At 38.0% G+C, this 72089-nt stretch overlaps 1 protein-coding gene and 1 pseudogene across 1 annotated transcript; one reads left to right on the top strand and one right to left on the bottom strand.

Moving 5' to 3' along the window:
• Nucleotides 1-30270: 30270 nt before the first annotated feature.
• On the bottom strand, nucleotides 30271-54117 carry CTH (cystathionine gamma-lyase). Its single transcript, XM_028511996.2, has 12 exons — nucleotides 53780-54117; nucleotides 50864-50945; nucleotides 48763-48858; nucleotides 46697-46806; nucleotides 44298-44429; nucleotides 40673-40730; nucleotides 40144-40221; nucleotides 38871-39023; nucleotides 36539-36660; nucleotides 34746-34798; nucleotides 31129-31267; nucleotides 30271-30845 (listed from the first exon to the last, which is right to left on the bottom strand). The coding sequence occupies exons 1-12, from the start codon at nucleotides 53945-53947 to the stop codon at nucleotides 30825-30827; spliced, it is 1212 nt and encodes a 403-aa protein (XP_028367797.1). The 5' UTR covers nucleotides 53948-54117; the 3' UTR covers nucleotides 30271-30824.
• A 5832-nt stretch (nucleotides 54118-59949) lies between these two features.
• LOC114498145 lies at nucleotides 59950-60792 on the top strand (annotated as a pseudogene).
• The last annotated feature ends 11297 nt before the right edge of the window (nucleotides 60793-72089 follow it).

Genomic DNA, 72089 nt, shown 5'->3' with positions numbered 1-72089 from the left:
CGGTTTCCTGTATCTCCTTTCTTAGATATATATCCTTTCCGTAAACTCTCACCACCTGAGGTCACCTGACTGTTTCTCTGTTCATGCTACCTTCAAGTTTAAAATTATAAACATTTTGTAATATATACACTATTTGGATTATTTGCAACTAAAAAAACCAAGCAGGCAGGGTATAAACTAGAAAACAAAATTCCAGCTCTTCATTTCAGAAAGTACATTTGCACATTTCTTTCGAAGACCACTAGATGGCACTTTCTGCTCTACTTTTAATCACTACTCACTACTTGGGGACAAATCTTTAATGGAGTTAATTCCCTTAGCCTCTTGGGGCACCTCTTCCAGATCTGGTGAGAAAATGGTTGCACCTTGGTGACTCAGTCTGGTGATTCATCCAGTTTTGCTGTATGAGTAGAGATGAATAGTACCTTGTAATGGTTCACCATTCTGTCACAAGCTCCATCCATTTTTACTTTGCCCAGCAAGCAATCTAAATACTAAATTCCAAATTCAACAAAATACAACATCGTTTTCTTAATCTAGTATTTCAGTAAAATGTTACCAACCTTATCGCTCTGAGGATATTTCCCCCTTGCAATATGATCCAATAAAATGAAATTCAAAAGTTAAAGATGTTTCCTACAAAAAAATCCTTCCAGTACCATGCAGAGTAGTAGCAACAATCTTTTGGGTTATATAGAAAATATGTCCCTGTAAGTTTAAATAACATGTAGATCAATATTTAATTGCTCATTAGCACATTTATTTTTTTCTATTTTCCTATGTATCTAAATTTTATTGATCCTTTAAGAATCGGCTCAAAAAAAATAATAAGTTCATGCTCCATCACCTCTGACAAATCTTTACCAAAATATCCCTGTAGCCTAAGCTGAGTTAGGGTCCCTCCTCAGGGGCTCTGCATACTTCTCACATGACACTAACCACACTGTCTCAGAATTATCTTTCTTCACCCTGGCTGGTGTGGCTCAGTGGATTGAGTGCCAACCTGTGAACTGACAGGTTGCTGGTTTGATTCGGCTCAAGGTACATGCCTGGGCTTCCAGCCTGATCCCTGATTGGGGTACATGCAAGAGGCAACTAATTGATGCTTCTCTCACAGATAGATGCTTTCCTCACTTTCTCCCTCCCTTACCCCCTCTCCAAAAATAAATAAATAAATGTTTAAGGTATTTATCTTTTTGTGAGATAAGGCCTTCTTAAAGAACAAAGCTATATTGTAGTGATTTCTGTATCCGGTATCTGGAGCACACAGTGGGATGTCTGGTTCAGTTTTCATTGCTAAGCAACACAGGTCCTTAATTGTTTGATCAGAAAAATGATTTGACCCTTTAATATCTATTTTTTTAAGAAGTCAGCAATCCAGTTAACTCATGAAGTATATTGCAAAGCAATATTGCTTAAAATAGGGAGCTAGTAAGAAAGAAAAACTGGAATGTTAGGGATGGCCAGAAACAGAGCCGGATCTTGCGTTAAGTGACAGGTTATTTGGTTGCTTCCTGTCCTCTACAATGTCATGGAGTCTCTTAAAATATGTGAGTTAGGTCATTTTGGATTTTTACTTAAAACCCTCACTAATTTATATCTTACTTAAATGACATATACTTTCAAAACATGGAGCAATGCAAAACACCCACACAGTTGCTACAGTTTTCCAAAAATTCAATTGTGTGAAAAGGCCAGACATACAAATTATAGTCACTAACATACAAATTATCACCCAATTGTAACTTCACATGGTGAAATATAAATGTGTTTCTTTTATATTTAAATGTCAGCAAGTTATCTATTATTGGATGTGGGGATTTGAGCTATGTTTAGAGAAATGAATAAAGACATTCTAAGCAGAGGTGGTAAAACCTGATCTCAACAGAAAAAAAAAGAACTTTACATTCACTTTTGTTAACATCTCAGAGGATTAACTATGACAAAAGTGACCAGATGACTAAACACAAAGAGAAAGTATTAATGACCCCAACTATGTCTTTTCAGGTGAAAAATGGCGATCCTGTCTAGAGACAAGACATTAACCAGGCTTCTTGTTCTGCCAGAAAAATTCTTGTTTTCAGTGTATAAAAGTGTGCGAAAGTGACCCAGAAAAGACCCTCTCGCTGGAACGTGGCCCAGCTTCCCGCCTCTCGTGCTGGCTCCCCGGCAACCTGACAGCAACGCTAGACAAGAACCAGAACTGAACTGGAGAGAAAAGAAATTGAAGAATGTGACTGATCAGGACTTCTGTTTATATGAACCTGCCTCCTCAACAGTTGTCCAGCGTGAACCTGCAAAGAGTAAAACTATAAAATAAAATAAACTCCTTACTTGTTTTCAATCATGTCTTCACTAAAAGACTTAAATAGGCAGAACTAAATACTATTTTATTTCATTTTGCTGCATCACGTTGTTTGCAGGGGGAGCAATGGGTGGTGTAATCCCCACTCTGGGATGGATCTCAGTCTCCTGAATGACAGGGGAGGCTATGTCAGTTAGTTATAAGAATCGGAAAGCCACAGGGTTCAAGTCCCGGTACTGACATGACTTTGACATTTGGACAAGTCATTCTATGAACTTTCCTATCTCCTGAAATAGTAATGATAGAAATAATTACTTTACAGTACTGCCACATGAGTCAGAAAGGTAAGATTAATAACAGCCAAAATTTATAACCTTGGAATCGATACCCAGAGAGTAATTATTCATTGAGCATTGGAATCATAATCTACTCTAATTAGTTTAGTCAAGAGAACTCTTTGACAACAACCTTTCTTTTTGGAGAACAGAAAAAAAAGAAAGAGGAGAAAAGAAAAAGGCCTAATTGTATTCAGTCATAAATCTTACTAATGTACCCAAAAATAGTTGTCATAGTTCAGCAACTAAAGTCGGAAAGAGCCAGTGTTTTCTCAGGGAAGAATAGGATTAACAGAAGATCCAGGCTTTCTATTTGAAATATGTGCCATTGAATGAGCATTCCTGAAACCTGGCTTGTAAATTTTCTTCAAAAAGTCTTGAGCCTCACCCTCTAGTCACCTCTACCACCCATGGGTGCTACCGTGTTGACAATTCTTATCTATGTTTATTGATATTTAATGACAAGTTGAAAATCTATATAACTATTTTAACAACAAATTTTTGTACAATTTCCCAGAAATTTCAGTCTGATTTTAGATCTTGTGATAAACAAAACTTACACATTTGTTCAAGATAACTTCATTTAATTTATAATAAATGTTTGTAACAGAAAATTGAATTCTCTTGATAACTAAACTCAATTTTGTTTGGATTAATCCACCATTTTATACCCATTCTATAAGTTTCCCTGAAAATAGAAAATATATAACTGCATATTCTATAGTTACTGCATTTCTCCCAGTAACCTACTTGAAATTAAAGAGTACCACTACAGAGTACTAATTCAAGACTCCAAGATGTTTGCAGAGTAAGTGGAAACTACACTCACCACCTCCCAGCACCAAACCAGATTTATAGCTAAATTATAGAGCAATGAACCTGAATATCCAACTAAATGGTAGCTGAACAGAAGTGTTATAACCAAGGATTTATAGAAGAAACCACATAGAGACTAGTAAGAAGGGCAAAGACACCCAGAGCACCAGAGTCAGGAAGAGGAGACTGCATAGCATCTGGTGGCAAAAAGCAGTGGGGATTCAGCCCACTTCAGAGAGAAGGGAATCTACTAGAAACCCAGTCAGCACCTTCCCAGGATCCAGCACTCCTATTCTTACAGCACAAGTCTAGGGAATACACTAGCCCATCCTCCAACTACTGATGACACCGCTCTGCAGAGCTCAAGTCCTGCAGAAAGGTCTGCTGGCTGCATCCAACAGGAACTGTTTGTGCACTCTTTTTCTGGAGATGCCCTTGGCAAAGCCTCAGAAAATAATTGAGCTATATAGTTTAGGAACGGGGCCATTCTTTCCCCCTTCACACATACAGCCATCCTCATACTCACCTGGTGATTCACTTGGCCTATCCTTTGACTCCTGTTGGTCCCTCCCTGCTGAGCTCAGTCCCACAGGGAGATCAGAGTGCTGGGCAGTGCTGGGGCCTTCAGAGTGCATCTCCCTGGGAGGCCCTTGTCCAGGATTAGAGGGGCATTGGGTTGTGTAGCTCTGGTGCAGGGAGCCGTTCTTGGCTTCCCTGAAAGTTCACTGCATGCCACTACCACAACAGGAGACTCATTTGACCTGTCCTATCAAACCCTGGAGGCCCAGCTCTGCTGAACTTGCTTCTGCAGAGGGGCCAGCTGGCTGTGCCCAACCTGAACCTGCAGTGCCCTCCTTCTGAGGGAGTTAAAGTAGGAAACTCAGGCAGAGTCTGACTGGTATGGCTCTAGAGAAGGGGTCACTTTCCCCCATTGAGTGCCTGACTATGCTGCCCCCAAGCAGGAGGCTCACTAGTGTCATCCTCCTAATGCTGTTCACTCCACACTGTCAAGCTTGCACCTCATGGAAGTGTCTGTGGATTGCAACCAGATGGGGTCCACTCTCCAGTCTTCCTACAGAAGGACCTGAGGAAGACCAGGCAGATTCAGAGGCCGGTAGATTGGCTAACAAGTGGAGGCAGACCTCAGGGTGGCATTAAAGCCTCTTTGATCTGCCCCTGGCCCAAAGCTGTAGGAAGCCAACCTATGTTCACAGGCTGGCCCTTCACACACACACACACACACACACACTCAGTAGAGGCAGTCACAAACAGCAAATTGCGTTGTAACTCCAGACAGGTAGTCCAATGCCAGTTACAGACAGTGTCTGACATCACCCTGCGCCAGAACCCTGCCCAAGTGGACCCAAAACCAACACAACCAGTGGTGAGCTTCAGCTCAACTAACCACAAAAGCTGCATACCCAAAAGGAGATCCCAGCAGGCAACAGAACCTGCTGGAAATAACTCCACCTCAGGGTACAGCCCCTACACAGCAGTTCACATACTGTGATCAAGGTCTTTTCTTATAGTCAGCCACTTGAGGGTTAATCCCACACATGAAAAAGTCAACAGCATTCAAGACTAAGCTACAACAGGAGAGTGCACAAACCCATACAACAGACATTCCTAGAGCACCTAGCTCAGGTAATCTGGAAGATTGCACCACTAAGCCCATCAAGACACCTCAAACATAAAACCTCCATGCAAGTCTGGGAGTCATAGCAAATCTGCCTGATACATAGAAACAAACACAAAAAGGCAGACAAAATGGAGAGACAAAAAAAAAATGCCCCAAATTAAAGAACAAAAGAAATCCCCAGAAAAAGAATTAAATGAAATGTACCAAATGCAGAGTTCAAAACAATGGTTATAAGGATGCTCAAGGACCTTAAGGGAAGAATGGATGGTCTCAGTGAGAACTTAAACAAAGAGACAGTAAACATAAAAAAAAACATAGAAATCACTTAAAAAAATGTAGTCAAAAATGAAGAACACAATATCTGAAATGAAGAGTAAACTCAAAGGAAACAACAGCAGGTTCAATGAAGCAGAGGACTGAATCAGCAATTTAGAAGACAAGGTAACAGAAAACACCCAAGCAGAGCAGAAAAAAGAAATTTTAAAAAATGAAGAAAGTCTAAGGGGCCTCTGGGACAACACCAAGCATAACAACATTTGTATCATAGATGCCAGAATGAGAACAGAGACAGCAAGAGACTGAGAACCTATTTGAATGTTGGAAACCACCCTGACTGGTATCAGAAGCTGAAACCCCCACCTAGGCTAAGGCTAAGGGAATGCCCTTGGAACCGTAAGTCAGCAAGGAGACAAAAGCTTATCTCCCTGGCAGGAATGCTGCTTCTGCTGCTTTATTCATAACTGAACCCCAAAAAGCTTGGTCAGTTAGCCAAAGACGGGTAAGATTCCCCAAGGGGGGAGCGACCTAAGACAGGCACGATCACTTTGGGAGGCCCCCCAAAAGAAGGACTTGGGGGTCTGCAGCAAAAGGGGGTGATGGGCCCTCGCTCCTCGGCTTTGACATAGCCTGAGTTCTCACCGTCTGGGAGACAATCTCCTTATCTCTTGGTTGCCTTAGTTCCCTTGCTCCACCTAAGCCTGAAACAATGACAGGGTGGTGTGGCTCTGTGCTGAAAAGGGCGGATTCCCCGGGTGATCAGGCCTAAGAAGGGATATGTAAATTACTGTGAAACCTTCTTTGTTTAGAATGCTCTCAGTTGAATGAGAGGGGTCCAAGGAGGAAGTTATGTTCCTCAAAGTCTTACAGCTCTTTGACCCTGACTCAAAATAGACCCTCAGAGTTCCTTGTTTTCTATGGTTCCTTACTTCCCCCTAATGAGTACTGTACTTTACCTGAATTATTATGCAAAATGAGCCCAATAAAAGCAGGTATGGATGGTAAATTGGCGCACTCCCCACTAGGGGGGTGGCCATTTCATCCCTACTTCTCCACAGAAACTAGTTTGTCTCTGTGCATGTTTTTTTTCTCGCGTGTTTTTCGATGAGCCATCCACAGCATTCCATGATCACTGCTGGCCGGTGACCCATGCTTCATTTGAAGAAATAATGACTAAAATGGAAGCACAGGAAGCACAGGAAGCACAGAAAGTCCTAAACAAGATGAACCACACTAAGACACATCATAATTAAAATGGCAAAAGTTAAAGACAAAGAATCTTAAAAGGTATGAGAGAAAGATAGTTAGTTACCTACAAGGGAGCTCCCATAAGACTATAAGCTGATTTCTCAACAGAAAATTTCAGGCCAGAAAGCATGGGTATGAAATATTCAAAATAATGAAAAGCGAGAATCTACAACCAAGACTACTTCACCCAACAAGGCTATCATTTAAAATTAAAAGAGAAATAAAGAGTTTTCCAGGCAAGAAAAAGCTAGAGGAGTTTGTTACAACCAAACTAGCATTACAAGACATGTTAAAGTGTTGGGGACCACTTTGTGTGGTATTGGAAACTGTAGCCCCTTGAGGACAAGGCCGTGCCTGTAAGTCTCCACCAGAACAAAGTGAATGCAGGTGGCAGGCCTGGCCCAACCTGATACTAACACTGAGGGTTCCTGTGGGAAATCAGGTCCGAAGAATACATTGTATCCTTTTAAGCTTGCTTTGCTATGTATAACCCTGTTGGTGTAAACCAAATATTTAAGTTCAAAGCATAAGGGAGTGAACTCCTAATCTCATGAGCCACACCTTAATGACCCTGTGGCATCAGCATATCTAATGGACCCTGACCTGAGGCAGATCTCTGTGTTTCCTCAATTGTTATCTATAGGTAATATCTATTTTCTATAACAATAGACTTAGGACATTGATTGATGAGCTATACATGCTTGCTGTATACCCCTACAGGCACCGATCCAAATAAAAGCCCTTTCAGAGAAGGGCTCAGGACATTCTCCACTAGAGCGAATCACCACCCCCTTTTCTGCCAGAACAGGTTGTGTCTGGGACTACTAATTTCATCCTAGACCAGGAGAATCTGTGGAATGGGGCTTCCCACATTATAGGGCCTGCTTTAAGAAGAAGAAGGAAGAGAGAGAGAAGAAGAAGGAGGAGGAGGAAGAGAAGGGAAGTGGCAAGGGGAAGAAGAAGAGGAAGAAGAAGAAGGGGAGGAGGAGGAAGAAGAAGGAGGAGGGAGTAGGGGAGCAGAGGGGAGGAGGAAGGAGAACAAGAAGAGGAAGAATAGAGATAAGGAGAAACATAGTTTAAAGAATAAAACATTAGCTCTGGCTGGTGTGGTTCAGTGAATTGAATGCTGACCTGCGAACCAAAAGGTCACGGGTACGATTCCCAGTCAGGGCACATGCCTGGGTTGCAGGCCAGGTCCTCAGTAGGGTGCACGCAAGAGGCAAACACACATTGATATTTCTCTCCCTCTCTTTCTCCTTCCCTTCTCCTCTCTCTAAAAATAAATAAATAAAATCTTTTTAAAAATCTATTAAAAACAGTTGCTTCATTTAACTGTGAATTGTTTTCTAAATTTCTTCTCTATTATCTAGCACCTCTCACAAGAAAGTGCCCAATTACTGTCTGCTGAAATACAAAACTTTCAGGAAATTTCATTTTGAGGAGACAGTTTTAAAGCCTCTTCCCTTCCTTACAAATTTTCCAAACTGTCCAAAACTCAATTCAATAGTACCTTCTCTACAAAGACTTCCCTAATTCTTCCAAACACAAGCAATCACTTCCTCTAAAGGACTCTCCTAATACATCATGTATACCTCTAATATGCATCTAAATATCATACACATTATAATTATTCACTTATCAGTAGCTGTCTGTGTTCCCAAATTTAGACATTCCTTTAAAGCAGTAATTATGCCTTGTTTATCACAGTAACCTCAACGCCCAGAGAGCCTGGTTATTAGAGGGACTATTTAAGTATTTGAGGAAAAGGAGGAAGGGAGGGAAGATACAAACAAAAAGCTGGGGTTCAGTGATGTTCCCTGTCGTAGGAAGTCTGCAGGAGCATTCACAGACCCCACATACTCCCACTGCACTCCTAAGCAAGCATATATGGATGGTGATTTTTGTCTTACTTATTGTTTTATCTCTAACACTTGCAATGGTTAAGAGTTTAATAAATATTTATTGAATGAATGAAGAAAAGGAGTTGGCCCTGCACAAAAGGTTGATAAGTTAAATGTGCATTTATGAGTTAAAATTTGAGGTTATGAGTTAAAATTTATGAGTTAAAAGGTTGATAAGTTAAATGTGCATTATGAGTTTACTAAATGAACATTTTAAAATGATTACCTGCTTTCCAAAACTTTCTGAATAAATCAAAAAACATTTATACAAGTATCTGTCTTTTGTGTTCAAGGCACTATGTATTCCTCTCAGAAGAAGTATATACTGTTCATTGCCTTAAAAGCATGCCTAACTAATAAGCAATGGCCCCTTATTTCAGTGTAAAAGCCACCAGTGTAATCAAAGCCCTTGGTTACCAGATTCAAAGGCATGGGGTGTTTGGGTTGTACTGATCTTTATGCAGTGAGTCAACAAACGGAATTCTTGCTCCTACCTTCAGGGTAACTGGAACCATTGCCCAGATCTGGCAGGGAGAGAAAGCAGCAGGTGGACAGATCTGGATAATCGACTCAGGAGCTCAATTTGATTTCCTTTGACCTGGAGACATTATTTGTATATTTGTTTGGTTGCCAAAGCGCTTTGGGCAATGAAGTCTGTCCATTACAAAGTATGAGATAAAAGCAGAAAAGCAAAACTATTTTATCTATTTTATCTTCGATTACAGCATCATAGAAAGTAAATTATAAAATGTTTATATCCCATTAAGAATATTTGACAACAGATACAATACTGAATAATTCTGCCACTTTATAGCATAAAAAATCATTGTAAAAAATAATTTATCCATTTAACCAGGGTTAAAATTTTATAATAAAAATGTAAATCACCCATATGCTGAAATTCACTTTTTGGCCCTTTCATCTTAAAAATAAATCACTTGACTCTATAAATCTATATTTATTATTGCTGTTGCATGTGAATGCAGAAAAACGATGCCATTAATTGGACAGAAAATATTTGCTAAGGCATTTACCACCTAATAGGAAAACAGGAAAGACAGAAAACTAGTATGAAGGGAGATATAAATGATTCTTAAACATTTGGAAACATCTTCACTATATTAAAACTATAATGAGATAGCATCTTTCATCTATCAAATGATTTTAAAAAATGGTAAGTCCCTGTGTTGGCAAGTGTTGGGGAAAGAGGCACTTCCATTCCTTGCTGGTGTGAGTACATATTAATACACAACATCCACAGAAGGCAGCTGGGCCATATCTCTCAAAATTAAAAAGCACATAGCCTTTAGCCTAGCTAATATAGCCTGGTCAGTATTGCACTTCAAAATGATGTTTACTGGGAACAAATGCCAGTCACACAAAAGTCCCTTTTCTTAATAGAGTATCTTCTATCAGTGTAGTTATATGAATATGAGAGCCCATCAAATACAAAATTTAAACTATGATAAATACTGTTGAGACCAAAGTTTCCAAATCATATCTTTTCTCATTTGGTCTATAAATTGTCATCAGATGTGTCCATATTTTTTTTTTCTTAAGTGACCTAGCAACCACACTTGAAAAAAAACAGACAACGCCTTCCCTATAACTACACAATACTGAACCCCAAATGTTTTATTTGTCTTTATTCCTTTCATTCCTAGTACAGACATAACACATCTGAGAATTTCATTACAGTTTTGGTAAATTAATCTAGAGACTGAATAGATTTAAGAAAAACATGGAACTATTGTTGGCAAGACTTTTTAATCTCATGACATCAGTGATTTTACACAGGAGCAGCAGGGACAATTTTTGATTCAGAATCGAAGCAGAATTCACCAAAGCAATTTTAAAATAAATCCCCCATAAATACAACATGTGGAACAGAAACTCATAACATCAGAAAATCACTTTTATACATTAATGCAAATTAAAGGCAGCCAGAGGTTTGCTGAAAATATTAGAAGGCATATCCTTGTGTAAAAGACTGTCCATACAGCCCTGATACTTAAAGACTGCACTTTGACTAAATGTGTAATCAGACTGGCTTGGTCATAGGAGCCCTACAGAAGGAAACTGAGAGATTATGTCATGTGAGACAAGACCCACATGGGATATATAGAACAGAATAAAGACAGGGAAAGAATGGAAACTATTTCTCTGCTACAATAGATAATGGACATCACTAGATCCTTAGCAAAGGGAGTTGGGGGACCATTTCTGCAATCACTGGGAATCCTTTAAAGTCTGTTATATGTAAGTGCATGGGGTAAACACTTCTTGCTACAAAAGTGTGGATTTATTTATTCCCAGCAAGTCACTTTATTATTTGTATAAGACCCAGTTGGAGATAACAAAATAATACGAGATTCCTGGCTACGTGGTTTTCATCAGAAAAGAGCCTGCCTTGCATAATTCTCTTGTAATAAAGCCTATTTCAATTTCAAAAGGCAACACCTGATACTAACTTAGATTATTCTGAAGTGTTTTCTTTGAAAAATTAGACATGACTGATGCTCCTTTGCATTGGAGTAAAGGAGGAAGGGTCAAGGGAGAAGATGGATGTGACTTCCATGGTTCAACACATGCCAACTATGAACTTCTCTTGGAAACTGATGAAGCATCTGCACTTATTAAAGAAAAGATTTCCTGCAGGAGAGAAGCCTCTTTAACTTCAACATAGTATGTTTCGAATTTACTGGATCAAGGAAAGCATTTTTCACGTAATACTAAATAATGCCAAAAGATCTAATATTGCACAGAAGCTTTGGAAGAGTGCACTACTTTATGATAATTAGAGATAAGGAGTAAGGTCCTTAGAATATATTCAGAACACAATAAACAGGAGCTATTTTCTCCTACCCCAAATGACAAGCCTAGTAAAGACAGAGACAGACAGTTAAATAATTAATATTCAGGAACAGGAACATAATTTGGAACTATTAAGTAGAAGGCCTTCTTGAAAAGTCTATCTTCAAGAGTTTGGTCAAGGAGAAACACTGCCTTGTACTGCTAAACAAATCAGAGGAATAAGGAAAAATGGAATGGCTCATAGAAGGGAACAAGACATGAGTCATATGGTTTCAGAAGGCACAATCTCAGCAAAAAGGCTTTAAAGCCAGAGAAGTTGTTCAAGCCCCAGTAGAAAGTTTCCTGAGATAACAAAAGGTATAAAGTTAAGAATTGCAGTGTCGAAAAGCAACTGTTTTATGACATGACTGTGACGGCGACCACTGCCATACCCTCCTGTTAGATCCAGTTAGATCTGGGCCACAACAGAGATGGCTTCCTGCAAATGTCCTCAGAAACTGTCCAACGCCTCCCCTATACCCCAGATGTCTGCCACATGGGTCAGAGGATATCCACACTGTCTTGCAGCCTCCCAAGAAGCACCTTGCACGTAAGCCTCTTTCTTTGGTCCCTTGGCCCTAGGAAGTGTTACCTAACTCATGTGTAGGAGAGATCATTGCAGAAATTAATTCCATTTTACAAATATATACTAATAAACTGAACTGATGCCCCAATCTGCACCAAATGCCTCAGTATAACAACAAATAGCCTCCACTTTTACTCTCAAAAGTATTTCAATTTGGGACCCCTATCTACTGAACTCCTACCAGGTGTCATGCATACTAAGCAGTAACAAAACTTAAAAAAAAAAAATAGTGTGTGCCTTGTCATAAAAAAAAGTGAGCAACCCAATTATAGAGGAAAGAATAATATATCTGAAACAATCTGAAAATAATAAAATGTTTTCTAGTTTAAGGTTAATGTCTAGTACAGCAAATAAATTGCAGGAATAAAGCAGCAAGGGGAGAGGGTAGAATGCACTAGAATATTGTGGAGGCAAACGAACAAGCTGGTACCTAGACCCCAAACTCGACTCACTGTGTCCTTGAATGAAAAAGGTGTGTATAGAGAGGTAACCTATTGACCCCATGCCGGTGGTCCTTCAAGCTGCCTCTGCAGCAAGGAAACTTAAACTACACCGCTCAAGGGAACCTCCATTTTTTAAGTCAGTTTCTTGTTATTGGAGTCCAGCGGTCTCCAGCCTTTTTGGTACCTGGGGTGGGAGGTGAAGGTGGGGGGAGACAGGAGGCGGAGCTCAGGTGAACTTTGCTTTCAGCCCAGTTCCTAATAGGCTGTGGACTGGTACCAGCTGAGACCCGGTTTGAGGACCCCTGTATTAGATGATCAGATAATGCTTCCACATCATATGTACCCCAAGTATAAACCAGGACTTCCCACAGTCTCTTACAGAACACAAGTATACCCTATATATAAAATCCTATGCTTAGGGTTTTATTTATTTCCCCCAAGCCATTTAACTTCCATAAGAGAGCATGTTTTTGACCCACAAAAACCAAACTGTAGGACTGTTTTGCTCCTGGAACCCTTTCCCTGTCTAGGGGAGCCTCTGACTCTTGGTATCTGCTTCATTTTTTAGCATTGCAGCAGTCACTTGCTTAACATCAGCATTCTAAGTTCAATTTGTTCCCAGTGCTCTTAGAGGTTTAACTATGGCAGGTTTCTTAAAAAGTAATTCATTTTAACAAGTCTTAATTCTGAGGAAAGCCACAGAAAAGCAGTTATGTGCTCATAAAAGCAGACTTTATTTAACATTCTGTGAAATGTGGTGACCCAGGAGAGCACAGCATAGAACTCCACAGTCTGATTCCACAGGAAAGACACGATACTACTCGAACACCCATCTGAGCAGCAGCCCTGCTGAAGAAAAGAGCCTGTTCAGGTGAGACTTTCATTAACTTCACACAGTGACTTTAAAGCCCTTCTCTGTCAGGAGTAGTTACCTCCAGTTTGCAGAGTAGCACACACAGATCTCACAGCCCCCTCCAGCCATCTAGTTGTGTACACTGGACAGCACTTCATTTCTAGTACCGGAAACAAGGTCCTGATTCAGCCAGTGAGGGATAAGGAGGATATTTCAATTAAACTGCTTCATGAAGAGCTGTCCTTAGTGTTGGCAATTCCATTTACTCAACAATGACCCAAGAGCCTAAGCACAACTTGCAATTAAAAGACAGTGCTGCCCTGGCTGGTGTCACTCAGTGGATTGAGCGCGGGCTGCAAACCAAAGTGTCGCAGGTTCGATTCCCAGTCAGGGTACATGCCTGGGTTGCAGGCCATGACCCCCAGCAACTGCACATTGATGTTTCTCTCTCTCTCTTCCCTCTCTAAAAATAAATAAATAAAAATATTTTTTAAAAAAAGACAGTGCTAAGACTGAATAAACTAATAAAATGAACAAAATAGTGACTTGTGCAGCCTTCAACACCACTACTGTGTAACAAACCACTTGGTCCCTCAGATTATACTGTATTTTGCCATGTATAATACACTCCCATGCATAATGTGCACTCACGTTTTTGGCCCAAACATTCAGAAAAGAAATCTTTTAATTTTTTAATTCAATTATTTATTTATTTACATTTAGAAACAAAGTCAATTCTCGTTTTCCAAGGTATTATCTTGAATATGGATATCATTATTGCTTTCTAGAGTGACACTTTTAATGCATAGGCATAAATAAAAAATTAAAAGCATTTATATAGATACGGAAGTAGTACTACCCATGTGTAATGTGCATCCTTATTTTTCACTCAAAATTTTGGGCAAAAAGTGAGTGTTATACATGACAAAATATGGTAATTCCTGGTTATAAAACAAAATATAATATACAATATTTTATTTAAGGCAATAGGCTTAAAACACATTACTTTAATGTGAAGTATTCCTAAAGAACAAATGATAAAATCTGAAAGGATTTTTAGGATCTAGGAATCCTTTCAGATCTTAGATCCTAGGGTCTGGGGATTATTCCTAGAATTCTAGGAATAATTGCTAAATTTCTACCACTATTTCTTTTAGGTGGAACTGATTTGAAATCAGCAGGAATTAACTATACACAGAAGTTTTCCCCAATAGATTATTTTAATTAATTCTAATTTTAATCAAAATATTACATTTACATCTTTTTTTAGGGTCATGCAATGCCAAAAGGCTTATAAAAACAACAAAACAGCTCCGTGTTTTCCTAGCCTGCCGCTTTTCTTGTCCTTTTTGCGGTTTTAAGTTTCTTTGTATTTACTTCTTTTTTCTATCCTCAGCTGGCCTTCTTTCCTTTACTTCTCCAATGTTCTTATCAGGTTTTCCTGGGAGCTTTCAAAACTTTAAATAGTATATACATCTGTCTCTTAACTCATATCTTAAAAGTTACTAACTTTCTAATATGGTGAATGATTTTACTCACCTTCTGTGCCTTCTACTCCTGCCAATTATTATATTCTCATTCCCTCTGTCTCTATCTCTCTGTCATTTAAACCCAAGTTCAGAAGTTTCATTATTACAATTGTTCACCACTGCTGAGTCACCGTAATATTATGATTACATTTACTTCCTTTATAAATTTGTGTTTCCAGAAGTTGATGATAGCCTCATATTTTTATTTGTTTTATTTCCAACACACTCTAGCAGCTCTATAAAATGCCCTGCAATACAATTTTCAATTCAATCAATACTGCCAGATAACTTCTCAGTTCCGTATGTTCTGCCGTAGAGGCCCCGCCACTACCCTGTGACGCCCTGCTCCGATTCGGACTGTTATCCCAGTCATCCCTTATCTTGGGGTCCCTTTCGCTGGCATCTTGAAAATTCCCTTTGCCTCTCTTGATTTGGATCTGCTGCTTCCTAAATCCAAAATCTTTTTTTTTTCCTTACTTGACTCCCTTATTTTGTTGAAGATATATTTTTCAGTATCTTCCCTAGGAAGAGGGTATAGGAGATAAAGGTTTGGAAGTTTACATATCTGACAATGGTTTTGTTCCACTATAAAACCTAATTAATAATCTGTTACCTATAAAATATGTCTTTTGGCTTTCAAATTCCTGTTGAGATGTCTGATGTTATGCTATTTTTGGATGCCATCATTTGAAAGTAAACTTTTTTCTCTTTAGAAAATTTTAAAGTTTTTTTGTGTTTATTTGTTTGTTTTCTGGTATTGAAATGCCATGTTGATTTGCCATTGAAAAAGTCTGTCATTATTTTTTGTGCTAGCAATTTGGTGGACTCTCAATCTGGAGTCACAAGAATTTTCCAGTAATATCTAATTGACAATTCCTTTCTATTTATTCTGAAATTTATGGTAATAAGATGTTAAACCTCCAGAAATAAGGTGATCTTTATTCTATATTATTTTGTTATTAATGAATGAATGACAATTTTATTATCTATCTAAAGATAATGTCTTTAATTTTTTGGTGTTTTTGTTGTTGTCTGCTTTATCTCTGCTTCCTCCAATGATTTTCTTGATTTCTGTAGTTTTGTTTTGACATCTCATGCTGAAATCTTTACTCACATATCTAGTGCTCCTTAGCTATCAATTTCAGGATCAGCAAATGTTGATCCAATAAACCTAGTTCATGTTCTGTTTTTATAAAAACCTTGGTTTTTCACTTTCTCCAGAGACGAAATTGCCAGGGTCCTGTAGGAGTGAAGATGTTTAGTGGCCTAATTAGCTAGCATGGGTGAAGTGGCCAGGTTAACCTAACTGTTCCTTTTACAGACTGTTAAATAATGCCCACTTTGAGCCCTTTACATACCACCTGATGAACATTCTGGACTACCTGATATCTCCAATTCTTAAAGCTTTTTCAGGTTTTTGCAAGGAAAATCAACTTGTTTGTCCAAAGGGAAATGGCTATCCCCTCTGGAGGTGAAAAATTCACCCAAATACTCACCTTTTTGGCCCTTGGAGACCCTGAGGAAATGTCAGCTATACAACCAAGAGTTGGCTTACATGCTAAAATTACTGTCTAAGGAACCCAAGTCAGGATCAATACACTGCAATGCAAAAATTTCCTAGAGGCATCTTTGCTGACTGAAGACAAACCCCATAAGCCCTGGCTGGCATAGCTCAGTGGATTGAGCGCGGGCTGGGAACTAAAGTGTCCCAGATTCGATTCCCAGCCAGGGTACATTCCCCTGGTTGCAGGCCATAACCCCCAGCAACCGCACATTGATGTTTCTCTCACTCTCTCTCTCTCTCTCTCTCTCTCTCTCTCCCCCCCGGCCCTCTCTCTCCCTTCCCTCTCTAAAAATAAATAAATAAAAGATTTTAAAAAAATAAAAAGAAAGGCTAAATCAGTTTAAAAAAAAAAAAAGACAGACTCCATAAAGGTAAGCAAAAGGAGAGAAATAAAAATTCTAAAGATAATCTGAATGAAAACATCTGATAGTGATGTTGCCAAATATAATCTAGAGTGTAATTATACGTCTGCTTGTTGACTTTTAAGAACTCCAGGTAATGTTTTTGTCTGCCACTGTAGTGAAGATGTCACTGACCTGGCCTGGCTGCAGTGGCTCATTTGGTTGAAGTGTTGTCCTGTAATCAAAGGGTTGTGGTTCAATTCCTGGTCAGGGCATGAACCTAGGTTTCACGTTCGACACCCTGTGTGGGTGCATGTGGGAGGCAACCATCCGATGCTTGTCTCTTGCATTTATGTTTCTCTCTCTCTCTCTTCTACTGTCCCCCTCTCTCTCTAAAAGCAATGAAAAAAAAAAGGGTCTTGGGTAAGGATAAAAAATAAAACATGTCACTAAGCACATTGCAAGTAGCCCAGAGTATGTCTGGAGGAATGATTTTCTACTTCAGCAGAAATCTCTTGTGCTTTCAGCTTGAGTCAGGCTGATATTAGAGAGGCCATGGTAATTGAAATATTTGAAAATACGTAGTATACCTAACCCAGTTCTGCCAAGACTGATGTATGCTTAACAAATCTCACATTCTACCCTACAAACTACTCTGAGCTCAGGAAAACTGGCTTCATATCATGTAAGCATTCTGCCCTAATCTTAGTTCCAGCTGGCCATGAGACAGAGGAAAGTGAAGAAAAGAAAGGAAAACCAGACTGAGAGAAATAGAGAGAGGTGAAGAGATAGAGAGAATTAAATTAATAAAAGATACCTCTCATAAAAGAGTAATCATAGACCTTCATTTAAAGACAATTTATTTTTTTAATTTCTAAATACCTTAATAGAAGAATAAGACAAGGCCCTTGCTTACCTAAGGCCTAGAGTTAGAATGAAAACATGAAATGTATATATGTAATCCAAGTAATATGGGATCACAGAAGAGAGAAATTATGTCCGGCTAAAAAGACCAGAGATGACTTATAGGGGGATGGCTTGAGCTGGCTTCTAAAGGGTGGATTAGTTCACAGATAGTAATAAAAACAAGGGACAAATGTTGGGAACCACACTGACTGGTATTGTAGCATCCAGCAAACGTGAGAACAAATATCGGAGACTTTCAGGGTATCAAAGATGTTACTTTATTGGCCAAGTTTAACCTGCGCAGGGGCGAACTCTCAAAGTGTCCAGCGACACATTGCCCACAAGGAGCTGCAAACGAGAGCCGCGCCGAGCGCTTACAACTACGTTCTTATATAGGGGCGGGCAAGCAAGCGTTATACAGAAGCAGACGTGGCAGTTAGCAATTCACTTACAAAGACTGTGTGCAGGAATTTCAAACCAAGCATTCTTGCATAAGGCGGGAAGGCAGGATGTTTGTTCATTAACCTAGTAATCTCCTGGCTCTAACTAGCTAGGTTCTTATTTTCTCATTAAAAACTACAAAGCATTGCTATCTAGCCTACCAGGGGAGAGCATCTGTTCGACATAGGATGTTTGCTTAACTGCACTATGTCTCCCTTATCATTTCTTTTTAGCTACAATGTGGTTCTTGTTTATTAAGGTTAAATTTAGTTCTTAATTTCCTTGTTCCCAACAGTATCAGAAGCTGAAACCCCCACCTAGGCTAAGGCTAAGGGAATGCCCTTAGAACCGTAAGCCAGCAAGGAGACAAAAGCTTATCTCCCTGGCAGGAATGCTGCTTCTGTTGCTCTATTCATAACTGAACCCCAAAAAGCTTGGTCAGTTAGCCAAAGATGGGTAAGATTCCCCAAGGGGGGAACGACCTAAGACAGGCACGATCACTTTGGGAGGCCCCCAAAAGAAGGACTTGGGGGGCTGCAGCAAAAGGGGGTGATGGACCCTCGCTCCTCGGCTTTGACATAGCCTGAGTTCTCATCGTCTGGGAGAAAATCTCCTTATCTCTTGGTTGCCTTAGTTCCCTTGCTCCACCTAAGCCTGAAACAATAACAGGGTGGTGTGGCTCTGTGCTGAAAAGGGCGGATTCCCCAGGTGATCAGGCCTAAGAAAGAACATGTAAATTACTGTGAAACCTTCTTTGTTTAGAATGCTCTCAGTTGAATGAGAAGGGTCCTAAGAGGAAGTTAGTTTGTTCCTCAAAGTCTTACAGCTCTTTGACCCTGACTCAAAATAGACCCTCAGACTTCCTTGTTTTCTATAGTTCCTTACTTCCCCCTAATGAGTACTGTACTTTACCTGAATTATTATGCAAAATGAGCCCAATAAAAGCAGGTATGGATGGTAAATCGGCGCTCCTCACTAGAAGGGGTGGCCATTTCACCCCTACTTCTCCACAGAAACTAGTTTGTCTCTGTGCATGTTTTTTCTCGCGTGTTTTCGACAAGCCATCCACAGCGTTCCATGATCACTGCTGGCCGGTGACCCACGCATCAGACAAAAATCCTGATTCAAAGAAAAGCAATGCTTCTTGCAGATGAAGAGATATTTCAATTCTGGGGCTCTCAGCATATTAAAAAGTAAAGAAATGCAAAAACAAGGTTATAAAAGTGTGGCTTATTTTAAATATTTAGGTCTGTATAGATGTCACTGTTACATCTTGAAACAGTATTGAAAGTTTAAATTTCAACCCCTTTTTGAACAAAACCTCCCTAGGACAAATGGTTGTTTTGGCTTTCCACCATCACTCACTCTCCAAATAGACTCTGGGATACAAAACAAAAGAAGACAAAGTTATAATGCACATCCAGAGGAAATAAATGTGATCTTAATTACAGAAATATACAAGACAGTTTAGGTGGGTTTTTTCCTTCCTATACCTTTAAGAATTGTTTAAGGAAGTTCTTTTAGGATAAATAAAGCACACAAAACGTGATTTTTAAAAGATGGTTTAAAAGCATTTTTCTCTCCTTCATGAATCACTACCCTTATCAACTGCAGTAATAGTGTGTCTTCTCAGTAAACTGTCAAATAGATTTTCTCCCACATCAATTGTGATTCTCCAGCAAAAGCAAAATGTGACTTTCCTTCAAGTGTCAGCAGAAACACCAGATCCTCTCTTTACCGAGGGTCAGATCAAGAGAAGAAGTTGTGCTCTGAGGGAAGAAGCTCATCTTCAACAACAAAAACTTTCAGTAAAATCAGTGTAGATGCCAAAACTGACTATCCATAAAAGTCACTATTTTATGCTTTATAAGCCCATTTTTTACTCACTACATTACACACAAAATTCACCATTCACTCCCCTCTAGCTTTTTCCCTATGAATATGTTCTCAGAAGTAATCATAGCATTTTAGGTGATGTTCCTGAACAAATCAGAGTTTATCAGGCAAAGAAATTATCAAATGTATACTTATTTCTTTAGGTCTTAGAAGAGAATTGGTTGAAAAACACCAGGCAAGAAACTGTCAAAGGAACTGGAAGTGGGAAAGGTCTAGGAAAGTCATAACAACAACAAAGAAAAGCTCTGAAATAAATAGGGTGAAGTTTGGGGGGGATAAAAACAAATAAAATGGAGAGCCCTTAATTCTGTCTGAATGCCTTATCTGATGTTCTATATACATAGGCATCATTTCAAAGTACAGGAGATAAAGTCACAAGTAGTCTGTATTTTGTCAGCTTAAAAATTTAAGGAATACTTTTTTAAGCGATACTTTTTAAAGTAATACAGAGTGTATTTGCTGTTTGTTAGTTTATAGAGGATTTATAATTAGTGGTCATTTTTCACGATGTTATTTTTCTCCATTGATGGAGTGAATGTAGAAAGACCAGTACCAGTATCAAGAGCCTCCTACTACAAATAAGTTTTTTCTAATAAATAGAATTTAAATTACAAATATATACCATCAACTGATGGTCACTGGCACCAATCCAAACACCAACAGGAATCCCCATTTTGGGGTGCGGTGAAGAAGGAAACTTTACTTAGTACAAAGAGCTCAGTTAGTAATACAGCACAGTTATGAAAACAGTACTGCTATGCAACAGCTCCACGGTACTACAGCACAGCCATGAGAACAGCAGGCCACGGAATAGTTCAATTTTAAAGAGGTGAGGTTGTGAATACAGCACAGCAGTGAGGCTTCTCCAGGGGCCATTGGGGGCCAGGCAGCCCTGGAGTCTTTGGTGTTCCCCCTCCCACTTGGGAAACAGTCTTTGGTGGAAAATGTGCTCCCCAAACTTTAAGGGAGCTGTCTTATAGAGACAGAAGTTCCCAACCCTGGTGCCTGATTGGTCATAATAGAGACACTCTGATTGGTCAGAACTACACAACTTCAATCGGCTGGGGAAAGCCTCAGTCCTATTGGTTGAAATCAGACTCCAGGAACTCCTTTCTAAAGGCTGGCTCAGATGGCAGGAAAGCAGTGTGGGCAGGCAGCTCAGTGCATAGACAGGCAGCCTAGCAGAGAGGTGTCCCCAGATGTACAGTTTGCGTGAGATGCCCCTGTGCAGAAATGGTTGCTATGCTGTTTTAAAAAATTGATGCCCAGTTGTTCACCAGGAGCCCTTCTTAGTAGGTGTCTTTTGTTTCTCAGGGTTCACAATACCATATGTTAGTCTCCTTTCGGGAACTTACCTGCTAGGCCTGTTTGTGTTGGAGAGATTTATTTACTATCCCTCCTAAGTGGTATCTTAATAAGCTCTACCATGGCTAGTGATGGTGCCTAACAGGTTCCTGAGGAAAATACGTATTGCTCGGAGGACACTCTAGACAACGCCCTTGATGATTGTGATATATTAATTGCCAAAGACCCCCAATCATTTACCCATTCCCTGTATCCATACCCTTTGTAATGTGACTTTCAGCTCTTCCCATGAAAGGAGTGGAGTCTATTTCCCCACTCCTTGAATGTGGGCTACCCTTGTGGCTTCCTTTGGTCACTAGAAATGCATTGAAAGTGATGCTATGTCAATTCTGGGCCAAGGTCTCAAGAGACATTTTGTGCTCCTACTTAGAACCCTGCCACTGCTCAGTTAGCAAGTCTGAGCTAGTCTCATGAATGATGGGACATTTGTGAAAGGGAGAACAAATGCTGGGTAAAAAAAATTTAACAAAAATATCCAAGGTATTGATAAAATTTGGGTTTGAGGAAATAAAAGTGAGAATTAAGAAAAGTAAAGAGAATATGGCATTGGTATATTACCTTGCATTTACAAATCATCATCTTAGACATTTTTTAGGGAATTTGTACAAAGGGGATTAATATTTGTTATAATTACTTTGTATAAATCAACTTAGTAGATTTTGTGAATATTATAGTTATTTGATTTTCCCTTTTATATATCAAATATGATCTCTTAAATCACTTATCTGGGAGAATGATTAAAACAAGGTAGAAGGAAAAAGAAGAAAAAAGAGATTCCTAAAGTAATCTCTCCTGGCAACTGAGGAGGGTATGTTTATCTAGACACAAACTTACTGACTCTATAATCCTGTTGAATATGATTCTTGAGAACTTCAGTGAAAAATGTCTCATCAGTGAGTTGTTCTCTCTGAAGGTAGGGACATTTTTGTTAAGGAGTACCCCCATTTCTGCTCTGAGCTAAATGTAGCTTCCTGTTTCTGACGCTATGTTAATTAAACTCTGGGCATTAGACTAGAAGTACTTGAAGGTTTTCCAAGGATTGTTGATAAATCTTTTTTAAAAACAAATAATCAAGAAAACACATTATCACAATTTCCAGCAACTTCAAAAACATTACCAGTTTGAAAAAGTGAAAAGTCAGAAGAAAAATGTGTTTTGAAGTATTTTTTACAATAGCAAAACAAAAATGTAGTCAAATTTGGCTATAACTGATTTGGGGCATGTTAAGGCAAGATACATACTTATCTCCTATAGATTTACCCTAAAACTGAAAGAGAAAAGAATCTATATCACTGCTTACACAGCCTCGGTGGAGACTCGGAAACAAGAGTAGAGTTCTAGCCAGAGCAGGAAATGGCCTCTGGTCTTGCACCTACCATAAGTGGCTACGTGACCACTTTCAAGTCCCTTCTCAAAACCACGTGCTCTTTCAATAATGAGTTCTTCTGTCAATTTTTTTAAAGCAACAATATAGTTCTAGTACTAATTATCACTATTTAGGGAGTGCTTGGTACATGTCAGACAGTGTGCCAAGCAATTTACAAGTAAGTATTTTATCAGTTATTGTTAAAAAAAACCCCAGGAAGTAGGTGCCATTATTATTCCTGTTTTATCAATGAAAAAACACAGCTTAAGTAATTTGCCTAAAGTTGCTTGAGAAAAAAAAAACCAGGATTCAAAATTCAAGCCACATGGCTCCAACAACCATACTCATAACCCTATTCTGTATTTGAAAAAAAGTATAATGTACTCTAGAGGTAGTAAGTTAAAAATAACCTGAAGTATACTTCAGTTTTACAAAATATGTGATCTTACAAGATAATATAATTATAGTTCATAAACAGTCATGTGCACATGATGGATGACGTATAGAGCAGTGGTCCCATAAGATGATAGTGGAGCTGAAAAATCAGCGATGCTGTAACATTGGGGTGGAGGCATTACTTGTGTGTTTGTGGTCATGAGGGTGTAAACAAAATGACTGCATTGCCAGTCGTATAAAAGCACAGCACATACCCCCTGGCTGGTGTAGCTCAGTGGATTGAGCTCGGGCTGTGAACCAAAGCATCGCAGGTTCGATTCCCAGTCAGGGCACATGCCTGGGTTGCAGGCCATGGCCCCCAGCAACCGCACATTGATGTTTCTCTCTGTCTGCCTTTCTCCCTCCCTTTCCTCTCTAAAAATAAATAAAATCTTAAAAAAAAAAAAGCACAGCACATACAACTAGGTACAGTACCTAATACTTGATAATGACAATAAATGACTATGTTACTGGTTTATATATTTAATATAGTATACTTTTCATCATTATTTTATAGTGTACTCTTTCCACTTACAGAAAAAATGTTTGCTGTAAAACAGTATACCACATTACACCAGCAGCAGCCTCATTCATATCGTGTTTCCAATATCTCTTGATTGCATCATTTTCTCTTGTGCTCGATTTCATCTCTTGTTGTTTTGTACAGTGACATGCCATACAGGTTTGTAAACTAGGAGCAACGGGCTGTCCCATATAGCCTAGATGTGTAGTAGACTACCATCTAGGTATGTGTAAATGTAGTCTATGATGTTTGCATGATGAAATCACCTAATGATGCATTTCTCAGAATATATCCTCATCATTAAGCAGCACATGGCTGTAATTAGATTAAAACTGTGCTTAGAACTATTTTTCTCCCCTTTTATATTGCTGTTAATACATTCTTCCAGGTCGTGAATGGGGTAGTAGAGGACTATCCAGATCTGAAGGTTCTAAATTTTCCTTTCCATATGTAACTATTTCTTCCATGAATTTAGAAAATCTGGCCTCTGGCATCCAAGTTAAAAGATCAAACTTATTGTTTCAGACTCATTATTTTAAAATTTGTGTCTAAACACAGGAAATCAAGGTGCTGGCTCTACAAATTTCCTGCCTTGTTTTTGTTTATTATGAATTTCCATAAAATAAGAAAACATCAAAATGGGAAGTTTGTGGGAGGCAGAATAAAGACCCCCCCCAAAAGATGTTCTTGTCCAAACCTTCAGAACCCATGATTATGTGACTTTACACAGTAAAAGGAACTTTGAAGACATGATTAAGGTCAAGGGCCTTGAGATAGAAGATCATCTGGGATTATTCAAGTTCAACCTAATCATACAAGCTCTTAAACGTAAAGGATCTTTTCTAACTAAATCAGAGAGACATGGTAAAAAATTAATAAACAGAAGAGGAGAAATTCAAAGCAAGGGAGGGACTCTCACTGTTCCAGACTTTGAAGATGGAGAAAGGTAGTCATGAGCCAAGGAATATGGCGGCCTCTGACAGCCAACAAGAAAATGGGAATCTCAGTCCTACAACCAAAAGGAACTGAATTCTCCCAGACCACCTAAATGAGGAAGGAAATAGATTCTCCCCTAGATCCTCCAGAGAGAACATAGCCTGGCTGATCATTTCTTGATTTTAGTCCAGTGAGACTCACACACACACACACATACACACCCTATTTGTTTTGTTTCTCTGGAGAACCTTAACACAATATTAAACCTATAAGTATGGTAATATTTTTATGTATAACTTGTAAAAACAAAAATATAAAGATAGGTAAAATTTCATGAATCACTATAAGTAAATTTTTTCTTCGTTTTAATATCAGATGGGACACTTTAAGCTAATAAGAGCAGCAGTAACAAGACAACAAAAGAAAAACTGATTTAACTAAACAAAAAAAAGGGGGGTGGGGGAGGCAGTAAGAGAAGGAGGAGAGAAGAAATGTGCTGGCTTGTGTAACTGACATGTGCTGGCATAGATCTAGCCTCCAAGATAACTAGGTCCACATCTTAAAGATATCACCAGGGCCCCGTTTCTGTCCCTGTCTCAGAGATGTTTCTCCATGGTTTCATTCACAGACAGGTGTTGCTCTTGTGGTGCAGAGGTGGCTGCAGCAGCTCCACCTTACATACTTTCAGACTCAAATAAAAGGGAATGAAAATGCATGTTTTCTGGTTATTCTCATAACAGTTCTTGGATTCACCGAAAGTGGTCTGGCTTAGATCAGGTGTTTACCTGGAACCATCACTGTGGCAAGGAGACAGGTATGTTAATTGGTTTAGGTTTAATCTGAGCTCACCACTAGAGCTCCCCCCAAGACCAGCAATCGATAATTGAGGTGGGAAAGCTTCCCACAGGGTGTATGTCGCCTGAAGAAGATCAAATGGGTGCTCAGCGGCCAAAACAAGAGGTGGTCACTCAGATTGCTTCACAAAATAACTCATTGCAACTTGGTTATTTTGCCTTTTAGAAAACCTATTTAATTTTCAAGAATCAAAAATATAAGAGGATTCCTGGAATTTAACATTTTTCCCATGCTAAAAGTTCATCCATAATGAAGAATTTGTAACAGTTAATTTCCCTTTTTGGTTTCTTTAAACCAAGAACAATTTCACACCTTTCCACCATATTACAATTATCATTATTGCTTTTTGGTGATAATTAAACTTTCAAACTTGCTTTATATCTTCAAAATACTCTGTGATCATTGTATTAGCCACCACGTATGGGCCAGCCAGATCCTCTGGCATTCTTTCTTGTATTCAATTTTAAAAAATCCTCACACCAGTTGGTTGAAGCAGCTTGTGGTGAGCTAAAAAGAAAGCCACATCCCATTTTCCTTCAACCAGGATAACCAGTGTTCTACTAAGTGACAACGGCAGAGTGCTCTAAATTAAAACACAACAGAAGTTGGATGGATAGTTTTTACTTGTCATGATTCCAATATTCAAAACACTGTATGTATAATTAAGAGAAAGAACTCGAAGGCATACAGACAGAAATTTCCCAGTGCTTATTACTGAGCCACAGGAACAGCTAACAATGACTGAGCGCCTGCTGCATGAGTTCTTTGCATGCATTACATGTCACTAATTCTCATAACAACTCTAAGACACAAACATTGTTATTACCTCATTTTAATTAGCATGAAAGATATTGAAGCTTACAGCATTTAAATAATGTTGCTCAAAACATAGCTGGTAAAGCACCTGTGCTAACCAACACAGGTTTACAGATAACAATACTTTTGTTATCTCTTGATGACTTTTAATTTAATCACGTTTACCTCCTTTTAAAGTTTTCTTGATATTGACCTAAGAGAGCTTCCTTGTGAAACATTTTTATTCTCTTTTGTTTATTTCTAAAGTGCATTTCATAAGCTTTATTTTCTTTTCCTTTAAATTTTCTTCAGGTCCAACTGAATAATAAAGTAGTCATATTACTTTCATGTCATAAAAACATAGGGCATTAATTTCCATCTTTGTGTAAAGTAAATTTGTAGTCCCAATTGTTTCCTTGGTCCTCTGTGGAATTCAGGTCATTTAACCTACTTTGTTGTTAAAAAATAAAAAATGATGTTCTAATTTTAACAAAATAATATTCCAAATTTTATTGTTACATTTGTATTTTACCCCTTACATCTCAGAGCTAGTGGTTTTGGCATAAAATTCCAAAATAATGGAACATCTTCTCCACTTCACCTATAATAGAAGTCACTAAAAAACTAACAAAAAAGTACAAGGAAGAGTACAGCCCCACTTATTTTATTATGTAACTTGGAAAATGGCCGGAAGTCAGCTATTAATAAGCTCAGATATAACAAATACATGCATAATTTGAGTCACCAGAAAAATGAGCTTGTACTTTCCTGGCTCCATAAGGTTTTCTCTTAAATGTCACCTCTCTGTATAAAATAAACATGATGCTGTGTGTTACTTAAAATAATAAACACTGACTTTGGTGTGAGATACTAATTTCATTCAGACTTTTAACAGTACACAGAGTAAAACACAAGGGTAAAATGAAATTTTCAAAAAGAGCTATAAAAAGCAACTCAGTTGAAATAGCATCCTGTAACTTCATGTAACCTGACTGGAACATGGCAGTCCAGTTGTGTTCCCTCCAGAAAGGCAGATGCACTATAAATGGGTGGTGCTGTGCTTAAAAACCACATCACTGTGGGGGGGTGGGGGTCCAACCTCAGGGCCCCCCTGGTGGTCATGGATAAGAATAAGTCAACAAAGACAAGATCTGCTTGGGGAGGAAAGGTGGCCAATCTCTCAAAGAAGAAGGGCCAAGAGCCTTTTCCTCAATGGGCTTTTATTAGATTCATTTTGCACAAGAATACAAGTAAAGCTCATTAATCATTATCAGGCAGTAAGGCTCAAACAATAGATAACATACAAAGAACTCTGAGGGCCTATTTTGCATCAGAGTCAGAGAGCCATAAAACTTTGAGGATCAAACTCACTTCTTGTTTGGACCCTTATTATTTAATTGATAGCATTCTAAACACAATAGGTTTCATAGGATTTTATACATTCTTTCTTTGGCCTGATTACCCTAGGGAACCAGCCCTTTCCAGAACAGGGCTGCACCCACCACTGGCATTGTTTCAGGCTTAAGACATTGTTTCAGGCTTCAGTCAGGCAGGGGAAGTAAGGCAGCCAAGAGATTAGGGGACTTCTGGAAGACAGAATGAGGACTCAGGCTTCATCAAAGCCAAGGGGCAAGGGTCCATCACCCCCTTTTGCTATAGCCCCCAAGTCTTTCCCTGGGGGCCCCCGTGATCATACCTGTCTTAGATCAATCCTCCCTTGGGGAATCTTAACTGTCATTGGCTAACTGATCAAGCATTGGGGGCCAGGCAGGGTGAAGAAAAAGGAGCAGAAGTGGCAATCCTGCCAGAGAGATAAGCTTTGTCTCCTTGTGGCTTATGTGGCTACGGTCCAAGGTTGCTCACTCAGCCTTAGCCATGGAGGGGTTACAGCTCCTGGAACCAGGCAGGGCCGTTCCCAACACATTATCATCCTGGTGTGAACTATGCTAATGCAGAGAGATGTGCTTGAAGATAACCAAAAGCTGCGGATAAACTTCATAAATCCTAATAAACATAACAGTGCCTTCTCAGGCAGTAAGAACAGTGCCAAGAACGTGGTTGTGATGGTTAATTTAATTTTTTGTGTTGTCACCTTGGCTAGACTATGGTACCCTATTTGTTCAAACACCAGTCTAGATGTTGCTATGAAGGCATCTTTTAGATGTGATTAACACTTAAATCAGTAGACTTTGAGTAAAGGAGACAGGTCTCTATAGTGTGTTTGGGCCTCATCTAATCAATCGAACGCCTTAAGAGCAAAGCTTAAGGCTTCCCAAAGGAAAAGCAATTCTGCCTTAAGACTGCAACTACTCTTACATGAATTTTCAGCCTTCCCCATAGATTTCAGTCTTACTAGCCCCTACAGTCCCGAGCCAATTCCTTAAAATCAATCTCTCTTTATATATATAGATGTACATGTGTATATGTGTATATGTATTGAATATATATACATATACATACATGTACACATATATCCTATTGGTTCTGTTTCTCAGGAGAACACTAACAGAATAGTAGCTACTTACTGCTCACCAAGACCTCTGAGACTGGATATACAAATGGACAATGGATAGACCATATATAAAACTAGAACCTTGACCCACAATCTAAAGCAACCTACTCAGAAAACCAACACCTTCATGTACAATAAACCCAGGATGCCAGCCTTTTAGAAATCAGGCTTGCTAGAAACCTATTGCTATCTCTAGTGCCAATTCAGGAAGCTAAATTGCTTTCGTAACAATCAGCCCCAAATGGCCAGGACTTGATTAATAATTGACGGCTCTCCTAAGTTTTGTCCCCACTTTTGAACAAGAATCAACCATTAACTCTGGAAAGCCAAATATGCACCCATAACCAATCACATAGGATGCCCCTCCTCAAATTAGCCTGCCTACAACTTCCCAAATGCCAGCAGAAGTCTGATCAGGGTGTATCTGAAGCCTTCCATTTTTTACACAATTTAGCTTTTCCACTCCTCTGTCTGCCTTTTCTGTTTAGTGCTTTTTTTTTTTTTTAGCATTTCTAACAGTGACTTAATGTCAACCATTTGAGTCATCTGATAGTTTTAAATAGGGAAATTTTAGTTTCTCATCCATATCAACAGATATTACCATTTCTATAATTCCTTATGTTCTTCTTGCCTTTGAGTCTCTGCCAAAACACAAGTAACAGTAGCTGACTCCCTTGCAAGCTCAGAATAAATGCCTCTCCTTCTCTCATTTGGCTGGTCTTTGTTTATTTCCACAGCCCTAAGATCCATAGATGGCAAGAAATCAGGCTCACCAGAAACCACTGTGAGATATGACCTGCTTCAAATGCTGCTACCCATAGACATAATTTCCACACTCTACAGCTATAATTCAGAATGTGGGCAATACATATAATTCAGAATGTGTATTAGTATGAATTCCCCTCTTATGCAGCACTGCTATTAATCAAATTCAATATGCTCTTTTTAAAACTGAAACAGTGATAGCAAATAACTGAAAGCTTTTAGTATAAAACAACTTTTAAAATGGAATTATTTGACCTATGAGTTATTGACAATAACTTGCTATGCATTTAAACTATAAGATTTTGTATTAAGAATTTCTTCCTTTAGCCTCACATCTGTTTCAGAAAAAAACCTCAAAGGTATTAATTATTTTTCTCTATAAAAGTGGATTTTGACCTGCAAGAGATTTTGATGTAAATATAGTATTTACATCTATATCTGCAAACATTGTTTGGGTATAATAGTTATACAATTGAATTTATAAAAATTAACTTAGGTGGGAGTGGCTGAGACTGCTAAGAACTGAGAATTAAAAGGGCCCTGGTCCTGACTTTTGTGAATCAGTGGGTTGGGCATCACCCTACAAACCGAAAGGTAGCCAGTTGAATCCCAGCTGAGGCACATGGCTAGGTTACAGGCCAGGTCCCCTGGTTTAGGTGTGCAAGAGGCAACCGACAGATTGCTGTTTCCCTCCCTTCCCTTATTTCTAAAAATAAATAAATAAAGTCTTTAAAGGGGCCCAGGAATACAAGTGAATTTCCATGATGTAGAAATATCACAATAGAATGCATTTGATAATTAGATTTATTTTTTTTAAATAGTACACACAACCTTAAATCGGTAGAATTTCACATTAGACTTTACAAGCATTTTATTTTTGGCTTGTCACAATTAGGAGCAAACCTTTGCTTGAAGAGCCATCTTCAACAATATGAAAAATCACATTTGATTTAAAAACATTCATTCAATAATTTAAATTCTTGAGAGAATACCAAAAGTGGATTATCACCATACTGTAAACATGATCAATATAAATCTTAAACTATAAGATAAAAGAGCACAGTCCCAAAAAGCAACCCAAATTTTACCTCCTTAAGAGGCAAATGGGTACAAAAATTAACAAAAAGATATTAACAGAATTCACCTGTCAATGACAGTAAGGGAAAGAGGAAACTGTTTCCAACAGGGATGATCCCCGGAGGATTATAGCTGTGAAAAGTAATGAGGTGCTTTAAAATTCACTTGAAAATTCTGCAAAAGTTCATTCATGGTCCCTTCAATTATTCAGATTTGATGATCTCTCAGGAAGCAACTTCTAACAGCAGTTCCACGTGCTAGGCTCAACGTGCATTTGGAGGATGCTGTAATGAGAGTGCATGAGAAAAGTCGGTTTCAAGCATGCTGGCAATAACTTCACTTTCTCTCTAAGGACTCTTTCCTGAATACTATCACCTTTTAAATCTGGACTTTGACTGAGTTCCCTGCACATTTATACACTGTGTTTATTGTAGGAAGAGAGGAGAATACCTTTAAGTATTCACTGCGAACCTTCTCTTGATTATAAATATAGTGATCCCCACCCCCAAGTTTAAGCATATACCCTCATACACACACACCCACAAACACTAAAGTACTAAAACTTACTGCTGCCTTCAAAGCTTGATCTATGTCTTCCAATAGGTCTTCTTTATCCTCCAAGCCCACAGAGAGCCGGACCAGCGTGTCACTAATCCCAAGGATATCTCTGTGGCTCTTAGGCACTGAAGCATGGGTCATAATTGCCCTGGAAGGAAGAGTGAGCAAATTTGTGATCACTATATTATATCAGTGGAGGAATATTTGTCTCATAAGTTACAGTTCTCTTAAAATTTTTTCTACTTTAAGTATCAAATTCTTCACATGCCTATAATTTTCCGAAGACAAAAATTAAGAAATTGTTAATATTATCTTTTCTAGTCATTATTTTAACTGAAACCCAATATCTTTTTATCATTTTTATACCATCAGTAAGGTCCACTCAGTCCACTGAAGGCACCAGTCAAGCACCCCATGCAGGAGGGAAAGACAGCCCCCTGTGCATTTAACATCAGTTGCCTGAATGAGGCCTTGATCAGAAATCATACACACCGTGACCAACAAAGCTGGCCAGAATTAATTTCCTCTGAATCAATGAATCAATCCAGAATTGGGCCTTCTGAGGCAGATCTGGAACAGGCAACCCAAAGTCACTAGTAGCAGCCAGTGTGCGTTAGGAATTCCAGCACATGACCCAGGCGCAAAGATAGAGCCCCCACCATGGGTCAGGCACAATGGGATTGGGAAACCAAGAAGAATGAGATATTTTCTTTACCCTAGATGACAAAGCAAGAGCTAAAGACTATGATAATTCACAAAACAGAAGAGTTAACAGCAAATGCCAAATCCATATGACAACAAGGACTGCCAGAGTTCAGAGAAGGGAGAAATCTCTGTGGGCTGAGGTGTCACGGAGGAGCTGATAGTCTTTCCCAGCCCTGACACACGCATCGCTGGCACCGACACTCAGCCTGTCCTTGCACACTACCAGCAAAATCAGCACCTAAGCTGCTTTCTCCCATCTCACTTCAGACCCGTGGAGAGAAAATCTCAGTCACGGTCAAAATAAATTGATTTATTTTATCACTCTAATGAAGTTTTACACACAAACGCTCTCCTTAAAAGGTTCTGCCTTTTCAGCCTCTTAATCCCTTTAAAAAGCTCACACAGGTAGACATAACTTAGGCCCGAGACCGTATGACTTGGATACGAACCTCGGCCCCTCCATATACCAGTACGTGGACTTGTAAAATTTACCTGTCCTCACAGTAGACTTCCTTATCTGACATAACAGTAGCTATCACTTATTGTGTGTTTAACGTGAGACAGGTACTCTAGGCCACTTATGTGCTTTAATTCATTTTTAATGTAATGAAAATTGTATATAATATCTATCTCAAAAGTTTATCACAGTCATTAATAAAAGGAACATATAAAAAGCACTTGCAAGTACTTGGAATGTACTTGGAATGTAGTAATGTAGGAGGTGGCTAATAAAAAATAATCCATAATGCTAGTCAACATTTTATCAGGCACTTAATATGAGTCAAGGCATTAGCTTAGGAATTATTTTTCCTCATGTTCTCATAACAGCCCTAAGTGCTGGGCCCAGTATTATCCACATTTTACAATTGAGAAAACTGAAGTTGAGAGAAGGTAGGTAAATTTTCTAAGGTCACAAAATCAATACATGTTTTCAGGCTGGGAGACCAGCCCAGTGCATAGTGGCTCTGCTTCTTCCCTCCCTCCCTTATTTCAATGCTGCACTAGCTGCAGCCAAGTCGGGAGACACAGAAGGAGTGTGATAGAACAGACAAGCTCTGACCTAAATTCATTTGTTTACCAGCATCAGGGTTATGGCCTCACTGGAGCTCCTAGCAACTTTAAACCAAAGCCCTAAACAAACCAGGAGAGGTTTATTTTAAAAACTGGCCTTAAAGTAACACACAGTTCAGTACTATGAAAAATAATGCAATTTCCTATGCTGAGTGTGCCCTCTTGTGCATCCAGACTTGTTAGCAGGCATTTCCTTGAAAGACTAACAAAACCTATCAATGTTATCCTAATTATTTGAATCATTATTTGGGCATCATTTTTTTTAAGATTTTATTCATTTATTTTTAGAGAGGGAAGGGAGGGGGAGGGAGATAGAGAGATAGAGAGATAGAGAGAGAGAGAGAGAGAAACATCAATGTGTGGTTGCTGGGGGTTATGGCCTGCAACCCAGGCATGTACCCTGACTGGGAATCAAACCTGCGACACTTTGGTTTGCAGGCCACGCTCAATCCACTGAGCTACGCCAGCCAGGGCTGGCATCATATTTTTTTTAACTGTGAATTTCCCAACTCTCCCCAGAAATGCTAAACTACTGTTAGATGGCAGAAAATGTACCTAAATTTTGGTAATCCCTCCACACAATGCTTCCAGAACATAGTTATTCTAGAAAATGTTTATAGAAATGAAAACACAAGAACACACCATGTGCATTTAGTACAGTTAGAGATTTTTAGGTGGCCTGACTGGTGTGGCTCAGGGGATTGAGCACTGGTACACAAACTGAAAAAGTCACTAGTTTGATCCCCGGTCAGGGCACATGCCCGGGTTCCAGGCTAGGTCCCCAGTGGGGGCATGTGAGAGGCAACCAATCAATATTTCTCTCACACACAGATGTTTCTTTTCCTCTCTTCCTCCCTCCCATTCCCTCTCTCTAAAAATAAATAAACAAAATCTTTAAAAAATGATTAGGTAATGCTGCTGACTGACCCCCTGCGATAATTACAATGTATAGTCACAGTAACATATAATGAAGCCAGGACAAAGTTCAGGAATGCTTGATGGGACAAGTACTCAATACATAATAATCATTAGTTTAATTAAGCCCATTTTATAGATTTAAAAAAACTGAAGCTCAAAGTTTAAGTAGTTGATAGAACAGAGCTCAAATCCAGATCCAGGTTGCTTTTAGCTCCCCTCACTGCAAAGCCTCGAGAGTGAAGTTGTTAACATATATCCATGTGACATTTGAGTAATCATTGGCAAAACTTTCTGAATATATTTCCTTATCTGTAAAATAACATGCTGTACTGTCTAATCTAAGGCTGCTTCATATTCCCATATCCTCTGGTGCTTTAATAAAATTAAATTAACAGATTGAGTCAGATGGTGAAGGTCCAGGAGTAACAAGTTAGGTTTTGGGTTTACCTTGCAAATGTGGAGTCATTTGAGGTCGAACAGAAAGAAAACATATGTGACGATTTTTAGCTGTGCCCTCCTCTGACAATCAAGGCATGAAGGTGTTTCATCAGAGACACATTCCCCGTTTGCCAGGGAGCCCCGAAATCAGCCCTTCCAGCACAGTCTCCAACCTCCCTTCCAGGGTGGAACTCGGTAAAACAAGGAGCCCTGGGCAAAGACCAGAAAGCCTACCATGGAACTACTGCTGGAATCTCCTTCAGACAGAACCAGGGTAGAAGCAAAGTTTGGGAGGACACTGATCAGCAGCCTCCTTCAGATTTCATCAGCATCTCCATTCTGTTGAGTTAGAATCTGTCCTGATCAGATAGTGCCATGCTGTTCTGATCATTAAATATCTTGAACTACTTCTGGTATTATCATACTCCTTTTCCAAATGATCATTAAAGCTAACATCAAAGTTAAAATAGGAAGAGAAAGAAAAATATACTTACGGAAGCTCAGCAAGACTCTCATATCCACCCAAGCTCTCAGCCAGAGTAAATAACTATGGCAAAGAAAACATTAATTTAGATTTTCCACTAAAATAAAAATACAAAAATCTAAAAATAAATGTTTTCCCCCAAATGGCCCTGGGACAGAGGGTGGAACATAGTGATTATGAATAAACTGTAAATTGGGCAAGAAAGAGAGAAAATGAGAATAAAATCCATGACAATGATTTCATTAATTAGACATCATGTGTAAACTTTTAAAACATTAAAATATCATAAAGGCAAATCTCGTATACCTTCCTAATTTGGCCTTATAATTAAGTAATCCTAAACATGAGTTCTAAAACTTCAGAATTACTACATTTGAGACCTAGCTCTGTGGTTACCCTTTAAGTAAAAATATGAGTGTCTAAACACTTACTCATTGGTATGTATCACTTACTAAATATCCATTTAACTCCCCCCAGAATAGAAGAAAAAAGAACTCAGTTTTTGTATTTACTGTTATAGTATTGTAGAATTTTACAACTATTTTTTTAATTCTTTTTTTTAATATATTTTATTGATTATGCTATTACAGTTGTCCCATTTCCCCTCTTCTCTCCCCTCCACCCTGTACCCCCCTCCCACCCACATTTCCCCCTTTAGTTCATGTCCATGTGTCATACTTATGAGTTCTTTAGTTTCTACATTTCCCATACTATTCTTGCCCTCCCCCTATCTATTTTCAACCTACATTCTATGCTACTTATTCTCTATACCTTTTCCCCCTCTCTCCTCCTCCCACCCCCCTGCTGCTAACCCTCCATGTGCCCTCCATTTCTGTGGTTCTGTTCCTGTTCTAATTGTTTACTTAGTTTCTTTTGGTTTTGCTTTAGGTGTGGTTGTTAATATTTGTGAGTTTGCTGTCCTTGAATTTTACAACTATTTAAAAATTTCTCTCACAGCCATATTCAATTAAATATACACTACTATCTTTCTGATTTTAGAAGTAAACAAATTTCAGACACCAGTGGGGCTTTGACTCACCTGGTAGCATCCTATTCTTCAGACCTAGAGTACTTAACACTCAGTGCACTGCATGAGGTCAGTGCAACCTCAGTGCATGGTTACACAGACCTCTCTCCCAGAGCCCCTGAGAACTTCCTGCCATTGTGAAATTTAGGCGCACGCCTCCCTTCCCTCATCCCAGGCAGATGCAGCCCGGGAGGCACAGGGAACAGAAAGCCATTCTTAGGCTGGATTTCAGCATAGACGAGTGCATTACACTAAAAACACACTACTCTGAAGTCTCATATAATATTTCCTTTGGAAAGGGGGTTTACTGTTGAATAAATTTTAAACCAGTGCACTAGAACATTCTATCTCTCTCAAATTGATGGCAGTATCTGGAGAGTTAAATAAGTTAACGTATTCAGGCATCTGCTACCATACCAGTCATTTTCTAACCCAATTCTCGTCATGATGGAGAGATTGGTGGGTGTGACCTGCAGGCTCCAAACCATTAATTTAGAGATAATGAACTGCTATGTCTTTCCTCAACAATTTAAAAACCTATTGTTACAGAAGACTCATGGAAATTTAAAGTATGGCATAGGGAATATAGTCAATAATATTCTAATTACTATGTATGGTGTCAGATGGGTGAGAGATTAATTGGTTTGATCACTTAGTAGGTTATGTAATATCTAATCACTGGGGTGTACACCAGAAACTAATATAATAATGTATGTCAACTCTAATTGATAAGTAAAAATGATTTTAAATGGAAAAAAAAAAAGAAGAAAGTTTACCTTCAAGTTTTTGAGGAAAGTCTCTGCATGCTGAAGAGTGCCCTTAATGTAAAAGGTGACCATCCCGGGGCACCCCGTGCACTGACGCTGGGCCAGCTCGTACTGGGGGTGAGAGGGCAGCCCTGTAATAAAGCCTCATTTTAGAATCAAACATCTAATTTCAAAACAAGGAAAAAATCACTGCTTGCTTAAGTAAACTCCAAATAAGCCTTAATGATGAGCTTTGCACGATGGTCACAGCCGGCTGCTAGTTCCGGCTCCTGTCTCACCTCTCTAGCTTCCCTGGGACCTGTCTTTCCTCCGCTCTCCACGCTCTGGCCACACCGGCTTCCTTTACACCAGCAGCACCAAATGCGGTTTTCATCTCAGGACCTTTTCTCCTGCTGTTCTATGACCCGGAACATTCTCCACACTGACTGCCCTACCCTTTGTCAATTACATCCTTCTGTATTGTCTTACTTAATATCTGACATATTCACCAGCCTAGTTCCATGAGAAATCAATGGTTTGTTGATCATTGGATTCCCTTTCCTAGAACAAAGCTTGATCCACAGCTGGCAATTAATATTTAATAAATGAATCTGAAATGCTTTGTCCAAGCCTTATAAACAAGTGTTACCTATTCTTCAGATCACAGCCCAAAACATTCTTCCCTTCCTCCATTCAAAATATACGCTTCTCCCTGGCTGGCATAGCTCAGTCGATTGAGCACAGGCTGCCAACCAGGCATCGCAGGTTCATTCCCAGTCAGGGCACATGTCTAGGTTGCAGGCCATGGCCCCCAGCAACTGCATATTGATGTTTCTCTCTCTCTCTCTCCCCTTCCCTCTCTAAAAATAAATAAATAAAGTCTTTAAAAAAATGGAATGTTTAAAAATAAAATATACATATATACACTTCTTTACCTAGGGTACATATAGAGTATTTAATCTATGTACAGGGGGAGATGAAAGTAAGTTTACAGTTGCTCATATGGAAAATAATATAGTAATTAATAAATGATAAAAATAAACTGTTTCATGTACTCACTGCTGTAAAACTACTTTTGCCCTGTCCTGTATTTCTGTCTTGGCTTATTCAAGTTATTTGAGGATGGGGATCAGGCTTGCTTCTCCTGTATACCCAAGATCAAGTGGCTAAAGCAGTGAAAGACAAATACCATATGATCTCACCTTTAACAGGAACCTAATCAACAAAACAAAGAAACAAGCACAATATAACCAAAGACACTGAAATAGAGGACAGGCTGACAGTATTCAGAGGGGAGAGGGGAGGGAATTTCAGGGGAATTTCAGGGTAAAAGGGGAAGGGTTTACAGGAACAAGTATAAAGGACACATGGACAAAAACTAGGGACGGGTAGAAATGGGAGGGTAGTGGGGAGGGCTGGGATTCGAGTAAAAGATAGAAAATTGTACTTGAACAATAATTAAAATAAAATTTTTAAAAAATCATGTGGCTAGATACCAAAATATCAAAGTAACTACTTTAGACCACCACAGTTTAGAAGACTGGTAAAATAAATTCGAACAGTAACATATGAGTCTGGTAATTCCACATGAGTCTTTCTACAGGTTGGGAGATGTGAAGGAATTCAAAAAGGAAGTAAGAGAGCTTTGGGGAAATTTTGGTACTAAGTGTCAAGTCACAAATTGAGATATATCAAGTTCCAACGTAAGTCAGATAAAAGAGCTAATGCAGAATAGTAGACTAGTAAGGTTATATGCAAATCAACTGGAAACTACAAAGTTGCAAACTTGGAATAGGCACCAAAAACCTGCAAGCGAAAGACCATCATAGGAACATCTGATGTAGTGATTTCCAACCAGCATTGTTGCAAGGATTTTTTAAACAAGCTTTACCTGTAACTGATTATTTAGTCAGGGACACTGACCTCTTTTTCCCTTACATTGTCAAATAAAAAATGACAACAGCCAACACAATAGCCACCCAATGTGAATGAATTGAAATTGTACCCATTTTTTTGTCAGATTAGCAAAAGATATATTTTTGGTGTGCTGCAGAGTTTTAGTAATTAGTTTATCTGTGCCATGAGATGAAAAAGGTTCAAAATTGCTAACCTAATGCATAAGACTAATTTCTTAACGTCCAAGCACCCACTACCCTATAGGCAGCACAAGGCCAGAGACCAGGTGTACCTTCCTCACCACCAGGCCCACCACAGAGCCTGGCACACAGCAGTGTTCCACTGTTAGTGAATGGCACAAAAATATATGCTGCACCTAACTCGAAAGTAAATATTACAGACACGGGATGCTTAGGATAACCCTTACAACCCCAAGAATACGTGCTTGGAAATCAGATTAACATACCAGGATAAATAACCTTTTCTACCAGAGGATTTGCTTCCAGAAACTGAGCAACTGCCATTCCATTTTCAAAATGCTTCTGCATTCGGACTTGTAGAGTCTTCAGGCCTCGATTACAGAGGTAACAGTCAAAAGGAGAGGGGACTGCTCCAAGAGCTGAAAAATAAACATATCCTGGGTTAGTGTGAAGGTAAGAACCCACAAAATTCTCTGACCCCTCTTTTTCATTATAGTGCCTCTGAGAAGCCAACTACAAATCCCAATGCTTGAGCTTTTCATTTTGGGGGAAGGGGGGGAGAGGGATTAATATAGCAAATCAGAAGCATGAAAATGACACATAAAATATGCTTAGAGAAATGGGCTTTAAAGGAGAAGGAAAATGAATATCTTGAACCTGTGTATAAACACAATGACTTTTCAAAGATGAACATAAATAGTCCTTTCTGTGAAATAAGATGGCATACTGCACATAGCTGAAACTTGTATTTCTTTGAAAAAAAATTATTATGATATAGAGGAAAAAAAGCAGTTCAGCTCCTTTAATTACTGAATGTTCTACTAACATTCTATTTAGCTTTTGTCTAAAGCAGCTATGACTTTACACGCTCCCAGGATATGGAGCACACTTCTACTTTCTTATAATACATGAAACTTACCAAGAATTAAGTTTGGTTTTCCCTACTTTTGTTATTTTAATACTGATTTCCTAGAAGGACATTTGTATCCCTAATTATGTTTGTATCTTATGTGTCTGTCAAACTGCAATAATTAATCAAAGTCTCTCTAAATAACTCCTATCTATACTGAAATAACTAAAAAATCTAAACAGGAAGTGATGCATAGATATCTGTTGAAAAGTACAAGCTTATATCTCAAGTGCTATTTAAAATTCAATACAATTCCAGATATAAAAATATAGTATAAGAAAACCATTGCATCAAATGTTTGGGGTTTTTTTTTTTTTAAAGAAAATATCCTCATTAAGTCTTGAAACTAAAAATTTACTTGGGCTGTACATTATAATCAGAATTAACATGGATTCGAAAAATAACAAAGCTCATCCTGTGTGTCATGTTGTAAAGCACTGTTATGCTTTAACCATATCTTTATAACCCAATTTTCCCACTTTCCTCTAAATAGTCAAATTTTTTACCTCTATTTGTCATTTCTTCACAAATTAGTAGAATGCTATCATTTCACAATATTTAGTGGAAACACAAATATTAAATATAGGCCCTCTGAGAGCACAAAATAATCCAGACCCTTTAATACTTACAATTTTGCAAGAATCGAAGCCTATCATGGAGGCTTTCAGAATTAACAGACACTAAGCCCATTACAACATCACTGTGGCCTAAAACAAAACAAAAACTGTTAAAAACAATGTATGTTTTTTCATCAATTTATAATTTCTAAAATATGACTTTCACTTTAAAAGACACTGGAAAAAAACCCTATAGAATAAGTTTAAATAAACTTTATAAAATTTGACAATAGCAAAAGCCATACTTAAAATAATAAACTAAAAATCATATAAAAAGTAAACATTTCTTTTTAAGCTGTAAGCAGGATAAAAGTATAATCTCATAGTAAATTTTAATTTTCTGCTTATAAATTATGAGCATACTTTTGTTTGCTATAAATAAAATCTTATATTTAATCAAAGTATAGTTTTTTACTTTCTATAAGGGTCACAGAGAAAACCTGAATAATAACAGAAGAAAAAGATCAAAATGTCAAGCCCTCTGCTACTTTCATCGATCCATGGAAGAGAACATTCAAAGTATAGATTCTGCATATCTTACCATTCATATATTTTGTTGCTGAATACATACAAATATCAGCTCCCAAAGCCAAAGGTCGCTGAAAAGAACAAATGTTTTTATTTTAAATAAGTCACTTGAAAAATGCTTTATTACTTGCCTATTTGCTATTATAACTACCATTCTTATTGCAATTTTTAAAAAATATGTACATCTTAAAATTTTCCAGGATCTCTGATATAGTCATTCCCTTTCCACCCTCCCCCAAATAAAAATATAAAGTATTGGACCCAATAGTCAATCCAATGGCACAATTTTTTTAGGAATAGCAGATAAACTCAGGTCAGCAGGTCTTCTGAAACCATTCCTTTAGAGAGTTGCTGACTGCCCCTAAATTCATTACCTACAGCAGAAATGCTGGCATTCTTATGGTAATCATATAAAATAAACATTCACCAATTGTTATATCAAGTAAGATAATACTAATCTCTTAGATTTTTAATCATTAAAACCTGACAATATATGTTGTGCTTATGCACTTGGTTTGCCATGAACTTGATTCTTAATTACTCTTTTATTATACTAGTTTTGCCAAGTTTATTCACTTATAAAGAAATTTGGATGGTTTTTCCTTACTTGATAATCCTGCAGATTAACCTTTTAGTCTTAATATGTCTTTCCTGCAACCACCTTATCACTGAACAATATACTATCAACATCTTTCCATTTATATTTTCTTTAAAATACATGATGGAGTCAAACTAGAGGATGTCTAAGGTCTCTTCCAGAACAAATATTCTGTAAACTCTATGGTCGAAAGAACTAACCTCTGCTGATCTCCTGATGTGCCAAGAACCATGTCAAATGTTTTATACAAGCCAGTGAAACACTGTGCACAATGCAAGGTCCAGCAGAAGTAAAGGTTGCCTGAGTATGGTCAATAGGGCACGTGAATGTCTCACACAAGATGGACAGCAATTTGGACATTTCACCTAAAATGTCTATGGTGTGCTTGAGTGTGATATTGTTAATGTTATAGATCTCCATGCTTATGATTTTGTAATAAAAAATTTTGTATCCCTGTCTGGCGTGGCTCAGTGGATTGAGTGCCAGCCTGCGAACCGAAAAGTTGCCAGTTCGATTTCCAGTGGATGCCTGGACTGCAGGCCAGGTCCCCAGCTGGGGGCATGTGAGAGGCAACCAGTAGATGTATCTTTTGCATATCAACGTTTCTCTCCCTTTCTTTCTTCCTCCCTTCCACTTTTTCTCAAAATAAATAAATAAAATCTTTAAAAAAAGATTTTGTAATAAAAAAGCATTCTTTGTGCCAGATCCTGCATTTCACCTAACTCAATAAAATCAGTACTTTAATGACTCTAATTCTACAGATGAGGAAAAGGAACAAAGAAAAATAAAACAGATTACTCAGATTTTTAAAAAACCGGTAGAGCCAGGACTCACCCAAACTACCTGAATCCAGAGGCTCTACTCTGAAACTTTATGCTTGTAACTCTGCCCATTTTGTCTTTTGTGAGACTCACAGAAGATCCAGAAGACAAAGTCAGGCAAGAAAGAGAATATATCCAGTTTTAATGAAGATGAAACAGTGAGAGGACCATTTCAGAAGATGTACTTTGTGGAATCAATACATGTGTTTGCCTAGGAACAATGTGACTCTGATTAATTCAACTGGAATGAATCCAGATTGAAATAAAGCAAATTGTCATCCCTGTCATGAGCAATGTGATGTGGCTTCAGGAAGGTAGAAAAACTGGACCTATTTAATAATGGTAATAGGAGAAAAAGGGCCAAGCCTGATGAGTAACAAGCTGTAACAATTCATGCCATCTCTTACAGGGCTCACCGTGTCTCAGCCTGTTCAATCCTATATTGTATCAACTGGCCTACAGTCAGTGTGGTACTTGGGCTAAGAAACTGAGACAAAGAACCTAAGAATAAAAGTCACCTGTGACAAATAGATAATGCTAGGAGATTTTTACTCAGAAACAGGCTACCTTATCAGGTGTTCTGTTACAAGATGGTACAAGAAGCAGCTAAAGATACAGTCAACACTCTATTGTGGTGGTCCACAACCACAGATTCAACCAACCACGGATGGAAAATTTGGGGAAAAAAGTTACACCGTTGCTGACAGGTTCTATGTAGTTAAGCCTAAATTGGTTACATCTGTACTGAACATGTACAGACTTTTTTTCTTGTCATTATTCCCTAAACAATACAGTACAACAGCTATCTACATGGCATTTTCATTGTATTAGGTATTTAAATGACCTAGAGATGAATTAAAGTATACAAGAGGAAGTACATGAGTTATATACAAACATTATGCCATTAATATAAAGTACTTGAGCATCTGTGGACTTGGGGGTTCTTGAAACCAATCCCCTTGGATACCAAGGGACAACTGTATATATCATGAAGATAAGTGCCCCATGAAGCTATGCTAATGCAGTTTAGCCAGGAAGAGTATTTTAGAGAAGGAGAATAAAACATGGCAATGCCTTCCGAATAAAATGAAGGAAGGTGAAGAACAGTCTTTTAAATCGCCAGAAAGTCAGCCAGTAACCCAAAGGCAGAAGCCTGGGTGGACTTCACGCACCCGAAACAGAAGGTGGGAAATGTAAACAACTGAGCTTGTAAACACGGGCCTAATTGAAGAGCTGAAGAAAATGAGCGGAGGTTTCAGGAACTCTGTAATAAAGGCGAACTACAGGAAGTTGAATAATAATGACCACAATGTACAGGTAGGAAGGAAAGAGCAGGGAAAAGGTAACTCCTAATGAGGAAAGGAAACAAAGATAGGCTGCTCAGAGGAAAGAAAAGGAAACCGAGGAGGGGGTGGGATAGACAACTATTCAATTAGAAATCCCAAGACTATCTACCAAAAGCAGCAAAATAGAGCAGAAAGGAAGAAAAATATGGAAAAAAGTAGGGGGGGAAAGGGAAAGAAATGAAAGATAGGAAGCTTTAGGAGTGGGGATAAATGTATGTAGAGGCATAATTAGAAAAAAAAGATAGTTTAAAAGGAGCACTCGAAATACTTATAGCTACAATGTGAAACATACAGTAAAAATTTGTAATAAGGCAAAGAAATAAGGCAAAGGGGTATGCATAAAGGGTCATGCATAATCTATAAGTGCTTAGGGCAGAGAAACTTAGAAAGAAGGAAGAGAAATGAAGAAGTAATATATGTAACATACACTGAGATGTCACTGAGTACAGGCTTTCTTTTCCTTTCATTTGGAAGGCTGGTCAGATAAAACGATATTAGGGATGGCTGAAAAAATAATATTACTAACTTGTAACCAGCATATAAACAATCAAGTCTCTACATGTGCAAGGTACTGACAGATACAATCACAAAATAAGGCCACAGTTTTGGAGAGTTTACACATCGTAAGAAAACCTAAAAGCTTTAATGAAGACAACATTTAAAACACACAAGATCCCATACAAGATATTAACCTAAGGAAAAAAAGGACCTGTTCAGATTAAAATCAATTTCACACTCATAAAACCTAATCAGTTATTGATTAGACATTAGAATTATAATTGGGTCTTTTCTACCATTGGTTAATATCTTTTCAACCCGATCACAGTTGTCTGTGTAGTCCACTAATCATACCAACAATTTTATTTGCTTTACCTGGAAATATGCCGACATAAAAGTGTTGTCCACAACCAAAATAATGTCTCCATGTTTATGGACGGTATGTGCACAAGCTTCAATGTCAACCATCTTCAGGTTAGGGTTTGTGGGGGTTTCGATCCAAACAAGCTAAAATAATTCAGTCAATGATAAGAGTTTATGAAAAACACTGTACAAACATACATCCCATGTCTGTAACTGTCTGAGAAGATATATCAGGAGAGCCTGGATGATGAAGTTGAAAGGTTCCAAGCTGAATCTGAGGCCCCATAAATTTCTGAGAGGTCACAGCTAAGTATCTTGCTGTCTATTGTCCTCAAACTCTTTGTACAATGGGGTTGGTAATACTTACCTGATAGAGCCGTTGTAAGGATCAAATGAGATAATATGCATAAAAGCAGAAGAGTATGCAAATTAATTATTGTAATTATTTTACATAACAAAAGAGATGTCTTCCAAAGACATAATTCAGTGTCTAGAGATTTTACTCTCAAAAAATACATACATTGTCTAAGGTATTTTTTTTACCTAGAATTTTTATTAAAGAGAACTATCTCTATGATGCCAAAAATATCCTTAATATTAACTTAAATAATACCAGGTGCACTAGAAATTATAAAATGAGTACCCAGGACTTGAAGAACATGGGTTTCAGAGTAAAGAAGAAAAGCAACACACACACAACACAAAACCTGGCTACAGCTCATTTAAGAGAGAATCACATATATCTCTACTCCAAACTCTAGCACAATTCAAGCACACAGTGGATGCTGGATAGCCACTGAAAAACAAAACAAAACAAAACAAAAAAACAAAAAAAAAACAAAAAAAAGAAAAAAGAATTCCATGTGTTAAACAAGGTGGTACTGTATTGAATGACAATATCTATTGATTTCTTCCTAAGAGTTAATATTTCTTTTTTTATTACATATATATGGGCAAAAACTCTAGAGATTTACTGTGGAAAAGATAAGGTAGTTAAAGTAATGTATATTATAAATTGAATTGAATTATTTAAAGAATCTATAAAAATTGTTTCTGAGTCAATATTTATTATTCCCACTCACTATTAAACATAACAATAATAATAATTAACCCTGACTGGTGTGGCTTAGTGGGTTGGGTGTCAGCCTGCAAACCAAAAGGTCACCAGTTCGATTACTGGACAGGGCACATGCCTGGGTTGCAGGCCAAGTACCTGGTTGGGGGTGGTGAGAGACAACCCACTGATGTTTCTCTCATATATCAATGTTTCTCTCCCCCTCATTCTCCCTCCCTTCCCCTCTCTCTAAAAATAAATAAAATCTTTAAAATTAGTAACAATTAAAATAAGTAAATAAATACACAGTAGATTCACATGCAAAAAATCTTTTTCAAGGGGAAAAATATTAATTCAAGACACTACATAAAGTTCTGTTGACAAGAATAATATGCTCACTATTTGCTTTCCTTCCTTAGAAAGACAGACCAGCTATTTTAACAAGTATCTTTTCTCCTGAGAAAGATTTTTTTTAAAAAAGGTCTCTTTGAAAATAAACTTTATTCAGTCAAAGTTCACCCTGGTGTTAATCTTTAACATATGTGTGTGAAAAAAAATTCACTTTTTAGCAGTTGCTGCAATATAATCTTGAATACAATTCAAAGCTTTTAATCATTAGCAAAAAGTTGGAAAGGGCTGACTCATAAAAGAACTGGTCCTTCTTTCACCCATGCAGAATTTAAATGAGGTCCCAAGAAAGAATATCACATATGCCATTCACTAAGGCACAAAACACCTTCCGGTGGCATACAAGCTTCCCAGGGTGGAGGCTAAAGATTGCTAGTGGCCCATTCTTTACTTCTATTATTTTGCTGAAGTATCCCATAGAACCTTTAAAAAGCCACTATACTTAGGGTTCAGGGGGCTTAGCAAGCTTCCTTTTCTGTAACCCAATTTCTATGATGACTTCTGTTACCAATGCTAGCTTGATAATGCAGTTAAGAATTGTGTGCTTTTGCTAACAATTTTTTTTAACAGTTATCATGGACTGGGAACTGTACTAAGCATTTCATACGCTTTATCTCATTTAATTCACACAACCACCTTTCTGTAAGGCAGGTACAATTACCCCCATTTTGTAAATGAAGAAATTGAGACTTTGTCTAAATTCTTTGCCAGTAATCACACACCAACTACAATTTGAAGTCTAGAATTAGACTTTGAAACCCACTCTGAAATTTATGCGCCTAACCATTATGCTGTAATACTAAGAAGACACCAGACCTATTTTATTCCTGTTGATGGTTCCCAATGACTTCTAATAAAATTTGTTATTCAAAAAATTATGTCCTCTCTGAAACAGAAAAGATGAAAACAAAACATCACAGGGAAAAAGACAAAACTGAAAACTGAGTACCTTGGTTTTTGGTGTAATCGCTTCCTCTAGTAGTTTAGTTTTGGAACAATCAACAAAAGAAATCTTTAATCCAAATTCAGATGCCACCTTATTGAAGTACCTGTTTGTACCTGAGGCAGAAGAGAATCAGATGAAATGGAAAGGACACTGTGTTAAGAATACTCATTCCTTATAATCATTAAGAATGTTAATGAGCCCTGGCTGTTGTGGCTCAGTAGACTGAGTGCCAGCCTGCAAACTAAAGGTTGCTGGTTTGATTCCTGGTCAGGGCGCATGCCTGAGTTGTGGGCCAGATCCCCAGTTAGGCATATGCAAGAGACAATGAATCCACGTTTCCCTTGCATATCATTGATGTTTCTCTGCTCTCTTTCTCCCTCCTTTCCCCTCTCACTAAAAATAAATAAATAAAATCTTTTTTTTTAAAAAAAAACAGTAATGATTATACCTTATAGATAAAATCACCTTAAAAATATAAGGAAGTGTCAATGGCCAAGAAAAATACAACTAAGAGCAACTCTACTTTGGTTAAATAGTTTGGCTATTACATGTTGTAAAGAATATAAGGCTTGGCTTTTTTTAAAAAAATTAAAGAGTCAAAATATACTTGATATCTACAGCAAGTAGCATAAAGCAGAAAATGTTTTTCAAAACACACAATCTCTACTCTTCAACTATTAAGGGACATGCTCCACAATACATCAGTATCTTTTTAAACAATTTCTTCCTATTACTCAAAACTAAAATAAATGAACCAATGTCAATGAATTGTCCAAAATGAATTTCAATCTGATTATACTTTGGTAATAGAAAAAAAACTGGTTATTATTCTTTGTACTTTCTCAATATTTTTGTTACATGGTTCTGAAAGCTTTAATAGAAAAATGAGACAATGTAAATCAAACTAGAGTTTATAGTGAAAGAAGATAAATCATTCATTTTAGTATAATTTCTCATATGGAATTTGATTTTTACATGTGCAAAATGTAAAGAGAAAACTGCTATTATTAATAGTTAATCAAGAACAAACAAATACTCTGAACTTTTACACTGAACTTCTGATGTTACACAGAGACTGAACATAAGTAACACAAGATTGAAAACTAGCATAAGCAATTGTTACAAATCAACAGCAAGTTACAAGATTTTGTGCTATTCTTGCCATGAGGTTTTTATAATGCATTATAAAAGTAACAAAAGGTTTGAGATTTTATTATTTTAATTCAACAAACTATACTAGGGATCTAAGATAAAACATACAGCCTTTCGTAATTTCTAATCTGTGAGTCCCTGACAGATTTAAGTCTTTATTCAGATAGGGTAATAATATTCTAGAAATCACATTTTAATTATTTGGAAGCATTAGGAATATACATGTACATTTTCCCAAAAAATGTTGCTATTGTTTTAAACACAAAAATGGGTCTTGCTTAAAGGTAGGGCAATCTGTTTTCTTTACCTACCCACTCACTTTAACTAGCATTTAAACTTAGAATGAAAGTTCTTAAATTTGGATCAATTGACTTGCTTCCAGGGGTCGGTCCCCTTGACCCTAAAATTGAAATGATAAATGTTGGGTGTCATCTTAAATAAACTTTTTGGAGGAAGGGGTACATAACTTTCAAAAGATTTTCAAAACATTCCCTAAAACCAAAGTGGGTAAAGGGATGGGTAGAGTTAAGCTATTTTGAGAGTGACCTGGGTTACAACAGTTAATCTTCATTGGTGGTAAAAATTTTAAATTATACTAGAACATTCTCCCTTCAAACACTGTCTTCCCTAGAGCAGAATATGCCTAAAGGTTGATCAAGCCCTACATCCTGATTCCAACAGCTTAAATAAAATTATTATTATTCAGTCTCCTTATAAGCTGTTCCAGAGCATGGACCTAAGCCCTAAGCATTGACACTCCTTTTTGACCAAGTCTGAAACAGCTTGGAGGTATCCATTATAGTTTCAAAAGATAATAAATAATCAATAATCTTGGCAACATTGTTAATATAATTAAGGACCCACTTTATTATCTTTAAATATCAGTTAACACAATACAAATTCGAGAGGTCGCCTACCTCCGTATACATCATCCATACAAATAATTTGGTCTCCTGCTTTTAAGAGATGGGTAATTGTCACAGTGGCTGCTAAACCTGAAGCAAAGGCCAAACCTAAAATAAAAACCAAATTAGAGTACACCAAAAGGTCAGGCCAATAGGTCAAAAACACCTACAGTATTCACCTGCATTACTTTATGTCCCTCTCTCTGCTAATAGGACAGTCATCACTGCTGAGTCACCAGAAGTCCCCTGATGCACACCATTACAAAATCCCTTTTCCACTCAAAGACAAAATATCTATATAATAAAAAATACACACCCACACACACACACACACACACATATATATATATAATTTTGCTCTGGTTAAAACATTTCTCTGAAATACTTCAAGTAAATAATTTTTTAAATGAAATTCTGAGATAAAAGACCAATTGCCATTTATATTAGTTTTAAAATATCAGGCTCTAGCCCTGGCTTGCGTAGCTCAGTGGATTGGGTGCAGGCTGCGAACCAGGCATCGCAGGTTCGATTCCCAGTCAGGGCACATGCCTAGGTTGCAGGCCACAGCCCCCAGCAACCGCACATTGATGTGTCTGTGTGTGTGTGTCTCTCTCTCCCCCTTCCCTCTCTAAAAATAAATAAATAAAATCTTAAAAAAATATATATCAGGCTCTAAAGAAATTTCAAACTTGAGGAAGAGAGCTAAGACATGGTTCATCAACTATATGGATATGTAATTGAGCAAATCATTTAACAACTCAAAATCAGACCTGAGGTATATTTAATAAATTTTATTTTTAATTTTTAATGTGGCATCTTTTTAAATAAATGTGATCTCATGTTGAACATAATAAAAATAAATAATAAAAAATAACTGGCATTGTATACATTAAACACTGTAAAAAATATTGATAGATCACCTTGATATTAAAAAGTCACCTGTGATGGCCCTGGCTGGTGTGGCTCAGTGGACTGAGCACCAGCCTATGAACCAAAGGGCTGCTGGTTCTATTCCCAGTCAGGGCACATGTCTGGGTTGCAAGCCAGGTCCCCAGGAGGGGATGGATACACAAGAGGCAACCACACATTGATGTTTCTCTCCCTCTCTCCCACCCTTCCCCTCTGCCTAAAAATAAATAAATAAAATCTTGAAGAAAAAAACAAAAATCACCTGCGACTGGCAGAAGGGATAATTTAATTAACTTGAAAAAATAAAATTATTGTGAAATCTCAGAAAATTTTAGGTTAGAATTGCAGTTTTGTATTACGCAAATCTATGGTCCAATAAATAATTCACATAAAAGGCTAGACTTCAAAACCCAGTTGAAAACAACCACGTTTTCTGGATCTCACTCAAAAAAAGTGTCTGACATGTGAACACTTAGTCTTCATACCTCCTGCAGAAAGCAGTGTTCCCCACACAGCACTACATTTCAGCAGTTTTGTGTTTAATCTCATCCAAAGTAAAACTAACCCCCTTCCCAAAATCCTAAACTCAATAATTCACATTATTAATATTTCTAATTCCTACACTCTTGCTGTAAGGAAACTCCTAACACTTTATTTTCTATTCACTATTTTGGCTCATTTAGTATTATTTATATAACAAATACAAAATGATTTAATAGCAATCCACTCCCTTATAAAAAAAAATACAAGATTCAAGGATTCACCCCTAACCTCTCCAAGCACACTATCAATGGCACCTGCCTAGTGCAAATGTATCCTGCTGCTATTCTTAGGCACAAATGATCAGGTAAATGAACCAGAATATAAGAAAGCCTATATTCTCAAAAGTAGTGTTATAAAACTTAGTTAATTTTCATCTGTTTATACTGACAGCTTCAGATAAGAATATCTACATGAATACCAAAGGGAAAAATTCTGCCATTTTGCCTCTATTCATATTTATTTTTACCTAATAATTATACATATGCATAGTTTACCAGCTGTGGGACCTTGGGCAAATAATTCAGTGTTTTAATAAAATAACAGTTTTGAACTATCTCATTCTTGTTTCATTCCAGCACTACATTCTGTGCTTCTGTGATTTTATCCATACACATAAGAATAGATTCCGGGCTTCACAAACTTTGAATTGGAAATCACTTACTGTACTTAGCCCCATCCAGTGCTGCCACGGCTTTTTCCAAGCAATTCCTGGTGGGGTTTCCAGAACGGCTATATTCAAAACCCTGAAGAAAAGAAGTCAGAGTTCATTCTAAGAAATTTAAGTTTATTATCAGGGTCATAACAGAGTCTACTCCACAACTATGGGTTCATTCTACTAAAATGAATTTTTATTATTTATTTATGACATGTCTGCCATGGAAAGCATAACAGTGCAGTGGTGTGGAGAGGCTCTGAAGTCAGCCAAACTGAATTAGAATTCTTTATCTGTCACTTATGAGCTATATGCCAAAAGGTAAATTACTTAACATCTCCCAGAGTCAATCTCAAAATCTGTAAATGAGAATAAAATACAGGTAACTAATTCTTAAAATTATTGTGATGATAAAAAGAGATAGTATATAGTAAGTCCTCTCCATGGTGCCTAGCACATACTAACTACTCGATAACTGGTTGTTTTTACTACTAGCATTATGTTACACCTACCTTCCTACCCATTAACCTGGGGACATCACAAAAAGGGAATTATCTGAGACAAGAGTTAAGCTAATTCTAACCTGTATTTCATTTCCTAAGAAGTGATGCAAGTTCTGTTTAGTTTCCAACAGGAAGCTATGAATGGATTCTACAAATGCTCAAGGATCAGATTGTGTCTACAGAAGTGACTCAAAAAACAGAGTCATTGTTGGCGAAGCAGCTCCACACATTACTTTTTTAAATCTTGCATTGTTACGTTTACTTGTGTGGCACCATGCTGACTGTGTTCATCCAGTCATTTATTTAATCCTCGTGATCTGTTTTGAGAAAAGTAAAGTCAGATATTATAGGGAGTGTCATAGCCAGATCTCAAACCCAGAATTTATACATTGAGGAAAAATCCCATCATTTTCTGCCCTCCAGTCCCTCACCTCCAGCCTCCCCCTACAACTGCCCTGCCCACTTTAGCACATAACAAAACAACCATGCTTTACACCTTCATTTCCCAATCAGGAGCTCCCAGAATACATATTTGTTTTGTTGTTTTGTATGTTTGTTTGTTTTTGACAAACTGAGTACATGTATTTTAAAGGGCTCCAGATAGTCTCATCTCTCCACACCGTCATCTACTTGATGTGACCTGTGGTTATACTCACCAGACGGGGGGGGGGGGGGGGGGGGGGCCTGTTTGAATTCATATGGCTACTGCCACAGAAAGATACCCCATGCTTCTGCAAATATTCACTGTAGAGATTTAACTTTGTTGCCGGGGGCAGAGGGTGGGGGTAAAAGTACATTTTAGAGGCAACTTCCTAACCTCTGGCCCCTTCAATAACTTTCCAAAAGGAACTAGAGAATTAGACGCTTCTCATTCAGCTCCTCAAATTCTCTTCAGTGCTCTTATTTTGTAAAGGTATTAAGAGGAGTTTATGGATTTTAGCACCCCTGCTGGCTCTCTGAAAACAATGACTCATACCATAGCTATATGGTTAACTTTGGTGATGAAGATCCAGCAGCCACACATTCACAGAACCCTGCACTAGGAACAAGCCACATGCTTAGAAGACAGGATGTGTGTACGGGTGCCAATGTCAAAATACAGTAGCTAGAAGTATCCTAAAACAATTGTAGAAATGCCCTTAGAACTCTACCTGACAAAAAAAAGGGGGTTAAGTCTAAAAGAATTTTCTTCAGCTTAATATAACATATATACAAAAGAGGTTTTTAAAGTTTAATCAAGGTTTAGGACCTGCAAATTTCATTTAACTAACTTTTTTCTGAACCTCAGAAACTTTTAATACTCCAAGATCTATCAAGCATGCTACACAAATGGGAAGAGGTATGTGATTAACAAAGAGGGCTCTCTCATAAGCCTTACATACAGGTCATTTATCTATGACTCTGGGTCAGTTCCTTTTCTCTAAACAGTGTGTAATATCTGTCCTACCTCTAACCTGGTTGTTTTGAGGCTCAAATGAAAAAATTGTAAATGTGAACACTATGCAATACCAAACTAGTGAGCACTTATAATGTACCATGCAGTTTAACACACATATCAACAACTTATGTGGTAGGTACTATTATTAACCCCATTTACACAGAATCAACCTGAGGCTTCAATAGGTTAAGAAACATTGCTCGAGGTCACCCAGCTCAAAAGAGGTGGTGTCAGAATTCAAACCTAGGTCCTCTGACTGTAAGATTGGTGCTTTTAATCACTAAGCCACACTGCTTAAATGATGCCATGATTTAGATTATTGCTAGCATTATTGAAGTAAAGCACAATGTAGCCTAATGCCTGAAAGCAGGGTTCCAGAACAGGGCTGGAATTCCAGTTCCACCACTTATTAGCCCTGTGGCCTTGGGCTACTTGTCTTTAAATTTCAGTTTTTTCATAAGAAAAATGAGAACCTAGTTCAGACGAGGGCTGTGGTCAGGATTATGAGACAACACACGTAACATGATATAGCACAGGTAAGAATGTATTTAGCACATAGCAAGTACTCAGCAACTATTAATAATTGAATACAGCTTTGGGAATGATCCTGATGCTGAGTTGTGAAACCCTTAATTTTTAATCTGACTCGTTGTATTTTTATCATTGTTACTGCTCAAAATAATCAAGGAATTTATGATCCTGTTATGAACTGCAAATTTGCCAGAATCACATGAATTTCAGTCTAAATATAGACGGCAAGTTGGACAGACTGTCCCTTCTAGTCCTGCTTATCAAAAGAAATATGATCATTGGACCATCCAATAAAAAGCTTTATTGCGAGGAGGATTACGGGTGTAGCAAACATCCTTCCAGCTGCCTTACTGATGTGTATGCCATTTTATAAATTACTTGGGTGCCTTTTCAATTCGTAAACCATCTCTTTTCCCGCCCAACCCTGGACCGCCCCAAAGAGACCCAGCTCACCGAGTGCTTGCCGGGAGCCCCTTGTTTGAACGTGGTGGACAAGGAGATGGGGGTCACTACAGCTCGGGAGTTCCATTGCTCTGGTTCCTGGCCCGCATGGATGGCCTGCGTGGCGAAATGTTGGAAGCTAGGCAGGAAACCGTGAGGGGAGACGTCTTTTTTCTGCATGCTAAGCTGTGAAGGAAGGAGAAAAGAAGAGAGCGAAGATAATAAAACTAGGAAACTGGTGTGCGAGGGCTCGAAAGAGACTCAGAAGAAACAGGTGCAAGGCAGCTAAAGGAACACTGGCCACCGGCGGACAGCAGACAGGCGACGCTTAGACTCGGGCTGAGACTTTAGCGGCCTGGGAGGGATGGGATCCTCTCGGGGCGGAGCCAGCACGATCCAATGAGTGAAAAGTCTGATGCCGTCCCCGCTTCTTATAGGCTGAAAGTGGAGGCGTTGCTCGGAGCGTCGCCGGGCCCGCCCTTCCCGGTGTAGTTTGTGACTCGCTGCAGGAGTCCGCGTTTCCACGTGGTTTGCCCCTGCAGGCGAAATTCAGTAGTCCCTGCCCGGAGGAAGCGGCCTTGCTTGTTCCCTGAACCACCCCCTCCCCCCGCCCCGGGCGTTTGTATGACGTCGGACCAGAGGTTCGCGGAAAACGTAGAGAAAGCCTGGCTTAGTATTGAAACCGAGTAATCTGCATATAGGCCACACAAACCGCCTCCTCTCACTGCACCCTTTGCCCTTGACCTTCCCCACCACCTAAACCTCTAGCCCCAGCACCCTTTGTCCTGAGGGTGGGGCTGATGGACGCCAGCTGTGTAGTGGAGATTGCTTACAAAAACCGTGGCCAAATCTGTCAAGTTTGTAGCCTGGATTTTCTTTAGCCAAAGGCAGCGTGCTTTTTAAGGTAGACTGTAAATTCCGTAATGACCCAGTACTTGCCATGAGTGAAACAAAAGAAAGGGTCTCCGAGCACCTTTCTGACAGCCTCCTAACAGCTATTCAAGCTTGACCCTTTTCTCAAGCATCATTTTCTTCTTTTGAAGTATCCAGAAAAACTCTCCCTGGTGAAAAAGTCGGGCTTCGAAAAACTTATTGGAGCCTCAAATCCTTATCAAAAATCGCTTTTAAAAGAGTCCTGCTCTCACAGGATCGCTCTTTTAAAACAAACAACAAAAATGTCCTTGTTCCTTAGACAATACCGACTTGACCTAATTACTATTGTGAATATTTTCTAGGACTAGGGAATTCAGGAATATTTTTCTTGCTGCAACTCCTTTGCTGAAGGTCCAAAATTTTGTTAAACTAATTAAGAAAAAAGAGAAGAAAAAATAAATAGTTCTTAAAATTTTACAAGAAGGATTGAGGTAATTTACTTTTCAAATTACCTTTAAGGGCACAACGTCACCAAGCTTTTAGAGGCAAGGCAAAATGTTTTCACCAAGGGGAAAAAAGGATGGATTCCAAAGCCTAATATACATTAATATACATTAAACTGATATTCTTCTGTTAAAAATCTTACATGTTGTCAACTGCAACTTATCTCAAGAGTGATATATAACTGTACATGGGTATGTTTATATGATATGATGCTTAGGCACCAGAAGGGTCTAAAACAGTCCTAATTAGTTTACCTTGTAATATTTGTGGACAAACTCTGAGTTGCATAAATATGGATGTTTTATTTAGTGTTATGGTAATAAAGGATCCTTTAAAAGATGGCACTAATATAAATGCTCTTTTTTACTCTCATAAATTTCTGAAACATTATTAGATGGTAGCATAGTATTATATATTAAGGATTCTTAGGACTCAGCAATTTTACTTGTAGGACTTCATCCTTCAGATGTATTCCTACGTGTATGTGAAGATGAGCAAGGATGTTCTTTATACCTATTTTTGCCATTTTTAATAGCAAAGGAATGGAAAACTGCTTAAGTATTTATTCAGAAGAGACTGGTGAGTCAGTCTGCAGAATGACCAAGAAGCAGAAGGCTTATATGAGCTGGTATGTTGTGATCTCTAATTCTGAGAACTTCAAAGCAATATGGAAGCAATGCTTATGTTATTCATCTACTTTTTCAAGAGTATATACCATGTTGCATTCAGTTTTGACACATATATATGGATTAATGTGTATAAAAATTACTCTGGTAGTAGAGACCATGGATCTGCAGTGGAAAAAGTAATTGTGTTTACATTTTATTTACCTTTTAAAATTATATTTCTTTGATTATATTATTACAGTTGTTCCAATTTGCTCCCTTTGTCCCCTTCCATCCAGCACCCCCCATATTTTATTTGCTTTTGTGTTCCAGTTTTATACCATGGACATATACTACCTTCTCAACACTAATAGTAACAAAATTTTAAGAACCTGTTAGCAATGTTCATATGATGTCATTATTGTCCAGCATAAACATAAGCAATGATTTCGTTTTACCTCACAAAAAATTTTTGCTTTTAATCAGACTTTTGAGAATGAAATTTTGAGAAGGAAATTTGAGGCACAGTAGAAGAAGGCTTTACAGCACAAGTCCTTAATTTGTGGGTTTTGTAGATCACTACATTGGGCCAAAGCCCTTCGGATATCAGTTATGACACCTGCTTTCACTTGCCCATGAAAACAACTTTTAAAATAACAAAAAGAAACTGAATCTGGCTTGATATGACATAATTGGAAGTGTCAGTCATAACACAAAAGTCAACTAGGTATTCTGTCACCAAAAAGGATTTGCACAAAAAAACACAAAAGAATTGCAATCCTGTGCTCACGCAGCTATGTTGAGCCACGTGTAGGTTGTCTAGACAAAAATGGAGGAAGTCCTTTATTGAGAAAAAGAGGAAGTTAAGGTGGTGGCTGTTCCAACCATAGGGCTATGTTATAAAATAGAGTTCCAACTGTAGGGCTCTGGTGACAGCTTAGGGTGTAAGAGCTCCTTTCACAGGCCCTCTCAAACAATTCCCGTACAAGCTAAGGTTTCTGTCAGAGGTTTGAACAAAAGTGGTATATTTTTAGAATAAAAGTCTAAGTACCATTGAGGGAATTATTAAATTTACTATCAAAAGAGACACTGAGGAGTGAGCTTCTAGCACAATTGCTTTGTTTTGAAGATAAGGTGCAAAAAAGACAAGTGACATGCTCACACTAGCATACACAGTGGGTATCTTATCTGAGAGCTGAGTAGAGCTTCAGACATTCAAGAGAAGAAAGCACCCCAGAAATCTCAAGGCTGCATTCCACAATGATATAAAAGGATCCACAAATGACTGAAAAACGTAACAAAGTAGTGACTCAGGTATTTTTGAATAATGCTTAAGCACCTGAGTTTTGTAGCCAGAATGCTTGAATCTGAAACTCAAACTGCTACCTCTGTGACCTTGAGGGCTAGATTTTCCGAACCTCTGTGGGTCTCATTTCCTCTTCTGTAAAGTGAGGAAAATAGGAATACTTGACAGTTCTTAAATATAGGCCTTCAGAAGCTCATGGCAGGCCAGAGAAAGGGTATGGGGCAATTAGACTGAGTGGGTAGCACTTCGGTCAGAAAGCTACCTTTTGATAGTCACCATATTTGTGGAGGTATACTACACATAGATTATGTAGTCCAGTGGAGAAAGTGGGTGATATATTTTCGCACAGCTCATACATCACTACAGAGATTAACTGTAAGAGTTATAGGTAATTTGAACTATCAAGACATTGTTCAATGCTCTTGTTCAACTGATAGTACAGCAATTGGAAATCTCTTGACTTCCTTGCTGACAATTTTATTTTTATTTATTTATTTTTCTTTTATTGATTCTAGAGAGAGAGGAAGGGAGGGAGAAAGAGATGGAGAGAAACATCAATGTGAGAGAGAAGCATCAATAAGTTGGTTGCCTCTTGCACACACCCTTACTGGGGATGGATCCTGCAACATAGGTGTGTGCACTGACTGGAAATTGAAATGTCAACTTTTCAGTCTGAAGGATGACAACCAACCAACTGGGTCATACCAGCCAGTGTTTGCTGACAATTTTATATCATAGAGAAAACATTTTAAGAGGAGTAATTCTCCATGTTTCAGTACTCTCTGTCACACCAAATCATGAAATAGTAGAGAGACTTTATTTATCTGCCCAAACTTATTATAAGGTGCAAATGATAGTAGATGAAGGAAAAAAGCATATTATTAGCTTAAGGAAATATTGTAATGGTACCTGTAAAGGGTTCTTTGGTTGGCAGGGATGTTTGTTTCCCTCAGACTATTCCGTTTCTAGCATTGGGAACTTTCCATTCCTAATCAGTGTTACTAGTTCAATACTATAGCTTTTCTTTCTAGTATATAAATGTTATACTAGATGCAGAAAAACAAAACAAGCAACAAAAAAAACTCAGATTATGTTGATAGGGGAACTAGAGAGTTAAAGATTTTAGCCTTAGCTGTAGCTGATAGACCTAAGTGATTACTGCACATGGAAAGCCATTATTCCAGGAACTGAAATGGATGACCTACTTGACTCTAGAAGGTCAACAAGCAATTCAATCTTTGTACCCCAAGGGGTCTGCAATTAATAGAGATGAATCCAAGCCATTGTGTGTCAGGGAGGGAACCAGATAAGGAATTGTTGATCAGCAGAAAAAGAAAATCTAGGAAAATTGCTGGCTAGATTGCAACTCTTATCCCATTAACTTTTTTTTCTAAATTCCTTGCCTACTCTTTCTTCTCCTTATAAAAAAGTTGGCTTGAGATAAAAAGTTAAGACAGTTTTTGAAGGTGCATAACCCGGCATAATCTCAGATTGCCAGCATCTGAAATAAAGCACCTATAAAGATTAAATCCTTGTCTCTACTTACTGGTTCTGGTAGTGATAGGAAGCACAAATGCCAACTTTTTTGTTTCAGGGACAAGTTCTCAAAAACAGAAAGAGGATCATGGATAAGTAAAATATTTTGATGGTTAACAGATGGGAGGTATGTGTGGGGGAATGGGTGATGAGGTGAGGTGATTTTAAGTACAAATAGGTCGTTACAGAATAGCCATGGGGATGGAAAGTACAGTGTAGGAAATGTAATAGCCAAAAAAAATATGCATGACCCATGGACATGAAAGATGATGTGGTTATTGCCCTAAGGAGTGGGGAGTGCTGAGTGGAGGGAGCAAAGGAGGAAAAATTGGGACAAGTGTAATAGTATAAGCAATAAGACGTTTTAAAAAATTAAAGAAAAGAAAAAAGGAAACAAATATTTTAAAGAGGAAACATCTAAAAAGCAAATATTAAAAATACTACAAACACACATATGACAGAATTCCTTATGTATATCTGTGTGTGTTGTACACCACTGTGTGAGTGCTCAGTCCTAGGGATCCTATGAAATAGTGATGTCTACAATGTCCTGTCCTCAACATTCCTACCCAGAACCTGTAGACTCATCTGTGGTGTCTTCTGTGCAGTCAATCCATCTCATATTTGGTCTTCCTCTTGTCCTGCTGCCTACTATTTTTTTTCAGCATCGTTGTCATTTCCAAAGCACCCTGCCATCTCATCATGTGCCCACAGTAGGACAACTCCAGTTTTGTCATTTTTGCTTCCAGCAATGTTTCAAGCATAATTTGCTCCAGAACACTCTTTATCCTTCTGGTGGTCCAGGGTATCCATAGCACTCTCCTCCAATAACCATTTTCACTTTATTTTAATTTTCAATTTTATTTTGTATTAGTTTCAGGTGTACAGCTTAGTAGTTAGGAAATCATATACTTTAACTAGTGTTCCTATTTCCAGCACCTCAGCTGGCACCAACATAGTTATCACATAATTAATTACTATTTTCCATATGCTTTTCTTACATCTCTGTGACTATTTTGTAACTATCCATGTGTATTTCTTAATCCCTTCATCTCTTTCACCAAATCCCCTCCCCTCTGGCAACAACCAGTTCACTCTCTTTGTCTAGCTAGATCATAACATTTTTAGACCTAAAACAAATCTTGGAAATCTGATCCTGTGTTCAACAACAACAACAACAAACATATGAGTGAATTTGGCTTAGAAAAAATAAAAAATCTTTCCTAGAGTCATGTAGATAGTGTCAGAGTTAGAGCTAGAACGCAAGTGTATGTTAAAAGGGTCAGTGCTTTATCCAGTAAATTAAAATACCACTATTGGCAGTTCACTCCAAAGCCCAGTGAGGGAAGCATCTTGGTGGGGCTTCGAGGAAAACCTACCACCAGGTAGATGTTGCCTGTCACCATGGCTAAAGGAGACCCCAACTAACCAAGGGGCAAGGTGTCCCTGCTTGTCTTCTTCATGCAAACCATCGAGGAAGAGCACAAGAAAAATCACCTAGACTTTTCTGTAAACTTTCTTGAATTCCCTAAGAAAAGTTTGGAAAGATGGAAGACCATGTTTGCAAAGGAAAAGTCAAAGGTTGAAGATATGTTAAAGATTGACAAAGTTTACTATGACAGGCAGATGAAAGATTATGTTCCTCCCAAAGGTAGGAAAGAATAAAAGATCTCAACACTCCTAAAAGGCCTTTCTCTGTCTTCTGATTTTGTTCTGAACATTGCCCAAAGATTAAAAGTAAATGCCCTGGTTCATCTACTGGGGATACTGAAAAAAAAAAAAAGGTGAAATATAGTCTGAACAGTTAGCCAAAGATAAGCACCATATGAATGAAAAGCTGTATAAAATATAAATATTTTATATTCAACAAATTAGAAATATAAAAAGGATATTGCTGTATACCATGCCACTGACAAAACTGAAGTGGGAAAAAAACAGCCCAGGCAGAGCAACAGGCTCAAAGAAGAAGAAAGAACCAGAAGATGGGGGAGAGGAAGAAGAGGAAGATGACATGACAGAGGAAAAATATGAAGATGAAGAATAAAAGGCTATCCTGTAATGATGTATGTGGAGCATGTGAGTCCTCAGGCAACTGTTTTGCTAAGAATGTGAATTCAAGTGCAACTCAATATTTGCTTCAGTATAAAAACTGTAAATTATTGTATAGCTGATAAGATTGTAGAGGAAATTTTTTTTTTAAATGCAGGTTGTAGATTTTTGAGGAGGTACTACATACAGTTAGATTTTAAGGTTTCAGATATGAAATGTTGTAGGGGATCAGTTTGTTTCAGTCTGGCAAATGTGACTCAGCTCTGTATGGAAAACCTACAGAAGCGAAGTGGTGGGCAGGTGCCAGACCTTCAAGCAGTTTTCCCGTGGGAATCAGGCCTGGAAAATGCATACTGACTGTTATGGTTTGGTCTTGCTAAAACTCCATCACCCTGGTCTAACACAACAAATGTGTATTGTCTATCTTCAAGGTAATTTCCATAGCCTGTGTGAATTCTCACAAGGACAGAGCTAATCATCTCACCGCCATTCCCCTCTACATATTATTTTCATTTCCTTGAATGTACCTAAAATGTAGACAATAATATTCTATGTAATAGATAATAAATCTTTCTTTGATGTAAGACCCCAGAAAAACAATAAAAGCCTGTCTAGGCAAGGGTCGAGGTGCTCTCCTCTTGAGGGAGTGGCCAAGGCATTCATAGGCACTCTCCCCTTGAGAGAGTAGCCATGGGGTCCCTTTTTCTCCACAGGATTGCTGTCTCCTGTGCATTTATTCTCATCTCCAGTCACAACAGTGGACTCTGCTGGCTGGAGTCCACCACAAAATGTTTCTGAATATTTAATGGTTTTTAAAATTTCTTGATTTGTGTATTACTATCCACACACACACACACATACACACACCCCTCGTAGGAATTAGTATCAGTAGAAAATTTGGGGTTTTTTGAATGCTGCATTTTGTTTTTTTAAAAACAATTATAATGAAGATGCAAAAGTCATAGGAAAGGGAAATCAAAACAAATTGCACAGCCATATTTCTGCTCACCCTATCTATTGCAACTTCCCTAAATTTTAATCTTTATGAAACCTTATATATCATTATATGTAAAATGTTTATTTTTGATTCTTTTATTAGTATGAGAATTCTTTCTTTCATATGTCCTACATGTAACTGGTAAATACATGTTTGATAAATATTAAATAAATGACAACTATTTATCAAAAACATTAAAAAATTGTAATGAAATTATGTAGGTTAAAAATATTCTTACTGTATTGAGTTGGGTTTCTATTAGGAAACCAAAGATTAAACAGACAGCTGATTGTCTGAAACATTATTTTAAAATGCTATTGGATAAGTTTAATTTAAAAAATAATACAAATAGCCCTGTTTGGTGTGACTCAGTGAATTGAGTGCCAGCCTGTGGACCAAAGGACCACTGGTTCTTCTCAGTCAGGATATAGGTCTGGTTTGCAGGCCAGGTCCCCACTGAGGGGCATGCAAGAGGCAATCACACATTGATGTTTCACTCTCTTTCTCCATTCCCCTGTGTCTAAAAATAAATAAATAAATAAACTTTTAAAAATGCTACAAATATTACATGCAAAAATAAACTCAAGGTGGATAAAAGACTTAAATATAAGTCACAACACCATAAAAGTGCTAGAGGAAAACATAGGTAGGAAAATCTCAGATAGTCCACACAACAATATTTTCCCTGATATGTTTCGTAGAATATATCAGTGAGGAAAGAAAGGAAAGAATAAACAAATGAGACTTCATCAACATAAATAGCATCTGCACTCTAAAGAAAACATCAGCAAAATGAAAAGGGAACAAACTGAGTGGGAAAATATATTTGCAAATAATAATTTGGAAAAGGGTTAGATCTACAAAGTGTATAAAGAACTCACATGACTTGACTCCAGGAAGACAAACAACCCAACTAAAAAATGGGGAAAGGACCTGAATAGACACTTCTCCGAGGGGGCATACAGAGGATCCAGAGACATGTGAAAGGATGCTCAGCATCACTAGCCATTAGAGAGTTACAAATTAAAAACACAGTGAGGTACCACTTCACAACAGTCAGAATGGCCATCATAAACAAATCAACAAATGATAAGTGCTGGTGAGGTTGTGGAGAAAAGGAAACCCTAGTATATTGTTGATGAAAATGCAGACTGGTACAGTCACTGTGGAAAACTATGGAATTTCCTCAGAAAGCTAAAAATTGAAATGCCTTTTGACCTAGCAATTCCACTGCTGGGATTATACCCCAAGAACCCTGAAACATTAATTCAAAAGAGCTTATGCACCCCAATGTTCATAGCAGCACAATTTACAATAGCCAAATACTGGAAACAACCTAGGTGCCCATCAGTAAATGAGTGCATCAAAAAACTATGGTACATTTACACAATGGAATACTACACAGCAGAAGGAAAGAAGGAGCTTTCTGACAGCGTGGATGGAACTAGAGAGCATTAAGCTAAGTGAAATAAGCCAGATGGTGAAAGAGAGACACCATATTATCTCACCTATTAATGGAACCTAATCAACAAAATAAACAAGCAAGCAAAATAGAACCAGAGACTTGGAAATAAAGAACAAACTAACAGTAATCAGAGGGGAGGGGAGAGGGTAAAGACAGGGGTAAAAAGGGAAAGGGCTGTTGAGGAACATGTATAAAGGACACATGGACAAAGGCAAAGAGGGAAAGGATTGAGGGTGGGAAGTGAGGGTGAATTGTGGCAGAAAGTGGTGGTGGGAAAATGGAGATGACTATACATGAACAATAATTAAAAAAGGAGTAAAAATAATAAAAAATATTCAAATAATAAGTTCCCATTGAAGAACCTTGAAACAGAAAAATAATTACATTGAAAACCATATGATATTTCTTCTTTAGGTTTAATTATTTATTTAATGTATTGGGGTGACATTGGTTAGTAAAATTATATAGGTTTCAGGTGTACAATTCCATGTTATGTCATCTGTATATTGTATGGCAGTATTATTTACAATAGCCAAGATTTGGAAGCAGCCCAGGTAAGTGCCCATCAGTAGATGAGTGGATAAAAATGTTGTGGTACATTTACACAATGGAATACTACTTGTTTATAAAAAAGAAGGAAATCTTACCTTTACCAACAACATGGATGGACCTGGAGAGTATTAAGCTAAGTGAAATAAGCCAGTCAGAGAAAGACAAATGCCAGATGGTTTCACTTATATGCAGAATCTAATGAACAAAATGAACAAACAAAATAGAAACAGACTTATAGATAGAGAAAACAGGTGGATCTCTCAGAGAGAAGGGTGTTGGGGGATGTGGTGAAAAAGATTAAGAGATTAAGGACACAAAAAACTCATAGGCCTAGACAACAGCATAATGATGACCAGAGAAAAAGAGGGGTTGGAGGCGGGAGAGGGCTACAAAGAGGGGAGAAATACTCGTGGAAGGAGACTTGACCTGGGATGATGAACATCCCAACACCATTTTTCAAATGAATCCATTTTTTTTCTATCAGCCCCTTCACTGTCTAACTTTTCACATCTGTACACAGTAAAGAGGAATATGAGGGTGGGATAATCTTAGCCTCGGTCTCTAATGACACATCTTTGATCTTTGTGACCTTTCCTAATTTTTCCATCTTTCTGAGGTTCTCTTGATTTCTTGGCCACAGTCTCATTTGACTTGATTACCTAACCAAGGTAAGCAAAATTTTTAACAATTTCAGTGTCTTCATTGTCAAAGTTGTGAATTTCTTCTGTAGTCATGACTTTTGTCTTCTTGATGTTCTTTGACCTTCTTGATGTATACCTAACTAATGATATTTTTCTTCTTTATGTTCCATGGAAACCATTATCCTGAATTTGGTGTTATTATTTTTTTATTTTAATTGTTCAAGTACAGTTTTCTGTCTTTTACTCCCATCCCAGCCCACCCCCACCAGCCCTCCCCACCTCCCTCCCATTTCCACCCTTCTCACAGTTTTGTCCATGTGTCCTTTATTCTTGTTCCTGGAAACCCTTCCCCTTTTCCCCTGAAATTCCCTCCCCTCTCCCCTCTGGTAACTGTCAACCTCTTCTTTATTTCAGTGTCTTTGGTTATATTTCGCTTGTTTGTTTGTTTTGTTGTTTAGGTTCCTATTAAAGGTGAGATCATATGGTATTTGTCTTTCACTGCCTGGCTTATTTCACTTAGCATAATGCTTTCCAGTCCCATCCATGCTGTAGCAAAAGGTAGGAGCTCCTTTTTTCTTTCTGCTGCATAGAATTCCATTGTGTAAATGTACCATAGTTTTTTGATCCATTCATTTACTGATGGGCACCTAGGTTGCTTCCAACACTTGGCTATTGTAAATTGTGCTGCTATGAACATTGGGGTGCATAGGTTCTTTTGGATTGGTGTTTCAGGGTTCTTAGGATATAATCCTAGAAGTGGAATTGCTGGGTCAAAAGGCAGATTTATTTTTAGTTTTCTGAGGAAATTCCATACTGTTTTCCATGGTGGTTGTACGAGTCTGCATTTCCACCATAAGTGCGCTAGGGTTCCCTTTTCTCCACAACCTCTCCAACACTTGTTGTTTGTTGCTTTGTTTATGATGGTATAAAATGGTATCTCATTGTGGTTTTAATTGGCATCTCTCTGATAGTTAGTGATACTGGGCATCTTTTCATGTGTCTCTGGATCCTCTGTATGTCTTCCTTGGAGAAGTGTCTGTTCAAGTCCTTTGCCCATTTTTTTAATTGGGTTGCTTGTCTTCTTAGAGTGGAGTCGTGTAAGTTCTTTATATATTTTGGAGATTAAACCCTTGTCTGAGGTATCATTGGCAAATATGTTTTCCCATGCAGTTAGTTCTCTTTTTATTTTAATACTGTTTTCTTCAGCCGTGCAGAAGCTTTTTATTTTGATGAGATCCCATTTGTTTATTCTTTCCTTTATATCCCTTACTCTAGGGGACATATCAGTAAAAATGTTGCTGTGTGAAATATCTGAGATTTTCCTGCCAATGTTCTCCCCTAAGACATTAATCATGTCATGGCTTATATTTAAATCTTTTAGCCACCTCAAATTTATTTTTGTGTATGGTGTAAGTTGGTGATCGAATTTTATTTTTTTGCATGTGGCTGTCCAGTTCTCCAAACACCATTTGTTGAAGAGGCTATTTTTACTACATTTTATGCTTCTGCCCCCTTTGCCAAATATTAATTGACTGTAGAGACCTGTGTTTATTTCTGGGCTCTCTGTTCTGTTCTATTGGTCCATGTGCCTGTTTTATGCCAGTACCAAGCTGTTTTGATTACAGTGGCCTTGTAATACAGTTTAGTATAAGGTATTGTGATCTCCCCTATTTTGCTCTTCTTTCTCAAAATTGCAGCAGCTATTTAGGGTCGTTTATGGTTCCATATAAATTTTTGAAGTGTTTATTTTATGTCTGTGAAATATGCCATTGGTACTTTAATAAGTATTGCATTGAATCTGTAAATTGCTTTGGGTAGTATGGACATTTTGATTATGTTAATTATTCAGATCCACGAACACAGTGTATGTTTCCATTTGTTTGTGTCTTCCTTGATTTCTTTTGTCAGTGTTCTGTAGTTTTCTGAATACAGGTCTTTTACCTCTTTGGTTAGGTTTATTCCTAGGGGTTTTTTTTGTTTGTTTGTTTGTTATATCAAATGGGATTTTTTTTCTTCATTTCTGCTTCTTCTGTTTCATTGTTGGTATGCATTGTTGGTATGCGAAAGCATTTTTATGCCTTTGATTCCTGGATATTGACTTTGAATCCTGCTGTTTTGCCAAATTCATTCATTAGGTTGAGCAGTTTTTTGGTGGAGTCTATAGGATTTTCTATGTACACTATCATGTCATCTGCAAACAATGACAGTTTTTGATTTGGATGCCTTTTATTTCCTTTTCTTGTCTTATTGCTGTGGCTAAAACTTCCAATACTATATTGAATAGAAGTGGTGAAAGTGGACAACCTTCTCTTGTTCCTGATCTTTGTGGAAAAAAGTTTAGTTTTTTTTGCCCTTTGTATATGATGTTGGTTGTAGGTCTCTCATATATGGCCTTTATTATACTGAGGAATGCTCCCTCTATTCCCACTTTGCTGAGTGTTTTTTTTTTTATAAATGGGTGCTATACCTTATCAAATGCTTTTTTCCACATCTATTGATATGATCATGTAATTTTTGTCTTTACTTTTGTTCATGTGATGTATTATATTTACTGATTTGCACATATTGAACCCTCCTTGCATCCCTGGGATGAATCCCACTTGGTCATGTTGTATGATCTTTTTAATGTATTGTTGGATGCGGTTTGCCAATATTTTGTGGAGGATTTTAGCATCTATGTTAATCAGCGATATTGGCCTGAAGTTTTCTTTCTTTGTTGTGACTTTATCTGATTTTGGGATTAGGATGATGCCGGCTTCATAAGAAGAGTTTGGGAATCTTCTGTCTTCTTGGATTTTTTGGAATAGTCTGTGAAGGATAGGTGTTAGCCCTTCCTTAAATGCTTTGTAGAATTCTACTGTGAAACTGTCTGATCCAGGGCTTTTGTGTGTCAGGAGTTTTTTTATTACTGCTTCAATTTCATCTGCTGTTATAGGTCTGTTCAGGCTTTCTGCGTCTTCTTCATTGAGTTTTGGAAGATTATATTTTTCTAGAAATTTGTCCATTTCACCTAGGTTTTCAAATTTCTTGGCATACAGTTCTTCGTAGTAACTTCTTATAATCCTTTGTATTTCTGTGGTGTCAGTTGTAATCTCTCCTCTTTCATTTCTGATTGTGTTTATTTGAGTCCTCTCTCTTTTTTTCTTCATGAGCTTGCTTAAAGGCTTGTCGATTTTGTTTATCTTTTCAAAGAACCAGCTCTTGGATTCATTGATCCTTAGAATTGTGCTTTTAGTCTCTATGTCATTTAATTCTGCTCTGATCTTGGTTATTTCCTTCCTTCTGCTTGCTCTGGGCTGTCTTTGTTGTTGTTCCTCGAGTTCTTGTAGCTGTAGAGTTAGGTTGTTTGTTTGAAATGTTTTTATCTTTTTTAGGTACGCTTCTATGGCTATGAACTTCCCCCTCAGGACTGCATTCACTGTGTCTCATAAGTTTTGGGTTGTTGTGAGTTCATTTTCATTTGTTTCCAGAAACTTTGATTTCTTCCCTAATTTCATTCTTGACCCATTTGTTGTTTTAATAGCATGCTATTCAATCTCCATGATTTTAAATGTTTTGGATTTTTCCCCTTGGGGTTGGTTTCTAGTTTCAGTCCCTTGTGGTCAGAGAAAATGCTTGGTATAATTTCAATTTTCTTGAATGTGTTGACTCTTGTTTTGTGTCCCATCATGTGGTCTATCTTTGAAAATGACCATGTGCATTTGAAAAGAATGAGCATTTAGCTTCTTTGGGATGACGGACTCTCTATATATCAGTTAAGTCCATTTCATCTAGGGCATTGTTCAATGCCACAATTATCTTTGTTGATATTTTGTTTGGAAGATCTGTCTGTTTTTGACAGTGTCTGTTAAAATTCCCTACTATAATTGTGTTGCTGTCCATATCTTTCTTGAAGTCCTCTAAGATTTTCTTTATGTATTTGGGTGCTCCTATATTGGGTGCATATATATTTACAGTGTTTATGTCGTCTTGGTGGATTCTTCCCTTGAATATTATGAAGTGACCCTCTGGGTCTCTCTTTATGGCCCTTTTTTTAAGTCTATTTTGTCTGATATGAGTATTATTACCCTGGCTTTTTTTCCTGTCTGTTTGCTTGAAAAAATTGTTTCCAGCCCTTCACTTTCAGTCTGTGTAGGTCTTTAGTCCTGTGGTGGGCCTCTTGTAGGCAGCATATGTGTAGGTCATGCTTTCTTATCAGTTCAGCTATTCTATGTCTTTTGATTGGAGCATGCAATCCATTTATGTTTAAGGTTATTATTGATAGGTACTTTTTCATTGCCATTTTCATACCTGTGTTTCTTTCTATCTATCTATCTGTCTATCTATCTTTTCCTTCCCTTCCTTAAAGTAGTCCCTTTAGAATCTCTTGCAGAGCTGGTTTGGTGGAGGTGTATTCTTTTAGACTTCTTTTGTCTGGGAAGCTCCTTATTTGGCCTTTTATCTTGATTGAGAGCCTTGCTGGGTAAAGTAGCCCTGGTTGCAGGCCTCTGGTTCTCATTACTTGGAATATTTCTTGCCATTCTCTCTGGCTTGGAGTGTTTCCATTGAGAAGTCAATTGCTAACCTTATCGGGGCTCCCTTGTGTGTTACTTCCTGTTTCTCCCTTGCTGCCTTTAAGATTCTCTCTTTGTCTTGGAATTTTGCCATTTTAATTATGATGTGTCTTGAAGTGGGCCTCTTTGGTTCTTCTTGACTGGGATTCTCTCTGTTTCCTGGATTTGTGTGACTTTTTCTCTCATCAAATTAGGGAAGTTTTCCACCATTAAGTAATAGGTTCAAATAGGTTTTCTATCCTTTGCTCTTCTTCTTCTCCATCTGGTATCCCTATTATACGTATATTATTATGTTTCATATTGTCTTGCAATTCTCTTAATCCCTCTTCATTCTTTCTGAGCCTCTTTTCCTTTTCTTGCTCTTTCTGGGTGTTTTTTTTTTTTTCCTAATTTGTCCTTTAGCTCAAGTGAGCTTATCCAATCTTCTGCTTCATCAATCCTGCTTTTGATACCTTCTACTGTGTTCTTCAGTTCCTCTTGGCCCTTGTTGATAGTTTCTATTTCCTTTTTCATGTTGGTATAGTTTGCAGTGAGTTCATTGTAGTTTCCCTATAGTTTCTGGTAATTCACTGTGAGCTCATTGAGCTTCCTGATAACCATTGCTTTCAACTCAATATCTGATTGTTGGGTTGCCTCTATTTCATTTAGCATCCTTTCTGAGGCTTCCTCTTTTCCTTTCACTTGGGGATTGTTTCATTGTCTTTCCATTGTTTGTGAGACTCTTCTTGTTAGCCTCAGCTTCTTAAGTTGATCTGTTCTGGCTCACTGGTTTTATGCTGTGAATTTCTGTGGTAGAATATCTGTGAGATTCAGTGGTGCAGTCTCCTTGATCTCCCAAGCTCACTGGTCTTGGGCTGTCGTTTAAGTTGGCTCTGTGTTTGTCTTTGGGTTTGATTGTTGTTGGGTCTTTCTTTGATGGGTCCTTCCCACCAGCTTGTTAACTGAGGGCCACTCTCTCCACCATCTCTTGTATTTTGTTTTGCTGATGAGGGCAGGTTGTGTTGAAGCTGATTCTTCCATGTGTACAAGGTTTTGAGGATTCTCTCTGGCTCTTGTTCAGTTGTTTGTTCTGGGTAATTTATCCACTATATTAGTTGTATTTCCAGATAGGTCCTGGATTGAGGTTAGTGTGGCTTCCACTCCCTCCTTCACCTTCTTCTGTTGTTATCTGTTGGTGGTTCCTTTGTTTTTGGGTTTCCTCTTCTAGTGGGTATCCTGGTGTTCACAGCTTCCACCTACTTGTCTCAGCTGTTGGGATTTGTCCCTGAAGGGACAGCTGAAGGGACTTGTCCCTTCTTTGGGTCCAACTCTGATGTTTTCACAGTTTCAGGCTTTTTTGTCTCACGTCTGGTTTTTGAATGTCTGCTAGAATTTTTGAACTCCTATTTTCATATATGCTGGGGTACTGTGGGCTATTTGCTCTGTTCCTCCGTAGATCAGCTAGGTTTTTCTCCCATGTGTAAGGGGAAGTGAAATCTGCTCCATCCTACCTCACTGCCATTTTCCTCTCTCCTGGTGTTATTATTCTTATAGACTTGGTTTTGTACTTTAACTATATATGTTAACTCTAAATAACGCAAACAAATGATCGAAGTGTTAATAAGACTTCTAGACAAAACACAAAATGACCAATTAAATTTGAATTTCAGATTAAAAAACAATATTTTTTAGTATAAGTATGCCCCAAATATTGAATGGATATTTGCAATAATTGCTATGTTGCCTCATATAATATTTGTGAAGTACTTATATTAAAAGTTGTTTAATCTGTTTAGGGTTGCTAAATGGTAAGGGGGTCACTAGGGACTGGGTGAAAAAAAGTGAAAAGATTAAGAAGTACAAACGGGCAGTTACAAAATAGTCATTGGGATATAAAGTACAGCACAGAGAATACTGCCAATAATGTTGTAGTAACTACACATGGTGCCAGGTGTGTAGTAGAAATATTGGGGGATCGTTTTGTAAAGTATATAATTGTCTAACCACTGTGCTGCACTTATGAGACTAATACAATATTGGATGTCATGGAAAAATAAAATTAAAAATTGTTTACATTGAAATTCAAATTTAACTAAGCGTTTTATAATTTTATTTGATAAATCTGGCAATTCAAGGGGTGAATGGTTGTGGTTGGTCTGCATATCCACGCATTATGGAAAATTGGAAACAGAGACACAATAGTTTAGAGGCAGTTTCAAGCAGTAATAGCCTGAACTCAAGTATGGCCAGTGCAAAATCGAAAGATCAATTTCAGAGGTATATCAGACTTATAAAGATCAAGATTTGGTGACTGGCTGAACGTGGTGCTAAGGGAGAGGAAGGAGTTAAAAATAATGAAAGCGATATACAGATTTGGCCACTGGGGTTGCTGATGGAGACAAGTTCCCTATTGCACATGCTGAGTACTGACCTGTATCCATCTACTCCATTTTATCTCTTAAGTATCTTTCTATTGTGTTTTAACCCCTTCTTTCATTGAAAAACCCATTCACATCTGTGTCCCATCTTTTGTTTCAAGCCTTTGTTGGCAATCTCAAAATCATTTCATTTGTAAATGTTGCATTTTGTCTTTTCCCTTTCATCTCATAACTTGTACTCGTTATGCTCCTGACATCTTTCCTCCCTCCTTCTTCCTTGCCCTCCATTAGTCTGTGTTTTATCTTTCTCAGAGGAATTGCTTCCTTGTGGAGCTTCCACAGCTTTTGGTTCTGGGTTTCCTTGGCAACCTGTCTCTCTGATTTTCTCTGCTTACTTAGTAGAAATCTGACTAACTCACTGATAATCACTGATAAAAAATAGTAAAAGGAAAGGAAAGTAACCAGCATTGCCTCTGAGAAAGGAAGTGTACAGCTTTAGAGAAAACAGAAAAACACTGAAAGCTGGGGAGATGGATGTGAAATGTGTGAAGAAGGTATTGATTTACTTTGTTTGTTATTTTCACTTGGCCGTGCACTGGCAGCAGTGTTGTCAGGGGATGTTCAAGATAATAATTTCATTAGCTGGACAGCTGTATCAACTATCCAAGCAAAATTCTCCTAGGCCTAGCTCAAACAATATGGAGTGTAGGACATCATATTCTAGATTATTGTGAAAATAAATATGAAATACAAACCTCCAGAGAAAAAGAAAAAAAGGTGGAGATTAAATCTGCTGTAATGTTTACATTAAAAATATATCAGTATACAGCCCTGGATGATATGGCTCAGTGGATTTGGTCTGAGAACCAAAGGGTCGCGGATTT

This window comes from Phyllostomus discolor, chromosome 5 (genome assembly GCF_004126475.2).
Source record: "Phyllostomus discolor isolate MPI-MPIP mPhyDis1 chromosome 5, mPhyDis1.pri.v3, whole genome shotgun sequence".
Taxonomy (NCBI): domain Eukaryota; kingdom Metazoa; phylum Chordata; class Mammalia; order Chiroptera; family Phyllostomidae; genus Phyllostomus; species Phyllostomus discolor.
The sequence above is the reverse complement of the archived record's forward strand: the minus strand, read 5'-3'. Positions and strand labels throughout refer to the sequence as shown.

What these genes read in the sequence shown, in the direction of transcription:
- CTH (XM_028511996.2), bottom strand. Translation starts at nt 53,947, where the DNA reads ATGCAGAAAAAAGACGTCTCCCCTCACGGTTTCCTGCCTAGCTTCCAA. An exon ending in CTTTCCTCAAAAACTTGAAG is followed by an intron (nt 34,799 to 36,538) that starts GTAAACTTTCTT and finishes TCTTTGCCATAG; the next exon opens with TTATTTACTCTGGCTGAGAG. An exon ending in GAGAGTCTTGCTGAGCTTCC is followed by an intron (nt 31,268 to 34,745) that starts GTAAGTATATTT and finishes TCTTCCTTCCAG; the next exon opens with GGCAATTATGACCCATGCTT.